Raw genomic sequence first — 69886 nt, 5'->3', positions numbered from 1 at the left:
CAAGAGTCTTCTCCAACACCACAGTTCAAAAGTATCAATTCTTCAGCACTCAGCTTTCTTTATAGTCCAACTCTTACATCCACACATGACCACTGGAAAACCATAGTCTTGACTAGACTGACCTTTGTGGGCAAAGTAATGTCTCTGCTTTTTAATATGCTGTTTAGGCTGGTCATGACTTTCCTTCCAAGGAGTAAGAGTCTTTTAATTTCATGGCTGCAATCACCATCTGCAGTGATTTTTAGTTTCAGTTTAATTGAACCAATTTTGCATACCCTAGGGAAGGTGTTATAGAATTCCAGCTGAGTTATTTCATATCTGAAAAGATGATGCTATTAAAGTGCTACACGCAATATGCCAGGAAATTTGGAAAACTCAGCAGTGGCCACAGGACTGGAAAAGGTCAGTTTTCATTCCAATCCCAAAGAAAGGCAATGCCAAAGAATGTTCAAAGTACCACACAATCCCATCGAAAAAGCAAGAGAGTTCCAGAAAAACATCTATTTCTGCTTCATTGACTAGGCCAAAGCCTTTGACTGTGTGGGTCACAATAAACTGTGGAAAATTCTTAAAGAGATGGGAATGCCAGGCCACCTTACTTGCCTCCTGAGAAACCCGTATACAGGTCAACAAGCAACATTTAGAACCGGACATGGAACAACAGACCTGTTCCAAACTGGGAAAGAAGGACAAGTCTGTATATTGTCACCCTGCTTATTTAACTTATATGCAGAGTACATCATGCAAAATTCTGGGCTGGATGAAGCACAAGCTGGAATCAAGATTTCCAGGAGAAATATCAATAACCTCAGATAAATGCAGATGACACCACCCTTATGGCAGAAAGGGAAAAGGAGCCTCCTGATGAAGGTGAAAGAAGAGAGTGAAAAAGTTGGCTTAAAACTCAATGTTCATAAAACTAAGATCATGGCATCTGGTCCCATCACTTCATGGCAAATAGATGGGAAAACAATGGAAACAGTGACAGATTTTATTATCGTGGGTCCGAAATCACTGCAGATGGTGATGCAGCCATGAAATTAAAAGACACTTGCTCCTTGGAAGAAAAGCTGTGACAAACCTAGACAGCATATTAAAAAGCAGAGATGTTACGTTGCCAACAAAGATCTGTCTAGTCAAAGCTGTGGTTTTTCCAGTAGTCATGTATGGATGCTACAGTTGGACCATATAGAAGGCTGAGTGCCAAAGAATTGATGTTTTCAAACCTTGGTGGTGTTGGAGAAGACTCTTGAGAGTCACTTGGACAGCACGGAGATCAAACCAGTCAATCCTGAAGGAAATCAACCCTAAATATTCATTGGAAAGACTAATGCTGTAGCAGAAGCTCCAATACTTTGACCACATGATGCAAGGACCCGACTCACTGGAAAAGACCCTGATGCTGGGAAAAAAATTGAGTGAAGAGGGTGATAGAGGATAGATGGTTGGATGGCAACATTGATTCAATGGGCCAGATAGCAAATTACAGGGAAGCCTGGCATACTGCAATCTGTGGGGTTGCAAAGAGTCAGAAACAACTGAGTGACTGAACAACAAGGGAAGGTGCTCCTTACCAGGACACTAAGATCTTTAATCTCCCAAATGAGCCAACCTGTGGCGCTGGACACAATCAGGAAATTGACTTAGATTGAGAAGCTGCTGCAGGAGCTACTATCTCCTGAATCTCGACGCCCCTGCTACAAGTTGCACCAGGAACGTGGATGCCTCAGACCCCAGCTCTTTTCCCCATTAAATCAGCTCTGAATTCAAGACTCCTGTGACCGTAACTTATTTGCAGAGTTTACATCTAATTCAGAAACCAAGCTTCCAAAGAAACCAGGACTGTTGCCTACAAGAAACCCCCTTTAAATATAAAGACACACATAGCTTAAACGTAAAGAGATGGAGAAAGATATACCATGCTAACACTCATAAAAAGAAGGTAGGAGCAACTATCTTAGTTTCAGGCAAAGCATACTTCAGAGCAAGGAAAATCACCAGGAATAAAGTGGAGCATTTTCATAACAATAAAGAGGTTGGTTTTCCAGGAAGATATAACGATCCTTATTGTGTATGTCCCTATCAACAGAACATCAAAACTGAGCAGGACCATCAATCAACTAAAAGACTAATAGAGTACTTCCGTTAACAACAGCAGAATAATGGAGTACTTCAGTCAATAATAGCAGAGTACACATTCTTCCCAAGCTCTTGTGAAACATTCACTAAGATAGACCGCATTCTGGGTGATAAAACACACCTTAAATTAAAAAAAAACAGAAATCATACAATGTGTGCTCTCAGACCACAGTAAAATTAAACTAGAAATGAACAACAGAAAGATAGCTGAAAAATCTTAAAATACTTACCAATTAAAGAGCACAGTTCTAAATAACACATGAATCGAAGAAGAAGTCTCAGGATTAATTAAAAGATATTTTGTGCTAAATGAAAATGAAAACACAACTCATCAAAATTTGTAGGTTACACTGAAGGCAGTGTTTGGGGAGAATTTGCAGCATTGAATGCATATATTATAAAAGGGGATCTAAAATCAATAGTCTAAGCTTCCACCTTTGGAAATAGAAAAAGAAAAGCAAATAAAACTCAAAGTAAGTGGGAGAAAAGAAAACAAAAGTGAGAGAAATCAATGTAACTAAAAGCAGGAAATCACCAGAAAAAAAACAACAAAACCAAAAGCTGTTTCTTTGAAGAGATTAATAAAATCAATAACCTCCAGTGAGGCATCTAAAAAGAGAGAGAATAAACAAACACTAATTTTAAATGAAAAAGGGGTCACCACTATTGATCCATGGATATCAAGAGGATATCCCATCTATCCCATGGATATAAAGAAATATTATGAGCAACTCTATGCTGACAAAGTTGATAGGTTAGGAGGAATGGGACAATTCCTCAAAAAAACACAATGTATGAAAACTCATAAAGAAGAAACAGATCCCTCAAATAGGCCAATATTTATTAAAGAAATTGAGTTGATAACTAATAATCTTCCAAAACAAAAACCACCTGGTCCAGATGATTTCAGTGGTGAATTCTATCAAATATTTAAGGAAGAAATTACACCACTTTTCTACAATCTCTTCCAGAAAATTCTTACAGAAACTCCCTAACTCATTCTACAAGGCCAACATTATTCTGATACCAAAACCAGACACAAACATTACAAGGAAGGAAAACTATAGACCAACATCTCTTATAAGTATAGGTGCAGACATTCTCAAAGAAATTAGCAAATCAAATCTAGTAATATATTAAAGAAAAAAACTGTACCTGACAGTCAAGTGGGATTTATCCCAGATATGCAAGGTTGGTTTGCTATTTGAAAATCAATTAATGTGCTGTATCACATCAACAGGTTAAAGAAGAAAAGCCACCTAATCATAACAATAGACACAGAAGGCTTTTAACAAAATCCAACACTCACTCTTTTCTTCCCCCAACACGCAGTCATGATAAAAACTCTCAGAAATCAGGACTAGAAAGGAACTTCGTCAGGTTGTTAAAGAACATCTAGAAAAAAATCTACAATTAAAATAATACTTAATTATGAAAAACTAGATGCTTCTTTACTAATATCCGGAACAAGACAAGAATGTCCCATCTTACCATTCTTATTCAACATGATACTAGAAGTTCTAGCTGATGCAAAAAGGAACAAAAGTATACTGATTGGGAAGAATGCAATAAAACTATCTTTTTTCACAGATGATATGATTGTCTATGTAGGAAATCAAAGAAAAACAAAGAGTCAACAGCAATAGCAAAAAAAAAAAAAAAACCTGTGGAACTGATTAATGATTCTAGCAAGATTACAGGATATAAGGTCAATACGCAAAAGCCATTGCTTTTCCAGGAAGTTACAGTCATTATCTTGTAACTTTTAATGGAGTATACTCTGTAGAAATATTGTATCACCATGCTATACATCTGAAATTAATATAATGTAGTATCACATATACTTCAATAAAAGAGTCAATTACTTCCCTATACATTAGCAATGAACAATTAGAAATTGAAATTTTAAATAATATTATTAAATTAGCACTCAAAATGAAATAGTTAGATATAACTCTTACAAAATATGTACAAGAGTTATATAAGGAAAATACAAAACTCTTATGGACGATATCAAACAATGAAATGAATGAAGAGATATTCCATGTTCATTGACAGAAAGTCTCAGTATTGCTAAGATGTCAGTTCTCCCCAACTTGATCTATAGATTCAAAGCAATCCCAATAAAAATCCCAGCTGGTTATTTTGAGGATATTGACAAGCTGATTCTATGTGAAGAGATTTTTTTTAAAAAATCCAGAATAGCCAATACAATATTGAAGTAAAAGAACAAAGTTGGAGGACTGATACTACCTCACTTCAAGACTTACTAGAAAGCTACAGTAATCAAGACAGTGTATTATTGTCAAAAGGACAGACATACAGATCAATGGAACAGAATCAAGAGCTCAGAAATAGATGCACACAGATAAAATCAACTGATCTTTGACAAAGGAGAAAGGCAACTTGATGGAGAAAGGACAGTCTTTTCAACAAATGGTGCTGGAACAACAACTTCCACAATTAAAAAAGAGAGAGAATCTAGACACAGACCTTACAATTAACTCAAAATGGACCATAGACCTAAATACAAAACACAAAACTACAAAACTTCTAGAAGGCAACATAGGAGAAACTCTAGATGATCCTGGGTTTGGTGATGTCTTTTTAAATACATAGCATTTCATTAAACTAAAAATTTCCATACCTCAAAAGACACAGTCAAGAGAATAGGAAGACACAGACTGGGAGATGCCATTTAAATAACTGAACAATATTTCCCCCACACACAGGGGCATTGGTTTGCAATTCTGAAACTATTTGATTTCCCCTAGAGTTGGACGAATGAGTAAATACACTGTGAATAATGAAGCTCCTGTTAGAGAAAGAAGTTCTAAATAGGAAAAGGGGGTGGAAGGAAGATTCAACATATAGGGGACATATGTATACTTATGGCTGATTCACATTATGGCAGAAACCAACACAACTTTGTAAAGCAATTATCCTCCAATTAAAAATAAATTTTAAATAAATAGGGAAAGGGAATCCTCTGGTGTTGGATTGGAATTAGAGGCATCCATGCAAACTCATTGTGTGACTGCATGTGAGTGTGTGTGTGTGTGTGTGTGAGAGAGAGAGAGAGAGAGAGAGAGAGAATGTTTTACTTCCCAACTTTGACTGCTGAAAAGGCCCAGAAGCAGTGACATCCCAGTAGCAATGAGCACCCCTGGCTCCCAGATCTTTGTTTCTAAATACCATTATCAAAGGGGAGAAAAACAAGAAAGAGAGAAGGAAGGAAGAGAGGAACCAGGACTTCTTGGAGAAATGGCTGATTCCAGGGCTTGGAAATGTTAAATAAAACATAAGCTTGAAACATCTTGTGGGGACAGGAAGGATGTGCTAAGAAAAAAAAATATATATATATATATTATGAGGGTGTGCCAAAAGGACATACCTGTCAACTTGAAGGTGCTCTCCACAACCAAGATGGAATATTTTGACCAAGAAAACAAATAATGATTGTACTGAATTATAACCCATAGATGAAAATAATGAGCACATATTGATGCTATTGTTCAGTCACTAACTCTTGACTCTTTGTGACCCCATGAATTACCACACGCCAGGCTCCTCTGTCCTCCACTATCTCCCTGAGTTTGCTCAAATTCATGTTCATTAAGTTGATGATGCTATCTAACCATCTCATCCTCTGCTGCCCTCTTCTCCTTTTGCCTTCCATCTTTCCCAGCATTAGTGTCTTTTCCAATGAGTCAGCTCTTCACATCAGGTGGCCAAAGTATTGGAGTTTCAGCTTCAGCATCAGTCCTTCCAATGAATATTCAGGGTTGATTTCCTTTAGGATTGACTGGTTTGATCTCCTTGCTGTCCAAGGGACTCTCAAGAATCTTCTCCAGAACTGCATAATGATATAAATAATTGAATACATTAATGTAAAGCAGTTCTTACCTAGAGTGGAATTCAAATTCTTAATGTTGAAGGAATGAGGGTACCAAATGACGCCAATTGTTAAACTGTTGTAAGGACAAAACATGGATTCAAGCTAAAATTAGTTAGTGGAAGTATGAGCAGAAATGATCTCCCAGTAACTCCCTCTGCCCAAGATACTTACTAATTACAAAAGGAAAAATAGTAACTGTTCAGTGGAGAAACCAGGCAGACACCACCTTAACCAAGTGACCAAGATGAACACCAGTACACTAACACGTGTAACTAGATCCCCAGTGGGAATTCGCTGTGTGACTCCAGTTCAGTTCAGTCTCTCAGTTGTGTTCAACTCTTCACAACCCCGTGGACTGCAGCACGCCAGGCCTCTCTGTCCATCACCAACTCCCAGAGCTTGCTCAAACTCATGTCCATCGAGTCAGTGATGCCATCCAACCATCTCATCCTCTGTCGTCCTCTTCTCCTCCTGCCTTCAATCTTTCCCAGCATCAGAGTCTTTTCCAATGAGTCAGTCCTTTGCATCAGGTGGCCAAAGTATTGGAGTTTCAGCTTCAGCATCAGTCCTTCCAATGAATATTCAGGACTGATTTCCCTCAGGATTGACAGGTTGGATCTCCTTGCAGTCCAAGGGACTCTCAAGAGTCTTCTCCAACACCACAGTTCAAAAGCATCAATTCTTCAGCACTCAGCTTTATAGTCCAACTCTTGCATCCATACATTACCACTGGAAAAACCATAGCTTTGACTAGACAGAACTTTGTTGGCAAAGTAATATCTCTGCTTTTTAGTATGCTGTCTAGATTGATCAAAGCTTTTCTTCCAAGGAGCAAGTGTTTTTTAATTCCATGGCTGCGATCACCATCTGCAGTGATATTGGAGCCCAAGAAAGTAAGTCTGTCACAGTTTCCATTGTTTCCCCATCTATTTGCCATGAAGTGATGGGACCAGATGCCATGATCTTAGTTTTCTGAATGTTGAGTTTTAAGTCAGCTTTTTCACTCTCCTCTTTCACTTTCATCAAGAGGTTCTTTAGTTCCTCTTTGCTTCTGCCATAAGGGTGGTGTCATCTGTGTATCTGAGGTTATTGATATTTCTACTGACAACCTTGATTCCAGCTTGTGTTTCATTCAGACCAGCATTTCGCATGATGTACTCTGCATATAAGTTAAATAAGCAGGGTGACAATATACAGCCTTGAAGTACTCCTTTCCTGATTTGAAAGCAGTCTGTGTTCCATGTCCAGTTCTAACTGTTGCTTCTTGACCTGGCTACAGATTTCTCAGAAGGCAGATCAGGTGGTCTATTATTCCCATCTCTTTCAGAATTTTCCACAGTTTGTTGTGATCCACACAGTCAAAGGCTTTGGCTTAGTCAATGAAGCAGAAGTAGATGTTTTTCAGGAACTCTCTTGCTATTTTGATGATCCAACAGATGTTGGCAATCTGATCTCTGGTTCCTCTGCCTTTTCTAAATTCAGCCTGAACATCTGGAATTTCATGGTTTACATGCTGTTGAAGTCTGTCTTGGAGAATTTTGAGCATGACCTTGCTAGCATGTGAAGTGAAGTGAAGTGAAGTCGCTCAGTTGTGTCTGACTCTTTGCGACCCCATGGACTGTAGCCTATCAGGCTCCTCTGTTCATGGGATTTTCTAGGTTAGCATGTGAGATGAGAGCAATTGTGTGGTGGTTTGAACATTCTTTGGCATTGCCTTTCTTTGGGATTCATGACTCATGGAACTCAAACGGGGGCTCTGTGATAACCTAGAGGAGTGGGGCTGGGCGGGAGGTGGGAGGGAGATTCAAGAGGGAGGGGACACATGCACACCTATGGTTAATTCATGTTGATGTATGACAGAAATCAAACCAATATTGTAAAGCTATCATTAATAAATTAAAAATAAAGAAATATTTTTTAAAATGTCAATGAGAGCTCTCAATATCACATACCATAGATTTGATCTCCTGAGAAGGGTACAATATCATTTCTGTGATATTCTTGCCAAAAAATGCATAACTTCATTCTGATCATGAGACAATATCAGACAAACCCAAACTGAGGAGAATTCTAAAATGCCTAAGTGGTGCTCTTCAGAAATCTCAAGGTCACAAAAAGCAAAGAAAGACAAAGGCGCTGTCACGGATCAAAAAAGACATAGGTGCCCTAAAAATTACAAGTGATAGGAGATCCTTGATGGAAATCTGGACTAGAAAAAAATAGATATTAATAGGAAAACAGGTGACATTCAAATCAATTCTGTAGATTAGCGAATAATGCCCATTTTCTGATTTCCATAATTGTACCATGGCTATATGGGGAATGTTAACATTCGGGGGATGAGGGGGATATAGGAATTCTACGTTGCAACTGTTGACCTAAAACAAATAACTGGACTGTCAGATATTTTTCCAGCAGTAGGGTTTATTTGGGATCCCCCAGAGAATAACTCAGGGTCTGCAAACTTGATGCGCCACATGCAAGTCCCTCCACAGTAAGGAAAGGAGAACTCTTCTATAGAGAAAAAGGGAAGTTGGGAAGGGTTATAGGAAACAAAGAGTCCATGGCTTTTCCTTGGCTGGGTCCTTACCAGGAAGGAAGAGGAGCGTTTCCTTCTTCCTATCTGGCTACACTTTCCTTACAGCGTGTGAAAGCTCCCCCTTCTAGTTGCCCAACTCTGTTTCATTGAGGTTTCTATTTATTCATTTCTTACACAACTTTCCTGTAAATGTATTTCCAAATTATTATTTAAAAAAAAAAAAGAGTAATGAGTAACTTTTCCTCATAAAGGAAAGATTAGGAAACAGAGAGTACAGGAAAAGTCCAGCCATAAATAATCCTGATATTGGAAGCAACCACTGATGAAAGGCTGACTCTTCTAATTATTAATAACACAAGAAAACTTTCCTGAGTACTGACTGTCCCATTTGAGCACATCCATCCCATGTAAAGTAGCAGCCATCTTCACACTCCTGCTTCCTCTCATCCGTCCCTTTCCCCTTGCTCATCACCAACTGAATTTCTACAGCTGACTCTTGAACAACAAAGATTTGAATTCTGCAGGTCCAGTTACACATGGATTATTTTTCCATAAAAATATGTAAATTTAGTAAATGCGCTATGGTCATACCTAATCTGAGGTTGATTGAACCTGTATATATGGGGAATATAAGATACTAAAATTTATGCACAGCAACTATAAAGTTATGCCCAGCTTTCTGACTGTGCAGAGGTCAGCACGCCTAATCCCTGCGCTGTTCAAGGATCAGCTGCGAATCACTGTCTATTGTGTCTCCTGCTTTATTGTCGGTCTCTCTCCTCTAAAATATAAGCACCAAGAGAGTAGAGAATTTTCGCTTCTTCACTGATGTATTCCAGGTGCTTAAATTAATCCTTGGGGGCTGTCCCTGGTGGTCCAGTGGCTAAGACTCCACCCTCTGAATGTAGGGGCCCGGGTTCAGTCCCTGGTCAGGGAACTAGATCCCACATGCCTCAAGTAAGAGTTCATGTGCTACAAATAAAAAGATTGCCCGTGCCACCACGAAGATCTCGCATATCTCAACTAAGACCTGGCACTGCCGAATAAATGAAAAAAAAACAAACATTTTTAAAATGTATCTTTAAAAGATATCCTTTTAAATAAACATAAATAAATATATTAGTCCTTGGATGAAGGCGGCTGTAGAGTGAGAGTGTTAGGTGCTCAGTCATGTCCAGCCCTCTGCCACGGCATAGACTTTAGCCCCCCGAGCTCCTTGCCCTTGGAAATCTCCAGGCAAGAATACCAGAATGGGTAGCCATTCCCTTCTCCAGGTGATCTTCTCAACTCAAGGATCAAACCCAGATCTCCTACACTGCAGGCAGATTCTTTACCGTCTGCAGCCACTTGGATGAAGGTGGCTAGACAAGAAGCCACATCATGGACTTTGAGTTCTTCATGGGGATCTTGAAAAGGTGAGGAAAGGAGAGGCAGTGTGTGACATCTCCAGGGTCTTTGGGGCCTGGGGGCCTGGGCACGATACCAGGAGCCAGCAGGATATATGGAGGGGGACCAGATTGTCTGCCGTGAACGACAATATTCTGAACTGAGGTGCCCAACAAAAGGCCACAGTCTAGCCCATCACCTCTGAACCTTCATTTAGGCCGAAAACAAATGGCCAGGAGTGTAAAAATCCATTGACTAAAAAAACAAAAAGGCAGAACCTAAACCTTGAGAATTGTTTTACTTGGGGCATTACTGAGGGCTTCAGCCCGGATGCAGCCTCTCAGATAGCTCTGAGGATGGTACTGAGAGGTGAGGGAGGAGCCAGGATATATAGGGGCTTTTGAAAACACACACACACACACACACACACCCCAAGCAGGTAGTAGAACATCAAAAAATTACTGTTAATTGAAGAAAAACCAGACATCTCAAGCTAATGAATTTAGTGCTTTTGTCTGTGTGGGCAGACGCAAGAGTCTGGCCGTGGTCTTCTCTGGTCCATTGGTTACAGTCCACCCGCCAATGTACAGGATGCAGGTTCAATCCCTGGTCCGGGGAGATCCCACGTGCCTGGGAGCAACTAAGCCTGAGCACAGCCGCAGCTACTGATCAGCCCCTTGAGAGGCCGTGAGCCACAGCTCCAGAGCCCACTTGCCTACAGCCTGCGCGCTGCAAGCAGAGAAGGCACCGTGCTGAGACGCCCGCGCACCGCAGCAGGGAGCAGCCTCCACTCACCACGATTAGGAAAGCCCGCACCCAGCACAGCCAGTAAGTTAACTAATTAACTTAAGAAGAGTCTGGGTTTAAGGAAACCACTCCTGTGGTATGCACCCTACCTAACCTAGAGTCAGTATCCTCTTTTTGTCCCTATCCTGAGTCCCCTCGGGATGTTCTGTCAGGGGTGGCTGATGGCTTGACGGCTACCCCATCCTTTGTTTACTGAGATGGCAGGGGGCATTCTTTGTCCACAGACCCCAGGTTGCCAAGATCCACAGAGATCCCCAGATGTTATATTAATTTGCGAGGAATTTGTACCAGGTACCATGACCTGAGTAGCTTAAACAACAGAAATTTCTGGTCTCTCAGTTCTGGAGCCCAGAAGTCTAAGACCAAGGCACCAGTGAGGTTGGTTCCTTCTGAGGTCTGTGGGGGAGGGTCTGTTCCCTCATCTCCCCAGGCTCTGGTGGTGACCTGGCCATCTTTAGGGTTCCTTGGTGTATAGAAGCATCCCCACCTAGATCTCTGCCTTCACCTTCACGTGGAATTCTCCCAGTGAAGACGTCTGTGTGTCTCTCTGTCCAAACTTCCCCTCCTTCTAAAGACACCAGTCATCCTGCATTAGGCCCACCCTAATAGCCTTATCCTAACTCATCACCGCCACAAAGACCCTCTTTCCAAATAGAGTCACATCCTGAGGTCTTATTGAATGTCTGAAGTCAACATAGGAATTTGGCGGGGACACGAGTCAACCCTTAATACAGGTCTAGCTCTTCAAGGAAATTGTATCTTCAAGATGAAAGTGGCCTGGGATGGCTGTTGGTCGGTATAGATGGGTTATTGTACTGTAAACCCTGACAGTTGTTTGGGGTGTCTGTTTGGGTTTTTGTAAAGTAAGTTTCCGATAACCTTCAATTCATGCCTGATAACCTCGGATTGCCAGGCATCCACGTCCAAGACGGTTATCTAGAATAAACACCTTGCCAGGCACACCTTTGTTTTAGAGATTTAGTTAATTCAACTATTCGGGCCACCTGTTTTGTTTTTTTTTTTCTTCTCTTCCTGCACTTTCCATTACGGCTCAGGTATTTTAAACCCACCAATAAAAAGTGAACACAAAAAAGCCTAGGCTCCCACCCTTGGCCCCAATAAAAGCGGAACCCCAGACCCAAGGTCTCAGTCTCTCTCTCTACCCTCAACGGTGCAGTGGGGCTCCAGGCGTGCTGTGTTCTTCCGGGTCCTGTAAGTAATAACCTTTATTCTTTCAAAGATCTCTGATGACTATTGTTAAAGGGCACCTTGCAATCATAAAAAACCACGCCGGCTGATCCAGCCACAACACTGGTTAGAGATAGGCTGAGAGCACCATGCAACAGGTTTGCTACTCACTGCTCTCAAAGACAAGTGGTGTAAGAAACCAAAGCGTATTTCTCACTCATGCAAAGATTGTTGCATGTCTGCAGGATTCTTCCGAATAACTGACCTCCATGCTGGAACTCAGGGATCCAAGCTGCCTCCATCTTCTGTTTGCACCACGAGAGGCACAGAAAGACTGGGGCATTGTAGGTGGTCTTTACCTCGCTTCAGCCCGGCAGTGGCTCTCAGCACTGATGCACATATTTTGCTGGCAAGATTCAGTCTCCTGAGCCTAACCTGGAGGGGGGCCTGGAGAATGTGGGGAGCAAGTGAAATGATGATGGGCAACATCGCCTCTGCACACTGGCTTTTGGGGGATGGGTGCTGGGAATTATTAACTGAAGGCCACGGGAGTGGCTAAATTCTTAGCAGTCGTGAAGGGCATGAAGAAGGCATTTATTTTGGAAATAGAGTCACAGACTCCCTGAGGTTGAAGAAGAAAGATCCAAGGAGCATCAGTCAGCTCCATCTCCAAACAGGGGAGGACTGGGAATGAAGTGTCAGCGGTACACGCCTGGAGTCGGGGTAGAGGGAAGCTAGGACACCCTCTAGCTTTTTCTAGAAGGAACGAAGGAAGAACAGAAGAAGATAGAGGAAGGAGAAGGGCCAGTGGAGATGCTGGTCCATGTCAGTGGGAAGACCATCTGCCTCACAGCAGTTCCATCCCTGCAGAGGTCCCAGGGGCCACTGGGGGCAGGGAAAATCCCCAGCACCTCCTGAGAGCCTCACCTGGGTTCTGGTACTTTGCAGAGGCTTAATATGTACTTCCTGTGGATGACTGATTGATTGAATAAATAACACTAAATGCCCTATTTCTTATCCCCAAATGCACATTTAGCAGAAGAAAGCAACCGGTCAACAACAGGTGGCCCCTGCCCTCTCCTGAAAGTGGGTTCAGGGGAGGTAACTAGTGGTCACACCCAGACCTGATTATCAGAATTTATTCACTCAGGAGAAAGAGATTATAAAATCATCTAAAATTTGGCATCAGCTAATGGCACATAAGGTGTTTCCATCCTCAGCTCTGTCCTGCTAGTTGATTGATGAGACGCAAAAAAAGGGGGGATTGCCTAGAGGAGAGGCATGCCAAACTCTGAGTCCAACAACTGGCCATAAGGCCACCCCGTCCCCTAACCCACCAACCCCCAAGCTCCCAGAGTGATCAGCTATCTAACTGGAGTTTGGAATAAACAAGGCGATCTCTTGGAGATGTTGGATCATTGGGATCCTCTGAGAAGGAAAGAGCCAGAAACGAATATCCAGTCCCTGATCACTGGCTGCCTTCAAGTGGCTATAGTGTTCATGTGTGTACATGTGTGTGCATGCACATGCAGGCACCCATGAGCACAAGTCTGCAAGTGCCTGATTTGGCAAGAAAAAAAGGTATGGTGTGCACAAGTGTGTTGTGTGTGTACGTGAATATATTGTGATAAAGGAGGTTCACCATGGTAGGTGAGCACAAGAGTGTATGTTTTATGCATTCACTTGTGTGTGAGTTGGAGAAGGATGTGTGAGTAGGTGTGTGTGCGTGTACAAGTGTAAGGGTTCAAAGAGAGGGTGCTGCTTTAGTTCTCAAGAAAAACACTGCAGATTGGACTCCATGGGCAGAATTCCCAAGCCTTGACTCCAGTGTGGAGGGTGAGTCAGAAACATCTAATGCGGGACACAGCCTAAGACCTCAGGGATCGCCCAGTTTTGTGCGATGATCTGGTCACAACCTTCCAGGGACTCTCAGGTGGGTGAGGAGCGTGGAGGTCTCATTGGTGTATACTGTGGGGAGGGGTGGTCTTGACCAGTGGAAAGTTGGACAAAGCTGGGACGTGTCCTGTATGCCTGGTGAAGGCGGTCACGCTGGACCGCGCCTGGGGCTGAGGAGCATGTCTGCGAGTTCTTTTAAAGGCTCTCTTCTTCAGAATTGCTGAATGCTAGCAGGAAAGCAGAGCCCAGGGCAGAAGACAGTATCACCTGGGAGAGGTGTCTAGGCCGTTCTCTCTGTATTTCTCCCCCAACAGAACCCTCAACATGAAGACCCTCCTGCTGCTGGCAGTGATCATGGCCTTTGGTAAGAGTTCATCCTACCTCTCACCCTGGTGACTCAGAAGGAAAAGCTTCTGCTTACAATGCCGGAAACCCGGGATCGATCCCTGGGTTGGGAAGATCCCCAGGAGGAAGGCAAGGCAACCCACTCCAGTATTCTTGCCTGGAAAATCCCTTGGACAGAGGAGCCTGGTGGGTTTCAGTCCACGGGGTCGCAAAGAGTCGGACATGACTGAGTGACTTCACTTTCACTGTCACTCACCAGAAGGGCGACAGCCCAGGTTAGGAGGCTCCTTCATTCCCGAGGCTCCTTCATTCCCAAGGCTCCCTTCCCCCGTGTCTGTCCCCATCTCGTGGGAGGAAGACAAGGACCTTTGTGGGGAGGGGGAGCGGCAGAGAGAGGCGGAGGCGGACATGCGGTCCCAGGCCCCATCTCCAGGCAATTTGCTTCCAGCCCTTCTGCAGGTTCATGGAGCGTTGTGGGATTTCGCGACAATGATCAAACACACAACGGGAAAGACAGCCCCGCTCAGTTACGGAGCCTACGGCTGCCACTGCGGACTGAGTGGCCGAGGGGCCCCCAAGGACGCAACAGACTGGTGAGCCCAGCCCCGGCCCTCCCGTCTCTGCCCACGTGTGGCCCAGCTGGGGGGGGGGGGGGGGGGGGGGGCGGGGCAAAGGCTCACGCTGGTGTCCCCACGTCCAAGAACAGCAGCGAGGCGCAGCTGGAAAGGCAGGCATCCTGGTGGGAACTGTGCTCTGAGCTAGTCCTTCGGCCCTGGCTCTCTGCTCGGGGTCAGGGTGGGGGAACCACGGGGCACCGGGCTCCCCGGAGCGTGGGGCGGCCTCCCCATAGCTCAGCCTTGTCACAGGTGCTGTTGGGCGCATGACTGCTGTTACAAAAAGCTCAAGTATCATGGATGCGGCACCAAGTTACTGAACTACAACGTGTCCATCCGCCGCGGCCAAATCACGTGCGGTAAGAACGAATCCTACCCACTGCGCCGGCCTCCTCTGCGCTTTCTCCTGTGGCCGCTGCGCTGGGCACCAGAGCCAGATACAGGGGGCGGGTCTCTGCCTCAAGGGGCTCAGGTGAGCGGGAAGTGAGGAAAAGGAAAAACAACACGGTAGACTCCAGTACGCAGTAAGGAAAAGGCGGGGCTCTGAACACAGCCTGGGGGCCGAGGGAGGCTCCTCAGAGTGGTGACCTCCAAGCTGCATCCTCAAGGCGGAGAGGAGTCAAGGGGAAGGAGGGTTGGGGCGTCCCAACAAGAGGACACGGCAGGGCCCAGGGGGCCAGAGAGAGCTGTAGCGGTTCCGTGCTGCGGAAGGGAAGCGTGAGGAGGAGACGGAGCAGTGAGGGAGAACGCCGGAGAGGAGGAAAGGTGTCGTGTTCTGGTCACGTTTTGTCCTAAAGAATTAGCGCGCTCCTGGGGAAAGGAGTGACACGACCAGCCTTGCATTTCAGAGGACTTGCTCTGGCTGAGGGTGGATGGAGACCGATGGAAGGGGCTGTGTGGTCACGATGCAGACAAGAGACAGGAAGCTCTTGCCCTATAGCAATGCTGGTCAGCTGGGGCAGCTTCTCCGCTGTGTTGCCGAGGGTCCAGTCCTTTCCCAGCCTTCTGTTCTGCCCCGTTGTCAATGTGATTCCAAGGCACACTTAGAGCTCCAAGTTGTGGCTTCACCCTACGAAGGAGGTTTTCCTTTACAAGCCTCTTTGTAGAGAGAGGAAATTCATCCTTCCCGGAAGCCCCCAGCAGACCTTCCCGTGTGGCTCATTGGTCAGGGCAAGGTCACGTGCTTCCCCTACGCTAATCCCTGCAAAGGAAACAGGGATGACCATGACCTATCAAGAACCATTCCCCGACTCCGGGGGCCAGGGACTTTGCACCTGAACACATCTAAGAAAGAGACAGGGGCTAAGAGAAAGGCTTTTCACAGAATGCCAGTGTTCAGCCGCTGGTGTTCTCATGACACTGGGTGTGGGCTTCCTGAGGGCAGAATTCTGTCTCCTCATCAGCCAGTAATATCTGAACGTCAGTGCTTGTCCCAGACTAGAAACCCGGGGAGAACAGGGGCTGTGTCTTGTCCCTCGGAATTCCCGGAAGGAACCATAGAATATTAACAAATCCTCACCCTGTTTTTATTTTCTTGTGGTTTCAGAGGATCGAGGTGTGTGTAGACGCATACTCTGTGAATGTGATAAAAAAGCCGCCAGCTGTTTTGCAAAAAACCAGAACACCTACAATAAAAACCTCCAATATTACAGCAACTTATTCTGCACGGGGCGTGCCCCCCAGTGCTGAGAGGCCCCCGACCCTGGACACCTTACCACCCAGGGCTGAGTCTCCACTCTAGCACCCTATTCCCTGCCCTAGCCATGTTCCCTTGCAAATGAAGGAAACCCCCTCTTCCATCCTAGAGACCAGCCAGGAGCCCTTCTCTCCCCCAACATATGCCTTCTATCTAGAAAGACAAGCACAGATCTGGGTGTGTATGCCAAGCTCCCTGCCCCTGCTTCCTTGGACAGCCAGAGGTTTTGTTCCTCCCATTTCCACTCTTCTTCAAGTCCAAAGTCATGTTTAGCTGTGGCAGCTACACTCCAGGCGGGCCCTTCTGAATAAAACAATTTTTTGGCAAACTGTATGTGAGTGTGTTTCTGTGTGTGTGTGTGTGTGTGTGTGTGTGTGTGTGTGTGGAACTCACAGGTACTTCTACTGTGAGAACAAACTAGTACAAGGGAACAGCATGTAAGGGGTTAAAAATATGGGCTTCTCTGGTAGCTCAGTCGGTAAAGAATCTGCCTGCCGTGCAGAAGACCTGAGTTTGATGCCTGGTTGGGGAAGATCCCCTGGAGAAGGAAATGGCAAACCACTCCCGTATCCTTGCCTGGAAAATCCCATGGACAGAGGAGCCTGGCAGGCTCCATGGGGTCCACGGGGTCCCAAAACATTGGGCAGGACTGAGGGACTGACACTTCCCTCAGTGGCAGACTGGCTGAGTCAAATCCCCACCACCACTTCCCTAAGCCTCAGAGCCCTCATCTCAATGGAGATCGGTTTGTCCCAAGTGCCCTGGCTTACTGGGGAAGTTAAATGGATAATGCACATAAACCACCGGCTCTGACCTGTCTGCCTTGGTCCTTATGGTTACAAGAAAAACCCAGCCTTTCACCTCTCCTACCCTGGGCAAGAGAAACTCCTGCTGGCCTGTTGAGGAAAAACAGAAATGTGGTTCCTGATGTTTGGGGGGATCTATAATCCAGGTCTTCTGTGAGACACAGTCTTCTATGTTGTCGGCCCAGAGGAGGGTCAGTGTAATGCTGGCCACCGATGGGACTCTCAGGGCATTTATCCCCTCACCCAGGGCTGGCTTCCTGGGCTTGTGACCCAGGCAGAGTCCCAGTGGGCACTGCACCTAGCTTACTGCTCTGTCCCAGCCATCACAAAATTGTTAATGGCGTGGAGTCCTGCATTTTGTTCTGCACGGGGGCCCACAAAGTAGCTGGTCCATCCCTTACCTGGATGCTACATCCCCTCTTGTCATCCAAGGCTCCTCTGAGATGGTCCCACCTGGACCAGAATTCTTCAATAGTCTCCACCAGAGCTGCTGGCTGTGTACAGTGGGGAAGGGCTCTAGGAAACAGAGTCTGTGGTTTTCATGGGCTGAGTCCTTACCAGGAAGGAAGAGGACTCTTGCCTTCTTCCCACTGGGCCCTGCTAACATTCTAGGACGCGACACCTCTCACTTCTGGCCCCTTAATTGTATTTCACTGAGGTTTCTGTTTATTCGTTTCTTACGTAACTTTCTTATAAATGTATTTCCACATTAGAAGTTTTTTTTTTTTTTAAAGAGTATTAAATAATATTTCCTGACAAAAGAAGATTAGGAAAGAGTACAGAAAAAGTTCAGCCACAATTCTGATTTTGGAAACAATCACTTACATGAAGCTAGCTCTTCTAATTATTAATAAATGAAAACATTTCTGAGTGTTGACTATCCTGTTTGAGCACGTCCATCCCATGGAAAGTAACAGGACCTCCCCCAGGATGCTCCCACTGCCCCTCATCCATCTCTGTTGCCTCTTCCCTCTTGCTTCATCACCGTCTAACACCCCACAGGTGACTCTTGAACAAGGATTTGAATTGCTCAAACCCATTTATACATGGATTTTTTTCAATAAACAGACATATACACTACAGTACTACAAAAAGATGGCTTAAAACTCAACATTCAAAAAACTAAGACCATGGCGTCAGTCCCATCACTTCATGGCAAATAGATGGGGAAACAGTGACAGACTTTATTTTCTGGGCTCCAAAATCACTGCAGATCGTGACTGCAGCCATGAAATGAAAAGATGCTTGTTCCTTGGAAGAAAAGCTATAACAAACCTAGACAGCATATTAAAAAACAGAGACAATACTTCCCTGACAAAGGTCCGTCTAGTCAAAGCTATGGTTTTTCCAGTAGTCATGTATGGATGTGAAAGTTGGGACATAAAGAAGGCTGAGTGCCAAAGAATTGATGCTCTTGAATTGAGGTGTTAGAGAAGACTCTTGAGAGTCCCTTGGACTGCAAGGAGATCCAACCAGTCCATCCTAAAGGAGATCAGTCCTGAATATTCATTGGAAGGACTGATGCTGAAGCGGAAGCTCCAATATTTTGGCCACCTGATGCGAAGAGCTGATTCATTAGAAAAGATCCTAATGTTGGGAAAGACTGAAGGCAGGATGAGAAGGGAATAACAGAGAACAAGATGGCTAGATGGCATCACCAACTCAATGGACATGAGTTTGAGCAAACTCCAGGAGATGGTGAAGGACAGGGAAGCCTGGTGTGCTGCCGTCCTGGGGTCTCAACGAGTCAGACACGACTGAGGGACTGAACAACAACAGTACCACATAGTCTGAGGCTGGCTGGAGCCATGTACATGGGGCATCACAGACACTGAGGCCCACTGTGAAGTCACAGGCAGGTATCTGACTGTGCAGAGGGTCAGTGCTCCTAACCCCCATGCTGTTCAAAGATCACCTGTGTATCATTCACCTGTTGTATCTCTTGTTTTATAACCTGTCTCTCTCCACTAAAATGTAGGCCCCATGGGAGTACTTTTGTTTTTTTATTAATTTACTCCAAGTGCTTAAATTAGTTCTTGGATGAAGGTGGCTGTCAAGAAGCCAGACCACCGATTTTGAATTGTTGGGAAAAATCCTGGGAAGATGGGAAAAGGCAAGGCAGTGTGTGACATCACCAGAGTCCTTGAGTGCTGGAGCCTGGACATGATACCAGGGACCACCAGGATATACGGGGTGGGGCACGTTGCCTGCCATAGAAACAACAGTATTCCAAAGCTGAGGTGCTCAACAGAAGGCCGAAGTCTAGCGCATCACCGCTGTACCTGCTTCTCGGCCTAAGGCAAACGGATGTGAGAGCAGAAATCTGTTGATGGAAAAAAATACAGAACCTAAACATTGAGAATTATGCTTTATTGGGGGCTTTACGGAGGACTTCAGCCTGGATACATACTGTTGGGTAGGTCTGAGGACTGTCCTCAGGGGTAAGGGAGGAGCTGGGATATGTAAGGAGTTTTTGCAAAAATAGGCAAACAAACAAAAAAGCCCAGGTAGTTAAACACCAAAAGATACCTGCAAGCTAAAGGAAAACCAGATATCTCAACTTAATGAATTTGGCGCTTTTCTATGTATTAAAAGATGCAAGAGTCTGGAGTTGATGCAGTCATTCCTGTGATATGCACCTTACCCACTTGGGGCTGGTACCCTGTTTTCCTCCGTTCTGAGTCCCCTCGGGGGGCACTGTCAAGGGTGGCTGTTGGCTTGATGGCCACAACATCTTTGTTTACTGAGATGGCAGGGGGCATTCTTTGTCCACAAATCCCTTATTTCCAAGACCCACAGGGATCTTCGGAGGCTGTGTTATTTGCTAGGACTTTGTACCAGGTACCATGACCTGAGTAGCTTAAACAATAGAAATTTCTGGTCTCTCAGTTCTGGAGCCCAGAAGTCTAAGATCAGGGTGCCAGTGAGGTTGGTTCCTTCTGAGGTCTGTGGGGGAGGGTCTGTTCCCTCATCTTCCCAGGCTCTGGTGGTGATCTGGCCATCTTTAGGGTTCCTTGGTGTATAGAAGCATCCCCACCTCGATCTCTGCCTTCACCTTCATGTGGAATTCTCCCAGTGAAGACGTATATGTGTCTCTCTGTCCAAACTTCCCCTCTTTCTAAATACACCAGTCATCCTACAGTAGGTCCACCCTAATAACCTTATCCTAACTCATCATCTCCACAAAGAACCTCTTTTTGAAATAGTCACATCCTGAGGTCTTACTGGAGGTCAGGATTCAACGTAGGAATTTGACGGCGACACGAGTCAGCCCTTTATGCAGGTCTAGCTCTTCAAGGAAACTATATTCAAGATGAAAGCGGCCTGGGGTGGCTATTAATAGACAGGTTACTGTAGTGTAAAGCCTGACAAGTGTGTTGGTTTTTTGTAAGATATTTTCCTGATAACCTTCGATTGGTGCCTGATAACCTCTGGTTGCCAGGCATCCATGTCAAAAATAGCTATCTAGAATCAGCATCTTGCCAACCACACCTTTATTTTATAGATTTTGGTTAATTTGACTATTTGGGCCACCTGTTTTTTTTTTTTTTTTTTTTTTCTCTTCCTGCACTTTACATTACTGTTAATGTATTTTAAATCCACCAATTAAAAGTGAGCCAACAAAAGCCTAGGCCCCCACCCTCAACCCAAATAAAGGCAGAACCCCAGACCCAAGATCGCAGGCTCTCTCTACCCTCGAACTCGCTGTGAGCCTCCAGCTGCGCTATGTAACTTCCAGGTCCTATAAATAATAAACCTTTATTCAAGGATTTCTTATAATTATCATGAAAGGGTATCATGCAATCATAACAACCATGAGGTCTAATCCAGCCACAGCACTGGTTATTGATAGTCTGAGAGCACCGTGCTTGCTGCTCACTGATCTCAATGATCAGTAGTTTAAGAAACCAAAGTGTACTTCTCACTCCTGCAAAGACCACTAAATGTCTGAGGATTCTCCCGGACAAGGGTTCTCCGTGCGATGACTCAGGGACCCAAGCTGCCTCCATCTTCCGATTCCACCATTCGGGGCACGGAAACTGGGGCACGGGACGTGGTCTTTACCTCACTTCAGCCTGGCGGTGACCCTCAGCACTGACGCACACGTTTTGCTGGCAAGATTCAATCTCCTGAGCCTAACCTGGAGGGGGGCCTGGAGAATGTGGGGAGCAGGCAGAATGGGGATGGGCACTGTAGCCTCTGGTCTCTGGATTTTGGAGGGTGGGTGTTGGGGACTATTAACTGAAGGCCACACAAGCTAAACTCTTAGCAGTGGTGAAGGGCTTGAAAAAGGCATCTATTTCGGAAACAGCGTCACTGTCTGTCTGAGGCTGAAGAAGAAAGAGCAACAGATCCCAGGAGCGTCAGTCAGCTCCATCTCCAAACAGGTGAGGACTGGGGATGAGCGGGTGGCAGTACATGCCTGGGGTGAAAGTGCCGGGACCCCTGGACAGTCTCTTGCTTTTTCTAGAAGGGGAGGAGGAGGAAGAGAGGAAAGAGGAGCCAGAAGAGTAGGTGGAGATGCTGTTCCAAGTCAGGCGAGTAGGTGTCATCTGCCCCACTGCAGTCCTTTCCCGTCCGGGGTCCCTGGGGTTCCTGGAGGCGGGACAAGTTCATCAACTCCTGAGAGGTTCATGGGGGTCCTGGCATTTTTGTGGAGGCTTAGTATGTACTTCTTGAATGACTGGTTTATGGAATGAATGAATAACCCCAACTGCCCTGATTCTTATTCCCAAGTGGTGTCTTTAGCAGCAGAAAGGAAAAATCCTTGGTCAGCAGCTGATGGCCCTTGCCCTCTCCTGGAAATGGGTTCAGGAGAGTCACACCCAGACCTGGTTATGGGAATTTATTCACTCAGAGAGAGATCCACAGGAAAGATGACAAAATAACCTACAATTCGGCATCAGCTAATGAAACATAGGATGGAAAAACCTCAGTTCTGTACTGCTGATGAGAAGGGAAAAAAAGAGGATTGCCTAGGGGGATCCAAACTACAAGTCCCCCAACTAAGGGGGGTATCTCCACCCCATTCCCACCCCACCAATCCCCAAGCTCCCAGAGGGATCAGCTATTTAACTGGAGTTCAGAATAAACAAGTGGTCACTTGGAGACACCAACTCAGGGTCCTCTGAAAAGTAAAAAGCCAGAAATGAATATCCAGTCTCTGATCACTGGCTGCCTTCAATGGTGCCTATAGTGTGTGTGTGTCTGTGTGTGTGTGTACATGTGTGTATGTGTGTACGTGTGTGTGTATACATGTGTGTGTGTGTACCTGCATACATCCATGAGCACAAACTTGCACTTGCCTAATTTGGTATGACAAGAGGGTATGTGTGCACAAGGGTATGTGTGCACACGTGAATATATTGTGTAAAAGGATGTCCACATTAGTAGATGAGTGTAGAGTGTGTGTGTGTACATATGTGTGTGTGAGTAGTTGTGTATTCGTGCATTTAGAAGTGAAAGTGAAAGTGAGTTGCTTGGTTGTGTCCAACTCTTGGTGACCCCACGGATACAGTCCATGGAATTCTCCAGGCAAGAATACTGGCATGGGTAGCCTTTCCCTTCTCCAGGGGCTCTTCCCAACCCAGGGATCGAACCCAGGTCTCCCACACCACAAGCAGATTCTTTACCAGCTGAGTACACATGTAAGGGTTGAAAGAGAGGGTGCTGCTTTAGTTCTGGAGAAAAACACTGCCGATCACTGCAGAAAAACCCTGATCTCCATGGGCGGAATTTGCAAGCCTTGACTCCAGTGTGTGTGGGGGAGTAAGATACACCTACTGGGGGACACACGCACAGCCTACGACCTCCGGGATCTCCCAGTTTGGTGGGATGACCTGGTCACAACCTTCCGGGAACTCTCAGGTGGGTGAGGAGCATGGAGGTCTCAGCAGTGTTCGATGGGGGGCGGGGCTCCTGACCAGTGAAACTCAACAAAGCTGGGAAGCGCCCCCTCCACGTGTCCTGTGTGCCTGAGGAAGGCGGTCACGCTGGACCCGCCTGGAGCTGAGGAGCGTGTCTGAGAGATCTCTTAAAGACGTCTTCATCAGGATCGTTGAATGTGAGCAGGACAGCAGGGGCCGGGGCAGATGCTGGCAGCACCTGGGAGGGTCTGTATGTAACTCTCCCAACATGAAGACCCTCCTGCTGCTGGCGTTGATCATGGCTGTTGGTAAGAGTTGACAGGGACCTCTCACCAGCAGGGGAACAGCCCGTGGAGGGAGGCACCTCCAACACCAGCTTCCGTTCCCACTGCATCTGGCCCTCTCTCAGTGGGAGGAAGAGAGGTTTTCTTGTGGGGAGGGGGAGAGACAGGGAGGACACAGAGTCCCAGGCCCCATCACCAGGCAGCGCCCTTCCAGCCCTGCTGCAGGTCCGTGGAAACTTGGCAGATTTCAGAAAAAGATCAAGTACATGACAGGAGGAGAACCTGTGACCACTGATGGCTTCTAGGGCTGCTCCTGTGGGTGGTGGCAGAGGATCCCCCAAGGACACAACGGATCGGTGAGGCCACCCCCTGCCCTCCCGTCTCTGCCCACTTGTGGCCCCGGCTGGGGTAGGAGTCGAAGTCTCGTGTTGGTGTAGTCCATGATCAAAGAACCCCAGGAAGTCCCCGCTCAGAAAGCAGCCAGCCTGATAGAAACTCTGCTCTAGACTATTCGAATGTGCCTGGGTCTCTGCCCAGGGTCAGTGGGATGTAACCTGGGGCCCTGGGCTCTCTGGAGATTGGGGAGGGCGGGGGGGGCGGCCCCAATAGCACAAGCTCTTTGCAGGTGCTGCGCAGCGCATAATTGTTGCTGCAAAAAGCTGAAGAATCGTAGGTGTGGTACCGTGTGCCTGAAATAGAACTTTACTCTCTGCTGGGGCCTAATCATTTGTGGTAAGAAAGAGTTCTACGCCTCCGCCCAACCTCCAGTGTCCATTTCCCTGAGTGTCCTCTGTGCTGGGCACCAGAGCTAGATATTCATTCAAAGGGACAGTGTCCCTGCCTCAAGGAGCTCACGGAGGGCTGGGGAGTAACAAAAATGAAAATACAACGTGGTAGATTCTGATAGGAAGTGAGGCAAAGGACTCTGAGCACCAAGAATGGTGACCTCCAAGCTGAGTCTTCCAGGCTGTGAGGGGTCGGGGGAGGGAGGGTTGGGGACATCCTTACAAGAGGACACGGCGGGGTCCAAGGGGCCAGAGGGAACTATAATCATTCTGCGCTGATGAAAGGACATGTGATGATGAGACGGAGTGGTGAGTGATGATGCTGGAGAGAAAGAAAGGGGCTAGGTCAAGTCTCCAAGGCTATATTGTATTTAGATTTTGTCTGAAAGAATTAGGGAGTTCTCAAGAAAAGAAGTGACATATTCAGGTTTCCCTTGCAGAGGACTGACTCTGGTTGAGTGTGGATGGAGACAGATGATAGGGGGGCCATCGTCAAGACGCAGACAAGAGACAGAAAGCTATTGACCTGTAGCAATGGTGGGTCAGGATGCAAGGGGTGGAGAGTGCCACAAACAGGCCCTGAAACAGGGTCACCTGAGCTTGGTAGTTGACTGGGAGCTGTTGGATGGCTATAGCGCTGTGTGGATGGTACCAGGCCCTCTCAGGGCCTGGTAGGAGACAGCAGGAACATGTTGTGTTTGCAAGCTTCCCACACCCAGGGAGATGAGCGGTAGGCGGCTGGATAAAGGAACACACAGATGAAGGGAAGGTCTGGACACAGATTCAGGTGGCCACAGAGAGCCAAGAGTTGGATGGACCCACCGATTTGATGTTTAAAGGCCCAGAAAGGAGAAAAGCAAAGAGGTCAAGGAGTTGGGCCAGGGGGAGATGATTAACAGCAGCCGGGGTTAACAGAGGGATCCTCCAGGATAAGGGCTGACCGGGCTCCTTGGATTTAGAGGCAAGAAGACCACTGAGGACTCAGTGGGAGTTGTTCCCATGAATCTGTGAAGGCAAGGCCAGATTAGAGCGGGTTGGAAGGTGGGTTGGAGGAAGAGAGGTCGCAAAGTGTAGACAACCTTCTGGAGCAAGTTTGGCCGTGAAGGGGAGGAGAGGTGGGTAGTGACTGGAAGGGATTGCCTAATGCCCCAGACAGCTGACTCAAGAGTGGGATTTTGAGAAACCAGGGACTTTTCCTTAACAGCCTGAGGTCTCCGAGATGAGAAATTATGTCTTCCCATCATGACCTTTCCTTAAGGTGATGTGTCTAGTAGGCTCTGGGTCAGTTCAGTTCAGTCACTCAGTCAAGTCCGACTCCATGGACCACAGCATACCAGGCCTCCCTGTCCATCACCAACTCCCCCAGTTTACTCAAACATGTCCATTGAGTCAGTGATGTCATCCAACCATCTCATCCTCTATCATCCCCTTCTCCTCCCACCTTCAATCTTTCCAAGTATCAGGGTCTTTTCAAAGGAGTCAGTTCTTCACATCAGGTGGCCAAAGTATCAGAGTTTCAGATTCAGCATCCAATGAATATTGGATTCGGCATCCTTCCAATGAATATTCAGGACTGATTTCCTTTAGGATGGACTGGTTGGATCTCCTTGCAGTCCAAGGGACTCTCAAGAGTCTTCTCCAACACCACAGATCAAAAACATTAATACTTTGGCACTCAGCTTTCTGTATAGTCCAACTCTCACATCCATAAATGACCACTGGAAAAATAAGCTTTGACTAGATGGACCTTTGTTGGCAAAGTAATGTCTCTGCTTTTTAACATGCTGTCTAAGTTGGTGATAACTTTTCTTCTAAGGATCAAGCGTCCTTTCATTTCATGGCTGCAGTCACCAAGTGCAGTGATTTTAGAGCCCCAAAAAATAAAGTCTGTCACTGTTTCCACTGTTTCCCCATCTATTTGCCACGAAGTAATGGGACCAGATGCCATTACCTTTGTTTTCCGAATGTTGAGTTTTAACCCAACTTTTTCACTCTCTTTCACTTTCACGAAGAGGTTCTTTAGTTATTCTTCACTGTCTGCCATCGGGTGGTGTTATCTGCATATCTGAGGTTATTGATATTTCTCCCAGCAATCTTGATTCCAGTTTGTGCTTCTTCCAGCCCTCTGTTTCTCATGATGTACCCTGCATATAAGTTAAATAAGCAGGGTGACAATATACAGCCTTGACGTACTCCTTTTCCTATTTGGAACCAGTCTGTTGTTCCATGTGCAGTTCTAACTGTTGCTTCTTGACCTGCATACAGATTTCTCAGGAGGCAGGTCAGGTGGTCTGGTATTCCCACCTCTTGAAGAATTTTCCAGTTTGTTGTGATCCACACAGTCAAAGGCTTTGGCATAGTCAATAAAGCAGAAATAAATGTTTTTCTGGAATACTCTTGCTGTTGCGATGATCCAGCAGATGTTGGCAATTTGATCTCTGGTTTCCCTACCTTTTCTAAAGCCAGCTTGAACATCTGGAGTTTCATGGTTCACATACTGTTGAAGCCTGGCTTGGAGAATTTCGAGGATTACTTTACTAGCATGTGAGATGAATGCAATTGTGCGGTAGTTTGAGCATTCTTTAGCATTGCCTTTCTCAGGGATTGGAATGAAAACTGACCTTTTCCAGTCCTGTGGCCACTGCTGAGTTTTCCAAATTTGCTGGCATATTGAGGGCAGCACTTTCACAGCATCATCTTTTAGGATTTGAAATAGCTCAACTGGAATTCCATCACCTCCGCTAGCTTTGTTCATAGTGATGCTTCCTAAGGCCCACTTAACTTTGCATTCAGGATGTCTGGCTCTAGGTGAGTGATCATACGATCATGATTATCTGGGTCATGAAGATCTTTTTTGTATAGTTCTTCTGTGTATTCTTGCCACCTCTTCTTAATATCTTCTGCTTCAGAAGGCTGTGGGTGTCAAGCAACAAGATGCCCACCTAACAGAGGCTCAGACAGTGAGGAAGTCTGACTCTCCTGTAACAGAATCTGGGAGAAGGCAGTGCCAGGGCAGGGCAGCTTCTCAGCTGTGTTGCCAAGGATCCAGTCCTTTCCCAGCCTTCTGCTCTGCCACGTTGGCAGTGTGATTTCAAGACACATTTAGAGCTCCAAGAGTTATGGCTTGACCTTGTGGAAGAGGCTTTCCCTTCTCACATGGCCCTTTTTGGAGAGGAAATTCATCCTTCCCGGAAGCCCCAACAGACTTTCCCATGTGGCTCACTGGTCAGGGCAAGGTCATGTGCTTCCCCTACACTAATCACTACAAAGGAAACAGGGATGACCGTGATTGGCTTACACCCATCAAGAACCATTCCCCAACTGCGGGAAACAGGGGCTTTGCACCTGAACACATCTGCTAGGGCAGAGAAAAAGACAAGGCTAATAGCAAAGCTTTTCACAGAGTCCCAGTTCATGGCTCGTGTCCCCATCAGACTGGGTATGGACTTCTGAGGGTAGGAATTCTGTCTCCCCATCAATCAGAATTATCTGGACATTGGTGCTTGTCCCAGACTAGAAATTCTGGGAGAACACAGGCTGTGTCTATTCCCTCAGATTTCCCATGAGAAACCCGAGAGTATTAACCAACTATCCAGTGTTTGTTTTTCCTGGATGGTGCTAGTGGTAAAGAACCCACTTGCCCATGCAGGAGAAATAAGAGACTTGGGTTCCATCCCTGGGTGGGGAGATCCCCTGGAGAAGGGAATGGCTACCCACTCCAGTACTCTTGCCTGGAGAATTCCATGGACAGAGGAGCCTGGTGGGCTATAGTCCATACAGTCGCAAAGAGACAAAACTGAACTTGGCACACACATGCATCCCATGTATATTTTCTTGTGATTTCAGAGAATCAAGACTACTGCAAATGTCAAGTGTGTGAGTGTGATCAAATAGCTATCATTTGTTTTACAAGGAACAAGAAGACCCATAATAAAAAGCTCCAACACTACAGCAACCGTCAAGGCGGAGGGAATACGCCCAAGTGCTTGAGAAGCCCCTGAGCCTGGACACCTTGCCTCTTAAAGCTGAGTTTCCACTTGGCACCCCACTCCCTAGCCTAGCCACATTCCCTGGCAAATGAAGGAAACCCCCTCTTCCATCCCACACACAGACCAGGAGCTCTTCTCTCCCCAAACAGAAGCCTCTGTCCAGAAGCAGAAGCTCAAGTCTGGGCATGGATGCCCAGCCCCTTCCCCTGCTTCCTTGGGAGGCAGGCAGTTTTCCCACCCTTTCAGTCCTCTTCAAGTCCAACCTCAGGTTTTGCTGTGGCAGCTACACTCCTGGCTGACTCTCCAGAATAAAGCGATTCATTTGGCAAATTGTGCGCGTGTGTGAGTGTGTCTGTGTGAGTGTCTGTGTGAGTGTGCCTGTGTGAGTGTGTCTGTGTGTGTGTGTCTGTGTATGTGTGTGTGTGCTTGTGAGTGTGTCTGTGTAAGTGTGTTCCCTGGCTCTTCTAGTGCAAGAACAAATTAGTACAAGAAAATCCAGTGCAAAGGGTTGAAAATACCAGCTTTAGAGTCAGAATGGCTGAGTCAGATCCCCACCACCACTTCCATGAGCCTAGTGCCCTTATCTAAGGAGACCACACTTTGGTACCAAGCGCACAGACCTGTTAAAGATGGAAAAGGGATCCTGGGTGTGAAGCACTGGGCCTGGCCTGTCTGTATCTGTGCTTCTCACTGTGAATAAAACCCAGCCTTCCACCCTCCTTCCCTGGGCAAGAGCAGCTCCTGCTGGCCAGCTGGGGGCAAACAGCAGGCTGCTCTTAATCTGGGGGAGGCATAGTCCCATCTTCTGTAAGGCATGTTCTCCCACATTGCCAGCCTGCTGAAGGTGGGTCAACGTATTGGGAATTCAGACCACCATGGGGACTTTCAGGGCATTTCTCCCCTCACCCCGGGCTGGCTTCCTGGGCTTGTGACCCAGGCAGAGTCCCAGTGGGCACTGCGCCTACTTTACTGCCCTGTCCCAGCCATCTCAATGTTGTTAATGACGTGGAATCCTGCATTTCATCCTGCACTGGGACCCACAAATTACGTAGAGCAGTGGGCACTGCGCCTACTTTACTGCCCTGTCCCAGCCATCTCAATGTTGTTAATGACGTGGAATCCTGCATTTCATCCTGCACTGGGACCCACAAATTACGTAGCTGGTCCTACCCTCACCTGGATGCTATTTCTCCTTTTTTTTCTTATAGGTTCCTCTGAGATATTCCCGCCTGGACCAGAATTCTTTAATAATTGGCATCAGAGCCGCTGGCTGTGTACAGTGGGGAAGGGCTCTAGCAAACAGAGTCCATGTCTTTTCATTGGCTGAGTCTTTTCTGAGAAAGGAGTCTTTCCTTCTTTCCACTGGGCTCTTCCGTCCTTACGGGTGTGAATGCTCCCCCTTCTGGTTCCCTGACTGCATTTCAATGAGGCTTCTGTTCATTTGTGTCTGACATAACTTTCTTGTAAATGTATTCCCAAATAAGAAGGTTTGTTGATTTTGTTTTTGTTTTTTAAAGAAGAGTAATGAATATTTTTTCCTCACAAAGGGAAGATTAGGAAACAGTACAGAAAGAGTTCAGCCATAATCCTGATATTGGAAACAACCACCGACTCTTGACTCTTCGAATTATTAAGAATTGAAGAGCCCTTTTCTGCACGGTGACTGTCACACGTGAGCACATCCGCCCTCCGTAAAGCAGCAGCCACTGTCCCCGGGACAGTCTCGCCGCAGCTCCCCATCCCTGCTGCCCCTCTCCCTCTTGCTTCACATAACATTCCACGGTTGACTCTACTTTTTTTAACCTTTTATTTCCTATGGGGTACAGCCGATTAACAAACAATATTGTGACAGTTTCAGGTGAGCAGCGAAAGGTCTCAGCCACACATACACACGTACCCATTCTCCCCCAATGCCCTTCCCACCCAGCCTCATAACTTTAAGCTGAGTTCCATGTGTATACAGTAGGTCCTCATTGGTTATCCACTTTAAATATAGCAGTGTGTATATGTCCATCCCAAACTCCCCAACTATCTCTTCCCCCACCCTTCCTCCCAGCAACCATAAGCGCATTCTCGAAGTCACAGGTGATTCTTGAACAAAAGGATTTGAATTGTGCAGGTCTATTTACACTAGACTTTTTTCAATGAACAGGCTCTACAGTAACGCATAATCCATGGCTTGTTGAATTCATTTACATGGGGAATTGTGATACCAAGAGCCCACTGTAAAGCTATGCACAGGTTTCTGACTGCAGAAATTCAGCGACCCTAACCCTGTGTCTTTCAAGGATCAACTGTCTATCACTCACCTATTACGGCTTTTGTTTCACTGCCTGCCTCTCTACACTAAAAAGTAAGCCCCGTGAGAGTATTTTTGTTTTTCCACTAATGTACTCCAAGGGCTTAAATTAGCTCTTGGATGAAGGTGGCTGAATAAGATGCCAAACTGTGGACTTTGAATTCTCAGGAGAAAACCCTGAAAAGACGGGGAAAAGAAGAGGCATGTGTGACGTCACCAGAGTCCTTGAGGGCGGGACCTGGTCATGATACTGAGGGCCACCAGGATGTAAGGGGTGGGGCAGTTTGCCTGCCACAGAAGCACAGTATTCTGAAGCTGAGGTGCTTATCTAAAGGCCAAGGTCTAGCCCATCACCTCTGAACTTCATTTAGGTCTAAAATGAATGTCCGTTAAAGCAAAAACCTATTGATGAAAAAAAAAATGTAGAAGCTAAACGTTGAGGATTATGTTTTATCTGGAGCTTTACTGAGGGCTTCAGCCCAGATACAGTCTCTCATTAGCTCTGAGGACTGTCCTCAGGGGTGAGGGAGGAGCCAGGATATATAGGAGGTTTTACAGAAATAAATAAATAAACAACAGCAAAGAAAACTTGGTAGTCAATCTTCAGAAGATTCTGCCAACTAAAGAAATACCAGACATCTCAAGTTAACAAATTTAGTGCTTTTCTATACATGGGGAGAGGCACGAGTCTGGGTTTGAAGATATCGCTTCTGTGATATGCACCTTACTACCTAGGGCCAGTATCCTGTTCCCATCCTGAATCCCCTCGTCGTGAACTGTCAGTAGTGGCTGATGCCTTGATGGGCACACATCCTATTTTACTGAGATGGCAGGGGGCATTCTTTGTTCAACATACCAGATTTCACAGACCTGCAGAGATCCCCAGAGGTTTTATTATTTGCTAGGGTAGCGTACCAGGTACCACAAACTGGCACCAGTGGTAAAGAACCCGCCTGCCAGTGCAGGAGACATAAGAGATGTGGGTTCAACTCCTGGCTCAGGAAGGTCCCCTGGAGGAGGGCATGGCAGCCCACTCCAGTGTTCTTGCCTGGAGACTCCCAAGGACAGAGGAGCCTGGTGAGGTCCCATGGGGTCCCACAGAGTTGGACACGACTGAAGTGACTTAGCACACACACACTGCCAACTGAGCAGCTTTAACAATAGGAATATCTGGTCTCTCAGTTCTGGAGCCAAAAGAAGTCTAAGACCAAGGTGCCCGTGAGGTTGGTTCCTTCTGAGGTCTGTGGGGGAGGGTCTGTTCCTTCCTCTCCCCAGGCTCTGGTGGTGACCTGGCCATCTTCAGGATTGCTTGGGGTATAGAAGCATCCCCACCTCGACTTCTGCCTTCGCCTTCATGTGGAATCCTCCCACTAAAGATGTGTGTCTGTCTGTGTCCAAACTTCCCCTCCTTCTAAGTCATCTGTGTTAGGCCCACCCTAATGGAGTTAGTCACTCATTCGTGTCTGACTCTTTGTGATCCCATGAACTGTAGCCCACCAGGCTCCTCTTTCCATGGGATTCTCCAGACAAGGATACTGGAGTGGGTTGCCATGCCCCAAGCTTATCCTAACTCATCACCTCCACAAAGACCCTCTCTCCAAATAGAGTCACATCCTGAGGTCTTACTGGAGGTCAGGACTCCAATGCAGGAATTTGGTGGGAACACAAGTCAACCCTTAATACAGGTCTAGCTCTTCAAGGAAACTATTTTCAAGATGAATGCTGCCTGGGATGGCCATGAGTCTGTATAGCTAGGTTACTGTAGTGTAAAGCCTTGAACCCGAGCAGGACCCTTTGGTCTTCGTCCCACTGCATCCTCTGCCTGCCTTTTGTCTGTGGGAAACTCTTAGCCAGAGAATAAGTTTAATCTGAAAAGTGAGCACATGAGGAAACAAAAGAAAACAGTCAAAGGAGACCAAATAAGAATAATGTAGTCAGTAAGCATAGCCAAGGACTTTCAGTTCCTCCTCAAGGCTGTAGATGATATTCTGAGCCATCTCCTATGCGCTCATGTACGGATACTGAACTCCCCGCCAGGTGGAAGAAGTCACCTACATGATGACCAGGCTCTAGCTGTGATATCAGCTGCCACAATTCTAAGAATTGTCCTCATGGAAATGGAAACCAACCAAGCCTGGAGCTAAAGATTTCTTGTACCTAAAAGAATCGAGATGATACTGGTTAGACCGCTGACGGCCAATTTCAAGATGACCATCAGAGCTGACTGTACTGTTTCTATGTAGCCCCTTCCCTCTGCCTAGGCTTCACTGGTGGCTCAGTCGGTAAAGAAGCATGCCTGCAATGCGGCAGACCCAGCTTCAATCTCTGGGTCAGGAAGATCCTCTGGAGAAAGGAGAGGCAACCCACTTCAATATTCTTGCCTGGGGAATCCCTTTGGACAGAGGAGCCGGGCAAGTTCAGTCGCGGGGGTCACAAGAGTCAAACACGACTTGGTGACTAAACCACCGCCACTGGGTTCCTCTGTGTATGAAAGCTCCTGCCACCGGACTGTCTAGCGGGGAGAGCAGGCATTTGGACAGACATCCACCCTCTGCACCACCCACCACCGGATTGTCAGCGTCCAAGATAAAGCAAGCTTTCCTTTCTACCAACTGGCCACTTTGTTGGCTTCTGAGCGGTGAGCAGCCGGGACCTAGGCTCCGTAACATCCTAACAGTTGTTTGGGGGGGTTTGTTTGGGTTTTTGTAAAGTAAATTCCTGATAACCTTCAATTAGTGCCTGACAAGCTCTGATAAGTGCCTGATGTCCTCTGATTGCCAGGCATCCACTTCAGTGACGGCTATCTAGAATAAACACCTTGCCAGCCGCATGCCTATAGCGACCTTGCCAGGGCCATATGCCTCCCCTCACTGAGGCTCCTTTGTATTGGAGATTTTGGTTAATTTGATTCTTTTGGGCCACCTGTTGTTCCTGTTTCCATGCTTTACACTGATGCTCACATGGCTTAGATTCACCAATAAAGGGTGACCACACAAAACCCTAGGCCCCGCCTTCAACCCCAATAAAAGCAGAACCCCAGAGCAGTGGTCTCCAGCTTTCTGACCTGCTGTGGGGTCCCAGGTGCGACGTGTCACTTCCAGGTCCTGTAAGTAATAGACCTTTATTCTTTCAAAATTTTCTGCTGATTACTGCTGAAGGGCATCTTGCAGGAGTAACAACCCTACTGTCTGGTCCAGCCACCACACTGGTTACTGAGGGGTTAAGATCGCCATGCAACAGTTTTGCTAGTCACTGATCTCGGTAATCAGTGGTTTAACACAACCAACTTGTATTTCTCACCCAGGCAAAGACCACTGAGGGTCTGCAGAGCTTTCTCCAACAGGCGTCCTCCAAGCTATCCAACAAGCTGTCCTCCAAGGACTGAGGGATCCAAGCTGCCTCCATCTTCTGGTTCCACCAGAAGGGGTGGGGAAAGACTGAGGCTTCACATATGGTTTTCACCTCATTGCAGCCTGGCAGTGGGCATCAGATGCCCACATGTGTTCTGGCCAGATTCAGTCTCCTGGGTCTAACCTGGAGGGAGACCCAGAGAATGTGGGGGGAGCAGGCAGAATGGGGATGGGCCCCATAGCTTTGGCACACTGGCTTTGGGGGAATGTGTGTAGGGGAGTGTGAACTGAAGGTCATGGGAGCTAAATTCTTAGCAGTATTAGAGGGCAGGTAAAGGGCATCAGTTTTCGAAATGAAAGCTAGTCTCTCTGAGGCTGAGGAAGAGAGAGCAGCCAGCCCCGTCTCCAAACAGGCGAGCACTGGGAACGAGGAGGCAGCAGTCTCGGGGGAGGGAAATGCCAGGACAGTCTGGCTTTCCCCAGATGGGGGCGGGGAGGAGAGGAGAAGAAAGAGGAGCAAGCAGAGAAGGTGGAAACGCTGTCCTAAGTCAGGGGCAGCGGCCACTTGCCCCACAGCAGTCCTTACCCCCCTGGATGAGTTCTCACAACCTCCTGAGAGGCTTCCATGATTCTTGGGACTTCGCTGAGGCTTAGAATGTACTTCCTGTGAATGGCAGGTTTATGGGATGAATGAATACCAGTAAATGCCGTTTCTTATTCCCAAATAGCCTATTTAAAAAAAAAAAAAAAACCTTGTTCAACAGCAGATGGCCATTGCCCTCTTCTGGAAGTGGGTTCAGGAAGGTCACACCCAGACTCTATTATGGGAATTTATTCACTCAGAAGTGAGACCCGTTGGAAAGATGCCAAAATATTCTAAAATTTTGGCATCGGCTAATGGCACATAAGTTTTTTTCTATCCTCAGCTCTGTCCTGCCAGCTGATAAGAAGAAAAAGGGTTGCCTAGGCACCGAGCCATGCCAAACTCTTAGTCCAGTAACTGGCGATATCCCCACCCCATCCCTTATCCCACCAAACCCCAAGCTCCCAGAGGGCTCAGCTGTTTAACTAGAGTTCAGAATAGACAAGGCAGTCACTTTGAGAAGTCAACTTGAGATCCTCTGAGAAGTAGATAGCCAGAAACGAATACTCAGTCCCTGATGATTGCCCGCCTTGACGAGAGGCTGTGTCCTGTGTGTGTGTGTACGTGAGTGTGCATGTACATGCAGGCACCTAGGAGCCCAAGCCTGCACGTGCCTGATTTGGTATGACAAGAAGGGATCTGTGCACAGATGCGTTGTGTGGGAATGTGAACATATTGTGTAAAATGGTGTCTGCACTAGAAGATGAGCATAGAGTGTGTGTGCATACACAAGCGTATGTGCACGAGTAGGTGTGTGTTCTGTGTACAAGTGTTTAAGTGTGAATGAGATGGTGCTGCCTTAGTTCTGGAGAAAAACACTGTGGATCCAACCCCATGAGCAGAATTCCCAAGCCTTGACTCCAGTGTGGGGGTGAGTAAGCTGCATCTACTGGGGGACACACAGCCTACGACCTCTGGGGTCTCCCAGTTTAGTGGGATGATCTGGTCACAGCCTCCCAGGAACTCTCAGGAGGGTGAGGAGCATGGAGGTCTCAGCAGTGTATCGTGGGGGGAAGAGGTGGTTTTGACCAGTGAATTGTGTAACAAAGCTGGGACACGCCCCCTCCACATGTCCTGTGTGCCCGATGGAGGCAGCCACACTGGACCTCCCTGGGGTGGAAGAGCATGTCTGTGATCTCCTTTAAAGACTCTCTTCATCAAGATTGTTGAATGTGAACAGGACAGCAGGGGCCGGGGCAGAAGCTGGACCACCTGTTAGAGGATCTAGGTTGGGCTGTCTGTATTTCTCCCCCACAGAACCCGCAGCATGAAGACCCTCCTGCTGCTGGCAGTGATCATGGCCATCGGTAAGTGTTGAACCTGACCTCTGGCCACAAGGGGCACAGCCCAGGGAGGGAGGCATCCTCATCCCCCAGCTTCCCTTCCCAGCGCATCTGGCCCTCTCTCAGAAGTGGGGGCAAGGGGGTGGCAGGGAGAGGCAGAGGGAGGTGGTAGGGTCCCAGGCCCCATCACCAGCTGCTGTCCTTCCAGGCCTGCTGCAGGTCCATGGAAGTTTGCTGGATTTCCGGAAAATGATCAAGTTCACGACAGGAAAGTCAGCTCTGACCACTTATAGCCTCTATGGTTGCCACTGTGGTGTGGGTGGCAGAGGAACCCCCAAGGATGCAACTGATTGGTGAGGACACCCCCAGCCCTCCCTGCCCTCTGCCCACCTGTCGCCCCAGGGCTGCCGGGAGCTGGAAAGCTCCTGTTACCCCATTTGCACAGAACCCCAGGAAGTCCTGGATGAAAAAGCAACCAGACTGTTGGACATTCTGCTCTAGACTGTACCAATGTCCAGGGGTCTCTGCCCAGAGCACAGGCCTGAGAGCACAGGGCACTGGGCTCCCTGGAGCCTGGGGAGGCAGCCCCAAGAGCATGGTCTTATCGCAGGTGCTGCAGAGCCCATGACTGTTGCTACAGAAACCTGAAGAGTCGCGGCTGTCGCAACAAGTTCCTGAAATACAACGTTACTTACCAAGAGGGCGAAATCATTTGCGGTAAGAAAGAGTCTGACAACTCCTCTCAGCCTCCTTGGTTCATTGTCTCCCTCTGGGCACTCCGCTGAGCAACAAAGGTGGATACAAAGGGACAGTGTCCTTGCCTCAAGAATCTCACAGTGGACTGGGAAGTAAAGAAAATCGACGTACAACACGGTAGACTCCGACAGGAAGTAAGAAAGCTGGCGGGGCTCTGAATACAGCCTGCGGCTCAAGGAAGCTCCCTGAAAGTGGTGAATTCTAAACTGAGTCTTCAAGGCTGAGAGGAGTCAGGGGAAAGGAGAGTTGGGAGCATCCCACAAAGAGGACACAGCAGAGTCCAACGGGCCAGAAGGAACTGTACCCATTCTGGGCTGCAGAAGGGAAACGTGAGGATGAGACAGAGTGATGAGGGATGATGCTGGAGAGACAGGAAGGGGCTAGGTCAAGTTCCCAAGGCCATGTTGTATTTAGATTTTTGTCCTGAAGCGGTAAACAGTCCTTAAGAAAAGGAGTTAAAACCCAGAATTGCATTTCAGAGGCTCTGGCCAAGTGTGGATGGAGATAGAGAGAAGGAGAAGGGGGAGCCAGGAAAAGGACATTGCCATCTTGCAGAAAGGAGACAGGAGAGTTTGATCTATAGCAACTGTGGTCAGGATGGAAGAGGTAGAAAGTCCTGTCAAAATATCCTTGAGATGGAATCAGTGGAGCTTGGTGGTTGACTGGGTAAGGTTACTGGGAGTTGCTGCTTGGCTGTACTACTGCTTTGGTGGTATAACTGAGGAGGGCCTGGTAGGAGAGAGCAGGAGGGGTTCCACTGGGAGTATGTTGAGCTTGGAAGCTTCCAGAACATCCAGGGAGATGGGCAGCAGGCTGCTTGTGAAAAAACTCGCAGCTCAAGGGACTGTCTGGACACAGACTCAGGAGGCAGCTGCAGAGAGAGTTGAGGTACCCACCCATTTGATGTTTAAAGGTCGAGAAAGGAGACTGAGGAGGGACAGTCAGAGAAGGAAGAGAAGAGCCAAGAAGGCTGAGGAGCTGGCCAGGAGGAGAGGATTAGCAGCAGCCGGTTTAATAGACGGGTCCTCCAGGATAAGGGCTGACCGGGCTCCTTGGGTTTAGAGGCAGAAAGACCACTGAGGACCTCAGTGGGACCTGTTCCCATGGATCTGTGAAGGCAAAACCAGATTAGAGTGGGTTGGGAGGTGGGGGGCAGGTGAAGAGAGATTGCGAGTGTAGACAATGTTCTGGAGCAAGTTTGGCCGTGGAGGGGAGGAGAGGGATGGGTGGTGGCTGGAAGGGATTGCCTAGTGCCCCAGACCTACTGACCCATGAGTGAGATTTTGAGAAACCATGGACTATTCCTCAACAGCCTGAGGTCTCCAAGATCAGAAAGCATGTCTTCCCATCATGACCTTCCACAAGGCTCTGTGGCTTTAGCAGGCTCTGGGTGACAAGCAGCAAGATGCCCAGCTAACAGAGGCTCAGAGAGGGAGAAGTCTGACTCTCCTGTGACAGTCTGGGAGAGGGCAGTGCCAGGGCGGGGGCAGCTCCTCAGCTGTGTGCCAAGGATCCAGTCTTTTCCCAACCGTCCACTCTGCCACATTGGTGATGTGATTCCAAGGCACAGTCTAGGGCTCCAAGAGTTATGGCTTCACCCTACGGAAGAGGTTTTCCCTTTGCACATCTTTCTCTTTGAAAGAGGAAATTCATCCTTCCTGGAAGCCCCCAGCAGACTTTCCCTTGTGGCTCATTGGTCAGGGCAAGAGCACATGCTCCCCAGACACTAATCACTACAAAGGAAACAGGGGTGACCATGACTGGCTTACACCTATCAAGACCCCTTCCCAGACCCCAGGGGCCAGGGGCTATGGACCTGAACATGTCTGCTGGGGAGAAGAAAGAGACAGTGTCTCACAGCAAGGCTTTTCACAGAATCCCAGTGCATGACTGCTGGTGTCCCCATGAGATGAGGTGTGGGCTTCCTGAGGGCAGGAGCTCTGTCTCCCCATCAGTCAGAAATACCTGGACATCAGGGCTTGTCCCAGACTAGAAACCCGGGGAGAACAGGGGCTGTCTTTTCCCCCAAGAACTTCCATAAAAATTCATGGAATATTAACGAACATCCATTCTATGTTTATTTATTGTGATTTCAGAGGATACGGATGATTGCAAGAGTCAGCTGTGTCAATGTGATAAAATAGCTGCCAGTTGCTTCGCAGCAAACCTGAAGACCTATGATAAAAAGCTCCGCTTCTACAACAGGTTTCGGTGCCAAGGGACGACCCCCCAGTGCTGAAGGCCCCTCATCCTGGAAGCCTTTCCACCAAATGCTGTTTCCTTCCCTAGCACCCGACTCCCTACCCTAGCCACGTTCCTTGGCAAATGAAGGAAAACCCCTCTCCCACCCTAGAGCCCAGCCAGGAGTCCTTCTCTCCCCAGACAGAAACCTTCCATCCAGAATGAGAAGCTCAAAGTCTGGGTGTGTATACTGGCCCCTTTCCTCTGCTTTTTTGGACAGCAAGATTTTTCCTCATTTTCCACTCTTCTTCAAGTCCAAAGTCATATTTAACTGCAGCAGCTACACCCCTGGTTGGCTCTTCTGAATAAAGCAATTCACTTGGCAAACTATATGCATATGTGTGTGTGTGTGTGTGTATGTACTCATGCACACCTGGGTGTAGGCATTCACACACTATCCCCAGGCCCTTCTAGTGTGAGAACAAACCAGTACTTGTACAATAGTACAAGTGTAAGGACTTGAAAATACAAACTTCAGTGTCAGACTGGCTGAGTCAAATCCCCCCCACCACCACTTCCCTCATCTAAGTAGAGATCACTCTGGTATTAAGTGCACAGGCTTGTTGGAGAAGTAAAAGGGATAACGGATAAAGCACTGGGTCTGACATGTCTGTCCTTATTATTACAAGCAAAACCCAGCCTCCCACCTCTCCTACACTGGGTAAGGGCAACTCCTGCTGGCCTATTGGGGAAAAACGGAAGTGTTCTTCCTGATGTTTCGGGGATCTATAGTCCAAGCCTCCTGTGAGATGCATTCTTCTCCTGTGTTGCCAGCCCAGAGGTGGGCCAGTGTAACACTGGCGTTTATCCCCTCACCCCGGGCTGGCTTCCTGGGCTTGTGACCCAGGCAGAGTCCCAGTCACTGCGTCTAGCTTACCGCTCTGCTCCAGCCATCTCAAATTGTTAGTGACGTGGAATCCTGCATTTTATTCTGCACTGGGACCCACAGATTCGGTAGCAGGTCCTGCCCTCACCAGCTGCTTCTCCTTTTCTAATCTAGGGTACCTCTTGGATAGTCTTACCTGGACCAGAAGTCTTTAATAATCATCACCAGAGCTGCTGGCTGTGTACGGTGGGGAAGGGCTCTAGGAAACAAAGAGTCCATGGCTTTTCATTAGCTGAGTCCTTACCAGGAAGGATGAGGAGTCTTCCCTTCTTCCCACTGGACCCTTCTATCCTTACAGGATGTGATAACAATCCCCTTCTGGTCTCCTGACACTATTTGATTGAGGTTTCTATTTATTCATTTATTACATAACTTTTTTTTCGTAGGCTTCCCTGGTGCCTCAGACTGTAAAGAATCTTTCTGCAATGCAGAAGAACCGAGTTCAACCCCTGGGTTGGGAAGACCCCCTGGAGAAGGAAATGACTACCCACTCCAGTATTCTTGCCTGGAGAATCCCATGGACAGAGGAGCCTCATGGGCTACAGTTCGTGGGTTCGCAAAGAGTCAGACGTGACTGAGCACCTAATACTTTCTCTTTGGGTCTTCCCTGGTGCCTCAGATAGTAAAGAATCCGCCTTCAGTGTGAGAGACCTGGGTTCAATCCCTGGATTGGGAAGATCCCCCTGGAGAAGGGAAAGGCTACCCACTCCAGTATTCTTACCTAGAGAATTCCATGGACAGAGGAGGCTGACGGGCTAGAGTTCATGGGGTTGCAAAGAGTTGGACGTGATTGAGCAACTAAGACTTCCTTTTGTAAATGTGTTTTCAAATTAGTTTCTTTAAAAAGCAGAGTAAGTGCTTGCTTCGGCAGCACATATACTAAAATTGGAACGATACAGAGAAGATTAGCATGGCCCTTGCGCAAGGATGACACGCAAATTCGTGAAGCGTTCCATATTTTTATTCATGTTAATGTATGACAAAACCCACTGCAATGTTGTGAAGTAATTAGCCTCCAACTAATAAAAATGAATGAAAAAATAAATAAAAAATAAAATAAAATAAAAAAAAATAAAAAGCAGAGTAAAGAAAAAATTAGGAAACAGAGAATATAGAAGAAGTTCAACCATGATCCTGATATTGGAAGCAACCACTGGTAGTAGGCTGACACTTGTAATTATCAACAGCTGCAGAAAACTTTTCTGAGCGCTGACTGTCCCGTGTGAGCAAGTCCATCCCGTGTAAAACGGCAGCCATCTTCCCCGTGACACTCCCGCCACCCCCACCCATCACTGCTGCCTCATTCCCTCTTGCTTCATCACCACCTAATATTCCACAGCTGACTCTTTTTTTAAACTTTTTATTTCTATCAGTGTATAGCTGGTTAACAAATAATGTTGTGAGAGTTTCAGGTGAGCAGCCCTACATATACATGTATCCGTTCTCCCCCAAAACAGCCTGCCGCATAACAGTGAGCTGAGTTTCATGTGCTATAGAGGAGGTCCCTGTTGATTACCCACTTTAAATATAGGGGTGTGTACCTGTCCATCATCCACCCCCTGGCAACCATAAGCTCATTCTCAAAATCACAGTTGACTCTTAAACAAGGATTTGGATTCCATTTATACTAGGATTTTTTTTCAATAAATAGGCACTACAGTAATACATAATTCAAGGTTAGTTGAACTGACATATACGGGGAATCGTTGACACCTAGAGCAAACTAAAGTCAGGCGCAAATTTATGACTGTAGAGGGTCGGTGCCTCTAACCACGGTGTCTCTCAAGGATCAGCTGCGTATCATTCACTTATTGTGTCTTTTGTTTTATTGCCTGTCTCTCTCCACTAAAATGTAAGCCCCATGAGAGTATTTTTGTTTTTCACTAATGTACTCCAAGTGCTAAAATTAGTCCTTGGATGAAGGAGGCTGAACATGAAACCAAGCAATGAAGCTTGAATTCTTAGGATAATCCTGAGAGATGGAAAACGAGAGGCAGTCTGTGACGTCACCAGAGTCCTTGAGTGCTGGGACCTGGACATGGTACCGGGGGCCACCAGGATTCATGGGGGTGGGGCAGTTTGCCTACCATAGAAACAACAGTATTCCGAAATTGAGTTGCTTAATAAAAGGCAAAGGTCTAGCCCATCACCTCTGAACTTCATTTAGGCCTAAAACAAATGGCCATGAGAGCAAAAATGTTGATGGAAAAAATGCAGGACCTAAACGTTCAGAATTATGCTTTATTTGGGGCTTTACTGAGGACTTCAGCCTGGATACAGTCTCTCAGGTAGGTCTGAAGACTGTCTTCAGGGGTAAGGGAGGAGCCAGGATATATACGAATTTTTGCAAAAATGGCAAACAAACAACAACCCCCCAAAAAAGCCCAGGTAGTTAACATCAAAAGATATCTGCCAACTAAAGGAAAACCAGATATCTCAAGTTAATGAATTTGGTACTTTTCTATGTATTAAAAGAGGCAAGAATCTGGGCTTAATGCAATCATTCCTGTGATATACACCTTACCTACCTAGGGCCTATGTCCTGTTTTCCTCTGACCCAAATCCCCCCAAGGTGCACTGCCAGGGGTGGCTGCTGGCTTAATGGCCACACCATCTTCTCCTTACTGAGATGGCAGGAGGCATTCTTTATCTGCAAACCCCAAATTGCAAGGACCCACAGAGATCCCTGAAGGGTTTTTTATTTCCTAGGAATTTGTACCAGGTACCACAACCTGAGTAGCTTAAGCATAGAAATTTCTGGGCTCTCATTTTGGAGACCTGAACTCTAAGATCAAGGTGTCAGTGAGGTTGATTCCTTCTAAGGTCTGTGGGGAAAGGTCTGTTCCTTCCTCTCCCCAGGCTCTGGTGGTGACCTGGCCATCTTTAGGGTTCCTTGGTGTATAGAAGCATCCCCACCACAATCTCTGCCTTCACTTTCACGTGGAATTCTCCCAGTGAAGATGTGTGTCTTTGTCGAAACTTCTGCTGCTTCTAAAGACACCAGTCATCCTGCATTAGGCCCACACTAATAACCTTATCCTAACTCATCACCTCCACAAAGACTGTGTTCCCAAAGACATCCTGAGATCTTAATGAACATCAGGATTCAATGTAGGGATTTGGTGGGGACAAATTTGGTGATCAACACTTCACACTGGTCTAGCTCTTCAAGGTCTAGTATCTTCAAGACGAATGTTGCCTGAAATGGTTGAGTCAGTACAGATAGGTTCAGTTCAGTCGCTCAGTCATGCCCGACTCTTTGCCACCCCATGGACTGCAGGAGGCCAGGCCTCCCTATCTGTCACCAACTCCTGGAGTTTACTCAAACTCATGCCCATTGAGTCAGTGATGCCATCCAACCATCTTATCCTCTCTTGTCCCCTTCTCTTCCTGCCTTCCATCTTTCCCAGCATCAGGGTCTTTTCCAGTGAGTCAGTTCTTCGCATCAGGTGGCCAAAGTATTGGAGCTTCAGCTTCAACATCAGTACTTCCAATGAATATTCAGCACTGAAGGTGGCAAGAATACACAGAAGAACTGTACAAAAAAGATCTTCATGACCCAGATAATCACAATGGCATGATGACTCACCTAGAGCCAGACCTCCTGGAATGCGAAGTCAAGTGGGCCTTAGGAAGGATCAGTACGAACAAAGCCAGTGGAGGTGATGGAATTCCAGCTGAGCTATTTCATATCCTAAAAGATGATGCTGTGAAAGTGCTGCACTCAATATGCCAGCAAATTTGGAAAACTCAGCAGTGGCCACAGGACTGGAAAAGGTCAGTTTTCATTCCAATCCCAAAGAAAGGCAATGCCAAAGAATGTTCAAACTACCGCACGATTGCACTCATCTCACATGCTAGCAAAGTAATGTTCAAAATTCTCTAAGCCAGGCTTCAACAGTATGTGAACCGTAAACATCCAGATGTTCAAGCTGCATTTAGAAAAGGCAGAGGAACCAGAGATCAAACTGCAAAACATCCGCTGGATCATTGAAAAAGCAAGGGAGTTCCAGAAAAACATCTATTTCTGCTGCATATGACTATGCCAAAGCCTTTGACTGTGTGGATCACAACAAACTCTGGAAAATTCTTCAAGAGATGGGAATACCAGACCATCTGACCTGCCTCCTGAGAAATCTGTATGCAAGTCAAGAAGCAACAGTTAGAATTGCACGTGGAACAACAGACTGGTTCCAAACTGGGAAAGGAGTACGTCAAGGCTGTATATTGTCACCCTGCTTATTTAACTTATATGCAGAGTACATCATGAGAAACACTGGGCTGGATGAAGCACAAACTGGAATCAAGTTTGCCGGGAGAAATATCAATAACCTCAGATATGCAGATGACACCACCCTTATGGCAGAAGGTGAAGAAGAACTAAAGAGCCTCTTGATGAAAGTGAAAGAGGAGAGTGAAAACGTTGGCTTAAAGCTTAAAGCTTTCATGATCTTCAGAAAACGAAGATCACGGCATCTGGTCCCATAACTTAGTGGCAAATAGATGGGGAAACAATGGAAACAGTGACAGATTTTATTTTGGTGGGTCTCCAAAATCACTGCACTTGGTGACCACAGCCATGAAATTAAAAGAGGTTTGCTCCTTGGAAGAAAAGTTATGACCAACCTAGACAGCATATTAAAAAGCAGAGACATTTCTTTACCAAAAAATGTCCATCTAGTCAAGGCTATGATTTTTCCAATAGTCATGTATGGATATGAGAGTTGGACTGTGAAGAAAGCTGAGTGCCGAAGAATTGATGCTTTTGAACTGTGGTGTTGGAGAAGACTCCTGAGAGTCCCTTGGACTGCAAAGAGATCCAACCAGTCCATCCTAAAGGAGATCAGTCCTGGGTGTTCATTGGAAGGACTAATGCTGAAGCTGAAACTCCAATACTTTGGCCATCTGATGCGAAGAACTGACTCATTTGAAAAGACCCTGATGCTGGGAAAGCCTGAAGTCGGGAGAAGAAGGGGACTACAGAGGATGAGATGGTTGGATGGCATCACCAACTCAGTGGACATGAGTTTGAGTAAGCTACAGGAGTTGGTGATAGACAGGGAAGCCTGGCATGTTGCAGTCCAAGGGGTCGCAAAGAGTCAGACATAACTGAGCTAGTGAACTGAACTTAACAGCTTTAGGCACCAGGTGCCCCAAGTATTGGAGCTTCAATACTCTGCATCAGTCCTTTCAATGAACCTTCAGGGTTGATTTCCTTTAGGATTGACTGGTTTGATCTCCCTGCAATCTAAGGGACTCTCAAGAATCTTCTCCAGCACCACACTTCAAAAGCATCAATTCTTCGGCATGCAAGCTTTCTCTATGGTACAACTCTCACATCCACACATGATTACTGGAAAAACTATCTCTTTGACTACAAAAGATAAACTGTACATAAAGCAATCGAGGTGACGCTGGTCAGACCACCAATGACCAATTTCAAGATGACTCTGAGAGCTGACTGTACAGTTTCTGCATGTAGCCCTCTCCCTCTCTCTGTAAAAGCATATACCTGATTATCTGTTGGACAGGCGTCTGCCCTCTGTACCCTACCCCCACCCCGTTGTCAGCATCCAACAGAAAGCAAACTTTCCACCAACCTCTCCTCTTTATGGCCTTTTAAGCAGCAGGCAGCCGGACCTGAGTTCCGTAACATCCTGACAGTTGTTGCAGGATTTGTTTGGTTTTTTGTAAATTAAGTGCCTGATGACCTTTAATTGGGGCCTGACAACCTTTGATTCATGCCTGATATCCACTTCAAAGACAGCTATCTAGAATAAATACCTCGCCAGCCACATGACTACATAAAGGGCCATATTGCTTCCCCTCTAAGGCTCCTTTGTATTGGAGATTTTGGTTAATTTGACTCTTTTGGGTACTTGTTTTTCCTCTTCCAGCACTTTACAGTGATGCTCACATGGTTTAAATTCACCAACAAAGAGTGAGAACACAAAACGCTAGGCCCCCACTCTCAACCCCAACAAAAGTAGAACCCCAGACCCGAGATCTCCAGCTTTCTCTCTACCCCTGACCTCCCCGTGGGGTCCCAGGTGCGCTGTGTAACTTCCAGATCCTGTAAGTAGTAAACCTTTATTCTCTCAAAGTTTTCTGATGATCGTGGCTGAAGGACATCTTCCAGTAGTAGAAACCATACGGTCTTGTCCAGCCACAACACTGCTTATTAAGGGGTTAAGAGTGCTATGCAACACTTTTCCTAGTCACTGATATCAAAGATCAGTCGTTTAACACAACAAACTTGTATTTCTCACCCAGACAAAGACCACTGAGGGTCTGCGGGCCTTTCTCTGACAAGTGTCCTCCATGCTGTGACTCAGGGATCCAAGCCGCCTCCAGCTTCTGGTTCCAACATGAGGGGGCAGAGAAAGCCTGGGGCACTGCACACATATTTACCTCGTTGCAGCCTGGCATGGCCGTCAGCACTGATGCCCACATTTTCCTGACCAGATTCAGTCTCCAGGGCCTAACCTGGAGTGGGGGCTGGAGAACGTGGGGAACGAGCAGAAAGGTGGTGGGCATCACAGGCTCTGCTCTCTGCCTTTTGAGGGATGGGTGTTGGGAAATGTTAACTGAAGGCCATCACAGCTAAATTCTTAGAGTGGTGAAGGGCTTGAAACAGGCATCTGTTTTGGAAATAGAGTCACTGTCTGTCTGAGGCTGAAGAAGAAAGAGCAGTAGATCCAAGGAGTGTCTATCAGCTCCATCTCCAAATGGGTGAGGACTGGGGATGAGGGGGCGGCAATACTTGAAAGGGAAATTCCAAAACACTCTCTGACTTTTTCCAGATTGCGGGGGGTTGGGGGGAGGAAAGGAGAAGAAAGAGGAGCAAGAAGGTGGAAGTGCTGGTCCAAGTCACAGGATAGGGACCACCTGCCCCACTGCAGTCCCTTCCCTGCTGGGGTCTCCGGGGTCCCTGGTCACAGGACAAGTTCTCATCACCTTCTGAGAGGTTCACGGGGGTCCTGGCACTTTGTGGAGGCTCAGTATGTACCTCTTGAATGACTGGTTTATGAAATGAGTGAATAACACTTACTGCCCTTCTTCTTATTCCCAACTGGTGTATTTAGCAGCAGAAAGAAAAAGTCCTTGGTCAGCAGTTGATGGCCCTTGCCCTTCCCTGGAAGTGGGTTCAGGAGGGTCACACCCAGACCTGGTTATGGGAATTTATTCACTCAGAGAGAGACCACAGGAAAGATGACAAAATAATCTTCAGTTTTGGCATCAGCTAATGGCACATAAAGATGGAAAAACCTCAGTTCTGTACTGCTGATGAGAAGGGAAAAAGGAGGATTGCCTAGGGGCAGTGGCATGCCAAACTCTGAGTCCAACAACTGGTGGTATCCCCACCCATCCCCTAGCCCACCCATCCTAAGCTCCCAGAAGGATCAGCTATTTAACTGGAGTTAGGTCCCCACCCATCCCCTAGCCCACCCATCCCAAAGCTCCCAGAAGGATGAGCTCTTTAACTGGAGTTAGGAATAAACAAGGCAGTCACTTGGAGCCATCAACTCAGGATCCTCTGATAAGTAAATAGCCAGAAATGAATACCCAGTCCCTGATCATCGGCCGCCTTCCAGAGTGGCTATGGTGTCCATGTGAGTACAAGACTGCACATACTTGATTTGGTTAGACAAGAGGGTATGGTGTGCACAAGTGTGTTGTGCGGGTACATGAATAAATTATGTAAAAGAATGTCTACACTTGTAGATGAGCTCGACTGTGTGTGTGTGCATGAGGAGGTGTTTGTGTATGTACCTGTGTAAGGGTTCAAAGAGAGGGTGATGCTTTAGTTCTGGAGAAAAACACTACGGATCTGACTCCATGAATGGAATCCCCAAGCCTTGACTCCAGTCTGGAGGGTGAGTAACACATATCTAATGGGAGACACACAGCTTAGACCTCAGAGATCTCCAAGTTTCTTCTGATGACCCGGTCACAACCTTCCAGGAACACTGATTCAAATGACAAGCATGCAGGTCTCATTAGTGTTTCATGGGGGAAGGAGCGGTCATGAACAGTGAAATGTTTACCAAAGCTGGGAAGCACCCTCGCCACGTGTACTGTGTGTCTGATGAAGGCAGTCACGCAGGACCTGCCTGGATTGAGAAGCATGTCTGCAGGTTCTTTTAAATACTCTCTTCATCCGAACTGTTGAATGTGAGCAGGACAGTCTGGGCCCGGGCAGAAGCTAGTATCACCTGAGAGAGGGGTCTAGGCCAGTCTATCTGTACTTCTCCCCCACAGAACCCTCAACATGAAGACCCTCCTGCTACTGGCCATGATCATGGCCTTTGGTAAGAGTGGACCCTACTTCTCCCCAGAAGGGGAACAGCCCAGGGAGGGAGGCACTTTCAGTCCCAAGGCTCTCTTCCCACTGCATCCAGCCCCCTCTCTGTGGGGAGGGGACAGGGACTGGCAGAGAGGCACGGGAGCACACACTGTCCCAGGCCCCATCACCGGCACCCTCCTTGCAGCCCTCCTGTAGGTCCGTGGAGATGTGGTGCATTGGGGGGAAATGATCACACACACAACAGGGAAGGGAGACCTGTTCAGTTACAGGCTCTGCTACTGCGGAGTGGGTGGCAGAGAATCCCCCAAGGACGCAATGGATCGGTGAGCCCACCCCCCAGATGGTGAGACCATCCCTCTGCCCACCTGTGGCCCCAGCTGGGGTGGGAGCTGAAGGCTCATGCCATTGTCAAAGAACTCCAGGGAGTCCCGGCTGGAAAAGCAGGCAACTGGTGGCCACTGCGCTCTAAACTATTCCCGTGTCCCTGGGGCTCTCCCAAGGCGGGCAGAGACCACGGGGCACCCGGCTCCCTGGAGCGTGGGGAGGCAGCCCCGAGAGCTCAGTCTCGTCCCGGGTGCTGTGGGTGCATGACCGGTGGTACAGAAAGCTGCGGAATCGTGGGCATGGCACCAAGTTCCTGAAGTAGACAGTTATGGCCGAATCATCTGCGGTGAGAACAAGCTCCACAGCTGCGCCGGCCTCCTCTGCGCTTTCTCCTGTGGCCGCTGCGCTGGGCACCAGAGCCAGATACAGGGGGCGGGTCTCTGCCTCAAGGGGCTCACAGGTGAGCGGGAAGTGAGGAAAAGGGAAAACAACACGGTAGACTCCAGTACGCAGTAAGGAAAAGGCGGGGCTCTGAACACAGCCTGGGGGCCGAGGGAGGCTCCTCAGAGTGGTGACCTCCAAGCTGCATCCTCAAGGCGGAGAGGAGTCAAGGGGAAGGGGGGTTGGGGCGTCCCAACAAGAGGACACGGCAGGGCCCAGGGGGCCAGAGAGAGCTGTAGCGGTTCCGAGCTGCGGAAGGGAAGCGTGAGGAGGAGACGGAGCGGTGAGGGAGAACGCCGGAGAGGAGGAAAGGTGTCGTGTTCTGGTCACGTTTTGTCCTAAAGAATTAGCGCGCTCCTGGGGAAAGGAGTGACACGACCAGCCTTGCATTTCAGAGGACTTGCTCTGGCTGAGGGTGGATGGAGACAGAAGCGGAGGGTGGCATTGTTGTGAAACAGGAAAGAGACAGAGAGAGCTTGACATATAGCAATGGTGGTCAGGATGCAAGAGGTGGAAAGTACCATCAAGATATATTTGAGATAGAATCAACAGAGCGTGGTGGTTGAGCGGGATTGTTGGTTGGCTATACAACTGTGTCAGTCATAAAACTGAAGAGGGCCTGGTAGGAGAGAGCAGGAGGAGTTCCATAGGAAGCATGTTGAGTTTGGAAGCTCCCAGAACACCCAGGGAGATGGGCAGCAGGCAGCTGGATGAAGGAACTGGCAGCTCAAGGGACGGTCTGGAAACAGATTCAGGAGGCGGCCGCAGAAAGAAGAGAGCTGGATGTATCCCCCCACCCCCAATCTGATGCTTCATTTGATGCTTCAAGGCCCAGAAAGAAGAGAGAGAAGACAGTCAGAGAGAGAGGAGACAAGCCAAGAAGCTCAAGGAGTCGGCCAGGAGGAGAGGATTGACAGCTGCTGGTTTAACAGAGGGATCATCCAGGATAAGGGCTGAGCAGTCTCCTTGGATTTAGAGGCAAGAAGACGGCTGAGGACTCAGTGGGGGCTGTTTCCACAAAACTGTGAGGGCAAAGCCAGATTAGAGCAGGTTGGAAGGTGGGTGGGAAGTGAAGCAGAGCTAAGAAGTGTGGACCACCATCCAGAGCAAGTTTGCCTGTGAAGGAGAGAAGGGGGGTGGAATGGTGGCTGCAAGGGATTTCCCAGTGCCCCAGACAGTTGACCCGTGAGTGCAGTTTTCAGACACCGTGGACTATTCCCCAACAGACTGAGTTCCCTAAAATCAGAAATTTTATCTCCCGGTCATGACCTTTCCATAAAGTTATGTGTCCTTAGAAGGATCTAGCTAGCAAGTATCAAAATTCCCAACTAACAGAGGCTCAAACAATGAGGAAGTCTGACTTTCCTGTAACAGAAGATGGAAGGCAGTGTCAGGACTGGGGCAGCTTTCCCAGCTGGGTTGACAAGAGTCCAGCCTTTCCTAGTGTTCTCCGCCACGTTGTCAGTGTGACGCTAAGGCACGCTCAGAGCTCCAAGAGTTGTGGACTCACCCTACGGGAGAGGCCTCCCCTTTGCACGTCTCTCTTTCTGAGACAGGAAATTAACTGTCCCTGGAAGCCCCAGCAGACTTTTCCTCTTGGCTCCCTGGTCAGATCAAGGTCACGTGCTTCCCCTACACTAATCACTACAAAGGAAACAGGGATGACCATGACTGGTTTACACCTATCAGGAACCATTCCCGACACCAGGGGCCAGGGGCTTTGAATCTGAAAACACGGCTATGGAGACGAAAAGACAAGGGCTAACAGGGAGGCTTTTCACAGAATCCCAGTGCTCAGCTGCTGCTGCCCCCATCAGACGGGGTGTGGGCTTCTTGCAGGCAGCAATTCTGTCTCCTCATCAATCAGAAATATCTGGACATTGGTGCTTTTCCCAGACTAGAAACCCTGGCAGAACACAGGCTGTGTCTATTCCCCCGGGTTTCCCACAAAAAACCCTAGGATATTAAAGAACCCCCATCTGGTGTTTGGTCTTCCTGGGTGGCACGAGCGATAAATAATCTTCCTGTCAATAGAGGAGACGTAAGAGACTCAGCTTCCATCTCTGGGGTCGGGAAGATCCCCTGGAGGACAGTATCTTTCCTAGAGAATCTCTTGGACAGAGGAGCCTGGTGGGCTACAGTCCATGGGGTCACAAAGAGTTGGACCCAACTGAAGTGATTTGGCACGCACACACTCATCTCATGCTTATTTTCTTGTGATTTTAGAGGATCGGACCTACTTTAAATGTCAATGGTGCAAATGTGATCAAATAGCAATCATTTGTTCTGCCAGAAACAAGAAGGCCTGTAATAAAAAGCTCCAATACTACAGCAACCGTCGGTGCAGAGGGAATACGTCCAAAGTGCTTGAGAAACCCCTGAGCCTGGACACCTTGCCTCCTAAAGCTGAGTTTTCGCTTGGCACCCCACTCCCTAGCCTAGCCACGTTCCCTGGCAAATGAAGGAAACCCCCTCTCCCATCCCAGACACAAACCAGGAGCTCTTCTCTCCCCAAATAGAAGCCTCTGTCCAGAAGGAGAATCTCAAGTCTGGGCATGGATGCCCAGCCCCTTCCCCTGCTTCCTTGGGAGGCAGGCAATTTTCCCACCCTTTCAGTCCTCTTCAAGTCCAACCTCAGGTTTTGCTGTGGCAGCTACACTCCTGGTTGACTCTTCAGAATAAAGCGGTTCATTTGGCAAATTGTGCGCGTGTGTGAGTGTGTCTGTGTGACTGTGTCTGTGTGTGTTGTGTTCCCTGGCTCTTCTAGTGCAAGAACAAATTAGTACAAGAAAATCCAAGGTTAAAAATAGCAGCTTTAGAGTCAGAACGGCTGAGTCAGATCCCACCACCATGTCCATGAACCTAGTGCCCTTATCTAAGGAGACCACACTTTGGTACCAAGCGCACAGGCTGTTAAAGATGGAAAAGGGATCCTGGGTGTGAAGCACTGGGCCTGGTGTGTCTGCATCTGTGCTTCTCACTGCGAGTAAAACCCAGCCTTCCACCCTCCTTCCCTGAGCAAGAGCAGCTCCTGCTGGCCAGCTGGGGGCAAACAGCAGGACTGCTCTGGATCTGGGGGAGGCATAGTCCCGTCTTCTGTAAGGCATGTCCTCCCACGTTGCCAGCCTGCTGAAGGTGGGTCAACGTATTGGGAATTCAGACCGCCACGGGGACTTTCAGGGCATTTCTCCCCTCACCCCGGGCTGGCTTCCTGGGCTTGTGACCCAGGCAGAGTCCCAGGGGGCACTGCGCCTACTTTACTGCCCTGTCCCAGCCATCTCAATGTTGTTAATGACGTGGAATCCTGCATTTCATCCTGCACTGGGACCCACAAATTACGTAGCTGGTCCTACCCTCAATGGGATGTTAATTCCCCTCTTGTTATTCTGGGTTCCCCTGAGATATTCCCACCTGGACCAGAATTCTTTAATAACTGGCATCCGAGCCGCTGGCTGTGTACAGTGGGGAAGGGCTCTAGCAAACAGAGTCCATGTCTTTTCACTGGCTGAGTCTTTTCCCAGAAGGGAGTCTTTCCTTCTTTCCACTGGGCTCTTCTGTCCTTACAGGATGTGAGAGCTCCCGCTCTGGTCGCCTGGCTGCATTTCAATGAGGCTTCTGGCTGTTCTCTTCTTCCATAGTGAAAGTCGCTCAGTCGTGTCGGACTCTTTGCGACCCCATCGATTATACAGTTCATGGATTCTGCAGGCCAGAATACTGGAGTGGGATCCCTTCCCAACCCCGGGATCTAACCTAGGTTTCCCACATTGCAGACGGATTCTTTACCAGCTGAGCCACCAGGGAAGCCCAAAGTTTCTTTACTTTCTTGTAAATATATTTTCAAATTAGAAGATTTTTTCAAAAAAAGGAAGAGTCATGAATAATTTTTCCTCACAAAGGGAAGATTAGGAAACGGAGTACAGAAAAAGTTCATCCGTAATACGGCTGCTGGAAGTGACCGCTGATAATACGCTGACTCTTCTAATTATTAAAACTTAGGAAAACTTTTCTGAGCGCTGACTATCCTGTTGGAGTGCGTCCATCCTATGTGAAGTAGCAGCCTCCTTTCCCCATGATGCTCCTGCTGCCCCAGCAGAGATGTCCCTTCCTCTCAGCTTCACCAAACATTCCACAGTTGACTCTTATTTTTTTTAACTATTTCCTATAAGGGTTTAGCAAACTAACCAACAATACTGTGACAGTTTCAGATGAACAGGAGGGGTCTCAGCCATGCATATACATGTATCCATTCTCCCCTAAACTCCCCTCCCATCCAGCCGGCCACATAACATTTAGGTGAGTTCCATGGGCTATACAGTAAGCCCTCATTGGTTATCCATTTAAAATATAGCAGAGTGTACATGTTCATCCCAAATTCCCTAACTATTCCTTCTCCCCAACCTTCCCCAGCAACCGTAAGCTTGTTCCCGAATGCACAGTTGACTCTCGAACAACAAGGATTTGAATTGTACAGGTCCATTTACACATAGAATATTTTTCAATCATAGGCACTACATTGATACATAACCCAGGGTTGGTTGAATCCATATATATGGGGAATCGTGGATACTGAGAGCCCACTCAGATTTCTAACTGTGCAGAGGGTCAGTGCCCCTAACCCCCGAGCCCTTCAAGGACCAATTGTATGTCATTCGCCTATTGTATCTTTTGTTTTCTTGTCGGTCTCTCTCCACTAAAATGCAAGCCCTGTGAGAGTATTTCTTTTTACAGTAATGCACTCCAGGTGCTAAATTAGTCCTTGGATAAAGGTGGTAGAACAAGAAGCTAAACCATGGACTTTGAATTCTTAGGGAAAATCCTGAAAAGATGGAAAAGGAGAGGCAGTGTGACATCATCAGAGTCCTTGAGTGTGGGGACCTGGACGTGATACCAGGGGCCACCAGGATGTATGGGGTGATGTATAGAAACAACAGTATTGTGAAGCTGAGGTGCTTATCAATAGGCCGAGTTCTAGCCCATCACCTCTGAACTTCATTTAGGCCTAAAACAAATGGGCATGAGAAGCAAAAATCTGTTGATGGAAAAAAAATGCAGAACCTAAATGTTGAGAATTATGTTTTATTTGGGGGCATTACTGAGGACTTCAGCCTGGACACAGCCTCTTGGGTAGGTCTGAGGACTGTCCTCAGGGGTAAGGGAAGAGCCAAGATATGTAGGTGTTTTTGCAAAACAAGCAAGCAAACAAAAATGCCCAGGGAGTCAAACATCAAAAGATTACTGCCAACTAAAGGAAAACCAGATATCGCAAATTAATGAATTTGTCACTTTTCTATGTATGGGAAGATGCAAGAGTCTGGGCCTAATGCAATCACTGCTGTGGTCAGCCCCTTACTTAGTAGAGCCAGTATCCTCTTTTTTCCTCCATCCTGAATCCCCTCAGGGTGAACTGTCAGGGGTGGCTGATGGTTTCATGGCCACAGCCACATCCTAGATTGCAAAGACCCACAGAGATGACCTGAGGTGTTTTTTTATTTGGTAGGAATTTGTACCAGGTACCACAACCTGAGTAGCTTAATAGAAAGCTACAATAGAAATTTCTGGTATCTCAGTTCTGGAGGCCAGGAGTCTCAGAACAAGGTGCCAATGAGGTTTGCTCCTTCTGAGGTCTGTGGGGGAGGGTCTGTTCCCTCCTCTCCCCAGGCTCTGGTGGTGTCCTGGCCATCTTTAGGATTGCTTGGTTTATAAAACCTCCCCACCTCGATCTCTGCCTTCACCTTCACCTGGAATTCTCCCAGTGAAGGCGTGTGTGGGTCCGAATCTCTCCTCTTTCTAGAGACACCAGTCATCCCGCATTGTCGCTGTTGTTCAGTCAGCCAGTCGTGCCCGACTCTTTGTGACCCCATGGGCTGCAGCCCGCCAGGCCTCCCTGTTCCTCACCATCTCCCGAAGCTTGTCCAAGTTCACGTCCATTGCATCGGTGATGCCACCCAGCCATCTCATCCTCTTATGTCCTCTTCTCCTTCTGCCCTCAATCTTTCCCAGCATTAGGGACTTTTCCAGTGAGCCAGTTGTTAGCATCAGATAACCAGGGTACTGGAGTTTCAGCATCAGTCTTTCCAACGTGTGTTCAGGGTTGATTTCCCTTAAGATTGACCAGTTTGATCTCCTTGCTGTCCAAGGGACTCTCAGGAGTCTTCTCCAACACCACAGTTCAAAGGCATCAATTCTTCAGTGCTCCACCTTCCTTACAGTCCAGCTCTCACAACCAAGGACTGTACAGACCTTTGTTGGCAGAGAAATGTCTCTGCTTCTCAACACACTGTCTAGGTTTGTCATAGCTTTCCTGCCAAGAAGCAAACATCTTCTGACTTCACGGCTGCAGTCACCATCTGCAGTGATTTTGGAGCCCAAGAAGAGGAAATCTGACACGCTTCTGCCTTTTCCCCCTCTATTTGCCGTGAAGTAATGGGACCAGATGCCATGATCTTAGTTTTTTAATATTTAGTTTTAAGCCTGCTATTTCACTCTCCTTCTTCACCTAAATCAAGATGTTCTTTAGTTGCTCATCGCTTTCTGCCATTAGGGTGATATCATCTGCATATCTGAGACTGTTGATATTTCTCCCACCTGTCTTGATTCCAGCTGGTAACTCGTCCAGCCTGGCACGTCTCATGATGTGCTCAGCTTATAGGTTAAACAAACAGCGTGACAGCAGACAGCACTGCTGTATTCCTTTCTCAACCTTGAATCAATCAGTTGTTCCTACAGGGTTCTGACTGTTGCTTCTTGACCTGCATACAGATTATCAGGAGACGGGTAAGATAGTCTGGTATTGCCATCCTCTATAGGAGCTTTCCACAGTTTATTATGATCCACACAGTCAAAGGCTTTGGTGTAGTCAAGAAACAGAGGGAGAAGTCTCTCTAGAATTCCCTAGTTTTCTCTATGATCCAGTGAATGTTGGCAATTTGATCTCTGGTTCCCCTTTCTTTTCTAAAGCCAGCTTGGACATCTGGAAGTTCTTGGTTTGCATAAGGCTGAAGCCTAGCATGCAAGATTTTAAGCATGACCTTATTAGCATGGGAGATGAGTGCAATTGTCCGATGGTTAGCACATTCTTGAGTACTACCCTTCTTGGGGACTGGGATGAGGATTGACCTTTTCCAGTTCTGTGGCCACTGCTGGGTCTTCCATATTTGCTGACATATGAATGCAACACTTGATGGCATCATCCTTTAGGGCTTTGAATAATTCTACTGGAATTTCGTAGCATCCTCTAACTTTATTAACAGCAGTGCCTCCTAAGGCCCACTTGACTTTGCTCTCCAGAATGTCTGGCTCTGGGTGGCTGAACACACCATTGCAGCAGTCTGGTTCATTTCAATCTTTCTTATACAGCTCTTCCAAGTATTCTTTCCATCTCTTCTTGATCTCAGTGTCTACTAGGTCTCTACCGTTTATGTCCTTTATTGTGCCTATCTTTGGGAAAAATATTTCTTTGATATCTCCAATTTTCCCCAAGAGATCTCTAGTCTTTCCCCTTCTGTTGTTTTCTAGTTTTATACACTGTTCATTCAAGGCCTTCTTTTCTCTCCGTACTGTTCTTCGGAAATCTGTGTTTAGTTGCATATATGTTTCCCTTCTTCCCTTGCTTTTCAATTCTCTTCTTTCTTTAGCTAGGACTTCCCTGTAGCTCAGTTGGTTAAGAATCTGCCTGCAATGCAGAAGACCTGGGTTCAATCCCTGGGTCAGGACAGTCCTCTGGAGAAGGGAATGGCAATCCACTCCAGTATTCTTGCCTGGAGAATCCCATGGACAGAGGAGTCTCAGATAACCAGTTTGCCTTCTTGCTTTCCTTCTTCTTTGGGATGGCTTTGTTTGCTGCCTCTTGTACAATATTACAGACCTCCATCCATAGTCCTTCAGGCACTCTCTCTACCAGACCTAATCCCTTGCATCTATTCATTACCTCTGCTGCATATTCATAGGGGGTCTGATTTAAGTCATACTTGGCTGGCCTACCAGTTTTCCCCACTTTCTTTAAGTCTGAATTTTGCTATGAGAAGTTGATGATCTGAGCCATAGTCAGCTCCAGGTCTTGTTTTTGCTGACTGTTTACAACCTCTTCATCTTCAGCTACAAAGAATGTAGTCAATTTGATTTCGGTATTGGCCATTTGGTGATGTCCATGTGTAAAGTCATCTCTTGTGTTGTTGAAAAAGGGTATTTTCTCTGACAAGGCATTCTCTTGGCAGAATTCAGTTAGCCTTTGTTCTGCTTCATTTTGTTCTCCAAGGCCAAACTTGCCTATTACTCCTGGCATCTCTTGATTTCCTACTTTTGCATACCAATCCCCAGTGATGAATAAAATATCTTTTTTCTGGTATTAGTTCTGGGAGGTCTTCCAGGTCTTCATAGAATGGATCAACTTCAGCTTCTTCGGCATTAGTAGCAAGGGCATAGATTTGGATTACTGTGATGTTGAACAGCTTGCCTTGAAAAAGAACCAAGATTATTCTGTCATTTTTGAAGTTGCACCCAAGTACTGCATTTTGGACTCTTTTTTGGATTATAAAGGCTACTCCATTTCTTCTATGGGACTCTTGCCCACAGTATTATATATAATGGTCATCTGAATTAAGTTCATCCATTCCCGTCCATTTTAGTTCACTGATTCCTAAGATGACAATGTTTATTCTTACCATCTCCTGCTTGACCATGTCCAATTTACCTTGATTCATGGACCTAACACTCCAGGTTCCTATGAGATACTGTTCTTTGCAGCATCGGGTTTTACTTTCATCACCAGCCTCATCCACAACTGAGCATCATTTCTGTTTTGGCCTGGCTGCTGCATTCTTTCTGGGGCCATTAGTAATTGTCCTCCACTCTTTCCCAGTAGCATATTGGACACTTTCCAACCTGGGGAACTCATCTTTTGGTGTCAAATCTTTCTGTCAGTCCACGAGGTTCTCACAGCAAGTATACTGGGGTGGTTTGCCATTCCTTCCTCCAGGGGATGACGTTTTGTCAGAACTCCCACTATGACCCGTCCACCTTGGATGACCCTGCATGACATGGCTCATAGTTTCATTGAATTACGTGAGCCGCTTTCCACAACAAGGCAGTGATCTGTGAAGGGCATACCACATTAGGCCCACCATAAAACCTTATCCTTTTCTCCCTTGCTTTTTGCTTCTCTTTTTTTTTTTTTTTAATTTATTTATTTTAATTGGAGGCTAATTACTTTACAATATTCTGGTGGGTTTTGCCATGCATTGGCATGAATCTGCCACGGATGTACATGTGTTCCCCATCCTGAACCCCCTCCCACCTCCCTCCCCATCCCATCCCTCAGGGTCGTCCCAGTGCACCAGCCCTGAGTGCCCTGTTTCATGCCTTAAACTTGGACTGGTGATCTATTTCACATATGATAATATACATGTTTCAATGCTATTCTCTCAAACCATCCCACCCTCGCCTTCTCCCACAGAGTCCAAAAATCTGTTCTTTATCTCTGTGTCTCTTTTGCTATCTCGCATATAGGGTCATCATTACCATCTTTCTAAATTCCATATATATGTGTTAATATACTGTACTGGTGTTTTTCTTTCTGACTTACTTCACTCTGTATAATAGGCTCCAGTTTCATCCACCTCATTAGAACTGATTCAAATGCATTCTTTTTAATAGCTGAGTAATATCCATTGTGTATATGTACCACAACTTTCTTATCCATTCATCTGCTGATGGACATCTAGGTTGCTTCCATGTCCTGGCCATTGTAAAGCTTCTCTTCTTTTCTCAGCTATTTGTAAGACCGCCTCAGGCCACCATTTAGTCTTTTACATTTGTTTTTCCTGGGGATGGTTTTGACCACCGCCCGGATGATTTTGACTGTGTGGATTACAACAAATTGTGGAAAATTCTTAAAGAGATGGGAATACCAGACCACCTGACCTGCCTCCTGAGAAACCTGTATGCAGGTCAAGAAGCAACAATTAGAATCAGACATTCTAACCAACGGACTGGTTCCAAATTGAGAAAGGAGTCCACCAAAGCTGTATACTGTCACCCTACTTATTTAATTTGTATCCAGAGCACATCATGTGAAATGTCAGGCTGGATGAAGCACAAGCTGGAATCAAGATTGCCGGGAGAAATATCAATAACCTCAGATATGCAGATGACACCACCCTTATGGCAGAAAGTGAAGAAGAACTAAAGAGCCTCTTGATGAAAGTGAAAGAGGAGAGTAAACCCAGTAAACAAATTCCTTCAACACAGGAATTTGGCGAGGACACAAGTCAATGCTTAATACAGGTCTAGCTCTTCAGGGAAACTGTATCTTCAAGATGAACACTGCCTGAGGTGACTGTGAGTCCGTTTAGATAGGTTATGTAGAGGAAAGCCTTGAACCCAAGCAGGACCCTATGGTCCTTGCCCCCTCTATGTCCTCTACCTGCCTTTTGTCTGTGAAAACATCTTAGCCAAAGAGTAAGTTTAATCAGAGAAGTGAGAACGTGCAGGAACAAAGGAAAGCAGTCAGAGGAGACCAAATAATAATAATGTAATCAGTAAGCAAGCCAAGGATCTTTAGTTCCTCCTCAAGAGCTGTAGTAAACATTCTGAGTCGTCTCCTGAGAGCTCTCATAGATACTCAAACTCCCACCAGGTGGAAGAAGTTAACTACGCAATGACCAGACTGTACCTATCACATAAGCTTCCACAATTCTGAGATTTGGCTTCACAGAAAGGGAAACAAACCAACCATGGAACGGAAGATGAACACCTGTTGTTCAGTCACTAAGTCATGTCCAGCTCTAATACTGTGGACTGCAGCACGCCAGGATTCCCTGTCCTTCACTGTCTCTGGAGTTTGCTCAAATTCATGTCCACTGAGTCAGTGATGCCATCCAACCATCTCATCCTCCATCGTCCCCTTCTCCTCCTGCCTTCAGTCTTCCCCAGCATCAGAGTCTTTTCCAATGAGACAGCTCTTCACACCAGTTGGCCAAAGTATTGGAGCTTCAGCTTCAGCATCAGTGTTTTCAGTAAATATTCAGGGTTGATTTCCTTTAGAATTGACTGATTTGATCTCCTTGTAGTCCAAGGGACTCAGTTCAGTTCAGTTCAGTTCAGTTGCTCAGTCATGTCCGACTCTTTGCGACCCCATGAGCTGCAGCACGCCAGGCCTCCCTGTCCATCACAAACTCTCAGAGTCCACCCAAACTCATGTCCATTGAGTCGATGATGCTATCCAACCATCTCATCCTCTGTCGTCCCCTTCTCCTCCTGCCCTCAATCTTACCCAACATTAGAGTCTTTTCCAATGAGTCAGCTCTTCACATCAGGTGGCCAAAGTATTGGAGTTTCAGCTTCGACATCAGTCCTTCCAATGAACACCCAGGACTGATCTCCTTTAGGATGGACTGGTTGAATCTCCTTGCAGTCCAAGGAACTCTCAGGAGTCTTCTCCAACACCTCAGTTCAAAAGCATCAATTCTTCTGTGCTCAGCTTTCTTTATAGTCCAACTCTCACATTCATACATGACTACTGGAAAAACCCATAGCCTTGACTAGATGGACCTTTGTTGGCAAAGTAATATCTCTGCTTTTTAATATGCTGTCTAGGTTGGTCATAACTTTTCTTCCAAGGAGTAAGCATCTTTTAATTTCATGGCTGCAGTCACCATCTGCAGTGATTCTGGAGCCCCAAAAAATAAAATCTCTCACTGTTTCCACTGTTTCCCCATTTATTTGCCATGAAGTGATGGAACTGGATGCCATGATCTTAGTTTTCTGAATGTTGAGCTTTAAGACAAGTTTCACTCTCCTCTTTCACTTTCATCAAGAGGCTCTTTAGTTCCTCTTCACTTTCTTCCATAAGGGTGGTGTCATCTGCATGTCTGAGGTTATTGATATTTCTCCCAGCAATCTTCATTCTGGCTTGTGTTTCCTCCAGCCCAGCATTTCTCATGATGTACTCAGCATATAAGTTAAATAAGCAGGGTGACCTCAGCACCACAGTTTGAAAGTATCAATTCTTCATCTCTCAGCCTTCTTTATGGTCCAGCTCTCACCTCTGTATATGACTACTGGAAAACCATAGCTTTGACTATAGAAAATAAAGAAGAAAGCCACTCAGTCATGTCCAACTTTTTGCAACCCCATGGACTACACAGTCCATGGAATTCTCTAGGCCAGAATACTGGAGTGGGTAGCCTTTTCCTTCTCCAGGGGATCTTCCCAAACCAGGGATCAAACCCAGGTCTCCCGCATTGCAGGCAGACTCTTTACCAGCTGAACCACAAAGGAAGCCCAAAGTTAAAGTCACCCAGTTGTATCCGATTCTGCAACCCCATGGACTATAAAGTCCATAGAATTCTCCAGGCCAGAAAACTGGAGGGTAGCCTTTCCCTTCTCCGGGGCATCTTCCCAACCCAGGGATCAAGCCCAGGTCTCCCGTATTGCAGGCAGATTGTTTACCAGCTGAGCCACAATGGAAGCCCTTGTGGGCTCTTAAAACAGTGAAGATAAAATGTTCTTAAAACAATCAAGATGATGCTGGTTAAACCACTGATGACCAATTTCAAGATGATTCTGAGAGTTGACATACATATTTATGCATGTAACGCTTTTCCTCTCTATAAAAGCCTATATCTGATTATTCTCAGGAGTCTGGCTTTGGACAGGCAGCTGTCCTCCACAACCCTGTCCCACCCATTTGCCGGCATCCAACATAAAACAAACTTTCCTTTCCACCAACCTGTCCTTTTTATCGCCTTTCAAGTGCCGAGCAGCCGGACCTCGGTCCCATAACATCCTGATGGTTGTTTGGGGGTTTGTTTAGTTTTTGGTAAAGTAAATTCCTGATAACCTTAGATTAGAGGTTGACACCCTCTGATTGCCAGCCACCCAACTTCAAAGACCACTATCTAGAATAAACACTTTGCCAGCCACATGACTACATAAAGGGCCATATGCCTCCCCTCACTCAGGCGCCTTTGTATTGGAGATTTCGGTTAGTCTGACTATTTGGGGCCACCTGTTGTTCCTCTTCCCATGTTTCACATGGACTCACATGGTTGAGATCCACCAATAAAGGGTGAGCACACGAAACTGTAAGCTCCCCCTCGACCCCAGTAAAAGGAGAGCCACAGACCAGTGATCTCCAGCTCTCTCTCCCTCTGACCTCCCTGGGGGTCCCAGGTGCGCTGTGTAACTTCCAGGTCCTGTAAGTAAAGACCTTTATTCTTTCAGAGTTTTCTGATGATTATTGCTGAAGGGCATCTTGCAGTAGTAACAACCATACGGTCTTGTCCGGCCACAACCCTGGCTATTGAGGGGTTGAGATGACCATGCGACAGCTTTCCTAGTCACTGATTTCAATGATCATTGGTTTAACACAAGAAACTTGTATTTCTCACCCAGACAAAGACCGCTGAGGGTCTGCGGGACGCTCTCCAATGGGTGTCCTCCATGCTGCGACTCAGGGATCCAAGCTGCCTCCAGCTCCCGCCGTCCTGCGAGGCACAGAAGACTGGGGCATGGCACACATATTTACCTCATTGCATCCTGGCAGTGGTCCTCAGCACTGATGCCCATATTCTCTTAGCCAGATTCAGTCTCCTGGGCTTAACCTGGAGGGACGCCTGGGGATTGTGGAGGGGAGCAGGTAGAATGGTGATGGGCAACATAGCCGCTGCCACACTGGCTTTTGGGGGGATGTGTGTTGGAAAGTGTTGACTGAAGGCCTTGGGAGCTGAATTTGAGCACTATTAAAGGGCTGGAAAAGAGTTTTAGAAATGAAAACTAGGGTCACTGTCTCCCTGAGACTGAAAAAGGAAAAGCAATAGATCCCAGGAGACTCAATCAGCTCCATCAGGTGAGGACAGGAGACAAGCTGGCAGCTGTACGTGGAGGGGAAATTCCAGGACAGTCTCTGGCTTTTTCCAGATGCGGCGGGGTGGGGGATTGGGGAGGAGAGGAGACGATAGAGGAGCAAGAAGAAAGGGTGGAGGCGCTGGTCCCAGTCGGAGGAAGGGACCACCTGCTCCCCTGAAGTCCTTTCCTGCTGGGGTCCCCCGGGTCCCAGTTCATAGGACAAGTTCTCATCACCTCCTGAGAGGCTTACATGACTCCTGCCACTCTGAAGAGCCTTCGTACATACTTCCTGTGAAAGATTGGTTTATGGAACGGATGAATACCAGTACATACCTTGTTACTTATCCCCAGGTGGCGTACTTAGCAGCAGAAAGGAAAAATCCCTGGTCAGCAGCAGATAACCCTTGCCCTCTCCTGGAAGTGGGTTCAGGAGGGTCACACCCGGACCCAGTATGGGAATTTATTCACTTAGGACGGAGACCCACAGGAAAGATGACAAAGTAATCTACAATTTTGGCATCAGCTAATGGCACATAAGGATGGAAAAACCTCAGCTCTATAAGGCCAGCTGAGAGGAAAAAGAGAGGGTCGCCTAGGGGGAGGGACATGCCAAACTCTGAGACCAATAACGGGCCATACACCCACCCTATTTCCCACCCCACCAACCCCCAAGCTTCCAGAGGGATCAGCTATTTAACTGGAGTTCAGAATAAACAAAGCGGTCACTTGGAGATTTTAACTTGGGATCCTCTGAGAAGTAAATAGACAGAAATGAATACCCAGTCCCTGATCACTGGCTGACTTCAAGATTGGCTATAGTGTGTGTGTGTGTGTGTGTGTGTGTGTGTGTGTACAGGTATGTGTATGCACATGCAGGCACCCATGAGCACAGGCCTGCACGTGCCTGATTTGGTGTGACAAGAGGATATATGTGCACAGGTGTGTTGTGTGGGAACGTGAATATATTGTGTAAAATGATGTCTGCACTAGTAGATGAGCACAGAGTGTGTGTGTGTGTGTGTGTGTGTGTGTCTATGAAGTGTGTGTGACACTGTGTTTGTACATATGCAACTGTAAGGGTGAACAAGATGGTGCTGCTTTAGTTCTGGAGAAAAACACTGTGGATCCAACCCCATGAGCAGAATTCCCAAGCCTTAACTCCAGTGTGGGGGTGAGTAAGCTGCAACTACTGGGGGACACACAGCCTATGACCTCTGGGATCTCCCAGTTTGGTGGGATGACCTGGTCACAGCCTCCCAGGAACTCTCAGGAGGGTGAGGAGCATGGAGGTCTCAGCAGTGTATCGTGGGGGAAGAGGTGGTTTCGACCAGTGAATCGTGTGACAAAGCTGGGACACGCCCCTTCCACGTGTCCTGTGTGCCTGATGAAGGCAGCCACACTGGATCCCCCCTGGGATGGAAGAGCATGTCTGTGATCTCCTTTAAAGACTCTCTTCATCAAGATTGTTGAATGTGAACAGGACAGCAGGGGCTGGGGCAGAAGCTGGACCACCTGTTAGAGGATCTAGGTTGGGCTGTCTGTATTTCTCCCCCACAGAACCCGCAGCATGAAGACCCTCCTGCTGCTGGCAGTGATCATGGCCATCGGTAAGTGTTGAACCTGACCTCTGGCCACAAGGGGCACAGCCCAGGGAGGGAGGCACCCTCATCCCCCAGCTTCCCTTCCCAGTGCATCTGGCCCTCTCTCAGAAGTGGGGGCAAGGGGGTGGCAGGGAGACGCAGAGGGAGGTGGTAGGGTCCCAGGCCCCATCACCAGCTGCTGTCCTTCCAGGCCTGCTGCCGGTCCATGGAACTATGGCAGATTTCCGGAAAATGATCAAGTTCACGACAGGAAAGGAACCTCTGACCGCTTATGGCTTCTACGGCTGCCACTGTGGTGCGGGTAGCAGAGGAACCCCCAAGGATGCGACAGATCGGTGAGGCCAGCCCCAGCCCTCCCTGTCCTCTGCCCACTTGTGGCCCCAATGCAGGTGGGAGCTGAAGCCTCCTGCTTTAGTCCCATCAGCATGGAACCCAGGAAGTCCCGGCCTAAAAAGCAGCCAGCTTTTTGGAAACTCTGCTGTAAACTATTCCAATGTCCTGGGGCCCAGAGGCTGAGAGCACAGGGCCCTGGGTGCCGGGGTCCAGCCCCAGCAGGATCCAGGGGAACCCTCAGGATGAACGGCGTCCGGCGAATGAGAGAGAGAGTGAGACAAAGCTCGGGGCTGAGTCTGGGGTTTATTTTTGCACAGCCCCTTTATACCCTTAACAACACCTTTGGGGGAAGTGCATGTTGCTTACACACAGGGCATCTCAAAACATCACAGCAACTTGACCTTCAACAGAAACTGGATGTCACCCACATACTTTCCGTTCACAAGAGTCTTTCTTATAATTTGGCCTTCAGGCCTGCTAACATTTTATGGCTTGCACCTGGTGTGACTTAAGCAACTTCAGTAGCCGACCCTGTTTTTCTTATAATTAATCTATTTTCTTTTTAATAAGCGTCTTCTCTATGGGAACTAGATAGGATTACATTTTTACAGAACAGAAATGCGAAGGACTGCAGAAACAGCAGATATGGCACAAAACAGGCTCTTAGTCTAAAAGTTAACTACCTGCAAGAAGTCGCCAGCTAATCTCTATCTAAAGTATTTTCTATTAGGCACATTTGTGGCTATCATATTTGTGGAGCTTTTCTCACCCCACGAAGGGGCCTATGCTTAATAGTTTCTTTTGTTAGTGTACTGTGCTTAGGATGTTTAGAACAATCAAGAGCATTTTTTGCAATGAGATCACACATTTATCAAACAAGCCAGAATGCCAGAGAAATGTTTGAATGGAAGCATTTCCTTCATCTCTGGCCCCTTCATAGGGTACCAGCGTCCAGAAGATTTATTAATCAGGGTTTTAAGTTTGTCCTCATTCAGTGAAAGAGGAGCAGGAGAGCTCTCGGCAGGCAACACAAGAATCTGCAGCAGGGTAAACAAGAACAACAGCAGAAAAGGGGGAGGATACAGGGTGGGGTAGAGGCCGAGGCCAACCTGGAGGGTCCCTTATCCTAGACGGCCTTGCCTGTCAGGTTTTTTCCTCGTGACCTCGTCATGGATGGGGTCCCGGACGGCCTTACCTGCCCAGTATTTTCTTCATGACCTCGTCACGGGCGGGACCTCCCATGACAGCTCCCGGCACCTGGGCTCCCTGGGGCCTGGGGAGGCAGCCGCGATAGCTCAGTCTTGTCATAGGTGTTGCAGGGCCCATGACTGCTGCTACGAAAACCTACGAAAACACGGATGCCGCACCATCTCCCAGAGCTACAACTTTATTTTCCAATGGGGCCGAATCGTTTGTGGTAAGAAAAGAGACCCACAACACCACCCAGCCTCCCCTGTTCATTTTACTGAGTGTCCTCTGGGCCAGGCACTGCGCTGGGCATCCGAGCTAGAAAAAAGGGACCCTGTCCCTACCTCAAGGAGTTCATAGTGGACTGAGAAGGAAAGAAAATCAAAATCTAACATGATAGTCTCAGAGGGGAAGTAAGAAAAAGGTCAGGGCTCTGAACACAGCCTGAGGGTCATGGAAGCCTGGAAGGTCCCTAAAAGTGGTGATCTCCAAGCTGAGTCCTCAAGGCTGAGAGGGGTCGGGGGAAGGAGCATTGGGAGCATCCCCACAAGAGGATACATCAGGGACAAGGGTCCAGAGGGAACTGCAACAATTCTGTGCTGCAGAAGGAAAAGGTGAGGATGAGACAGGGTGGTGAGTGATGATGCTGGAGAGACAGGAAGGGGCTCGGTCAAGTCTCCAGGCCGTATTGTATTTAGATTATGTCCTAAAGAATTAGGGAGCTCTTAACAAAAGGAGAAGGAAATGGCAACCCACTCCAGTACCCTTGCCTGGAGAATCCGATGGACAGCGGAGCCTGGTAGGCTACAGTCCATGGGGTCGCAAAGAGTCGGACGCAACTGAGTGACTTCACTTACTTACTTACTTACTTACTTAACAGGAGGAGTGGTACAATCATACTTGCTTTTCACACTTGCTCTGTCTAAGGGTAGATGCTTACAGATGAAACTGGGGAGCATTGTCATGATGCAGACGAGAGACAGGAAACCCTTGAGCTTTGGCAGTGGTGGGTCAGGATACAAGGGGTGGAGAGTGCCATCGAGATGCATTTGAGGTCAGATTGGTAGAGCTTGGTGGTGGACCAAGCTCTTATGGTGCCTGGGAGCTGCTGGGCTGGCTGTACCATTGTGTGGATGGTTCTACTGAGGAGGGCCTGGTAGGAGAGGGCAGGAGACGTTCCATTTGGAGCGTGTTGAGTTTGGAAGCTTCCAGAACACCCAGGGAGATGGACAGCAGGCAGCTGGATGAAGGAACCAGCAGCTCAAGGGAGAGTCTGGACACAGATTCAGGAGGCGGCCGCAGAGAGAGGAGAGTTGAAGGTACCCACCCATTTGGTGTTTAAAGGCCCAGGAAGGAGACAGAGGAGGGACAGTCAGAGAAGGAAGGGAAGAGACAAGAAGGTCGAGAAGTTGGCCAGGAGGAGAGGATTGACAGCAGCCGGTTTAATAGACGGGTCCTCCAGGATAAGGGCTGACCAGGCTCCTTGGGTTTAGAGGCAGAAAGACCACTGAGGACCTCAGTGGGACCTGTTCCCATGGATCTGTGAAGGCAAAACCAGATTAGAGTGGGTTGGGAGGTGGGGGGTGGGGGATGAAGAGAGATTGCGAGTGTAGACAATGTTCTGGAGCAAGTTTGGCCGTGGAGGGGAGGAGAGGGATGGGTGGTGGCTGGAAGGGATTGCCTAGTGCCCCAGACCTACTGACCCATGAGTGAGATTTTGAGAAACCATGGACTATTCCTCAACAGCCTGAGGTCTCCAAGATCAGAAAGCATGTCTTCCCATCATGACCTTCCACAAGGCTCTGTGGCTTTAGCAGGCTCTGGGTGACAAGCAGCAAGATGCCCAGCTAACAGAGGCTCAGAGAGGGAGAAGTCTGACTCTCCTGTGACAGAGTCTGGGAGAGGGCAGTGCCAGGGCGGGGGCAGCTCCTCAGCTGTGTGCCAAGGATCCAGTCTTTTCCCAACCGTCCACTCTGCCACATTGGCGATGTGATTCCAAGGCACAGTCTAGGGCTCCAAGAGTTATGGCTTCACCCTACAGAAGAGATTTTCCTTTTGTGCCTCTGTCTTTCTGAGAGAGGAAATTCATCCTTCCTGGAAGCCCCCAGCAGACTTCCCCTTGTGGCTCATTGGTCAGGGCAAGAGCACATGCTCCCCAGACACTCATCACTACAAAGGAAACAGGGGTGACCATGACTGGCTTACACCTATCAAGACCCCTTCCCAGACCTCAGGAGCCAGGGACTATGGACCTGAACATGTCTGCTGGGGAGAAGAGACAGTGTCTCACAGCAAGGCTTTTCACAGAATCCCAGTGCATGACTGCTGGTGTCCCCATGAGACGGGGTGTGGGCTTCCTGAGGGCAGGAATTCTGTCTCTCCATCAGTCAGCAATGCCTGGACATCGGTGCTTGTCTCAGACTAGAAACTGGGAAAACAGGGACTGTGTCTTTTCCCCCAGAATTCACACAAGAATCCATAGAATTTTAAACAAATCCCCATCCTACGTTTATTCCATTGTGATTCCAGGTGATCAGGACTACTGTAGGCGTCAACTGTGTCAATGTGATAAAACAGCTGCCGATTGTTTAGATAGAAACCGGAGGACCTACAATAAAAATCTCCAATACTACAACAACCTTCTGTGCTTTGGGAGTGCCCCCAAGTGCTGAAAGGCCCTCACCCTGGAAGCCCTGCCAACCAATGCCGAGTTTCCTTCTCAGCACCCCACTTCCTACCCTAGCCACATTCTCCAGCAAATGATGGAAAACCTCTTGCCCACCCTAGAGACCAGCCAGGAGCCCTTCTCCTCCCCAGACTGAAGCTTTCTATCCAGAATGAGAAGCTCAAAGTGCTGGCATGTATGCTGGCTCCTTCCCCCTGCTTCCTTGGGCAGCCAGAGACTTTTTCCCAACTCCTACTCTTGAATCAAGTCCAGCGTCCTGTTTAATTGTAACAGCTACATTCCTGGTTGGCTCTTCTGAATAAAGCAATTCATTCAGCAAACTGTGTGTGTGTGTGTGTGTGTGTGTGTGCAGGGGGTGGGGGGGTCGGGGTGCTCACAGGCACTTCTAGTGTAAGGACAAACTAGTACAAGGAAGTAGACTATACGGGGTTAGAAATATAGACTTTAGTACCAGACAGGTTGAGTCGAATCCCCACCACCACCACTTCCCTAAGCCTTAACAGTTCAGTTCAGTTCAGTTCAGTCGCTCAGCCGTGCCCGACTCTCTGCGACCCCATGAATCGCAGCACGCCAGGCCTCCCTGTCCATCACCAACTCCTGGAGTTTACTCAAACTCATGCCCATCGAGTCGGTGATGCCATCCAGCCATCTCATCCTCTGTCGCCCCCTTCTCCTTCTGCCCCCCAATCCCTCCCAGCATCAGGGTCTTTTCCAATGAGTCAACACTTCACATCAGGTGACCAAAGTATTGGAGTTCCAGCTTCAGCATCAGTCCTTCCAATGAACACCCAGGACTGATCTCCTTCAGGATGGACTGGTTGGATCTCCTTGCAGTCCAAGGGACTCTCAAGAGTCTTCTCCAACACCACAGTTCAAAAGCATCAATTTTTCGGTGCTCAGCTTTCTTCACAGTCCAACTCTCATATCCATACATGACCACTGGAAAAACCATAGCCTTGACCAGACAGACTTTTGTTGGCAAAGTAATGTCTCTGCTTTTTAATATGCTATCTAGGTTGGTCATAACTTTTCTTCCAAGGAGTAAGCGTCTTTTAATTTCACGGCTGCAGTCACCATCTGCAGTGATTTTGGAGCCCAAAAAAATAAAGTCTGACACTGTTTCCACTCTCTCATCTAAATGGAGATCACTTTGGTCCCAAGTTCATGGGCTTGAGGGAAAAGCAAAAGGGATAATGGATGTAAAGTACCAGGTCGAGCTTGTCTCCATCTGTCCTTATTATTACAAGTAAAACCCAGCCTTCCACCTCTCCCACCTTGGATAAGAGCAGCTGCTGCTGGCCTGTTGGGAAAGAACAGAAGCGGTGTTCCTGGTGTTTGGGGGGTCTATAGTCCAAGTAAAGTGAAAGTGAAGTCATTCACTTGTGTTCGACTCTTTGCAATCCCATGGACTGTAGCCCACCAGGTTCCTCCATCCATGGGAATTTCCAGACAAGAGTACTGGA

General features: G+C 47.5%; 3 protein-coding genes and 1 non-coding gene across 5 annotated transcripts; all 4 read left to right on the top strand.

Annotated features, from left to right (window-relative positions):
* Nucleotides 1-11857: 11857 nt before the first annotated feature.
* LOC122426832 (phospholipase A2, membrane associated-like) lies at nucleotides 11858-16836 on the top strand. Its single transcript, XM_043446027.1, has 5 exons — nucleotides 11858-11981; nucleotides 14168-14217; nucleotides 14647-14791; nucleotides 15065-15171; nucleotides 16359-16836. The coding sequence occupies exons 2-5, from the start codon at nucleotides 14178-14180 to the stop codon at nucleotides 16499-16501; spliced, it is 435 nt and encodes a 144-aa protein (XP_043301962.1). The 5' UTR covers nucleotides 11858-11981; nucleotides 14168-14177; the 3' UTR covers nucleotides 16502-16836.
* A 16710-nt stretch (nucleotides 16837-33546) lies between these two features.
* Nucleotides 33547-39141, top strand: LOC122426623 (phospholipase A2, membrane associated-like). Its single transcript, XM_043445688.1, has 5 exons — nucleotides 33547-33644; nucleotides 35789-35838; nucleotides 36023-36167; nucleotides 36425-36531; nucleotides 38667-39141. The coding sequence occupies exons 2-5, from the start codon at nucleotides 35799-35801 to the stop codon at nucleotides 38807-38809; spliced, it is 435 nt and encodes a 144-aa protein (XP_043301623.1). The 5' UTR covers nucleotides 33547-33644; nucleotides 35789-35798; the 3' UTR covers nucleotides 38810-39141.
* A 1411-nt stretch (nucleotides 39142-40552) lies between these two features.
* LOC122426966 lies at nucleotides 40553-40659 on the top strand. The gene has a single exon (XR_006265311.1). It is a non-coding gene; the product is annotated as a U6 spliceosomal RNA (small nuclear RNA).
* Nucleotides 40660-61856: 21197 nt separating this feature from the next.
* LOC122426622 (phospholipase A2, membrane associated-like) lies at nucleotides 61857-68743 on the top strand. Of its 2 annotated transcripts, none has more exons than XM_043445686.1 (5): nucleotides 61857-61965; nucleotides 64173-64222; nucleotides 64407-64551; nucleotides 65860-65966; nucleotides 68267-68743. In XM_043445686.1, exons 2-5 carry the CDS (start codon nucleotides 64183-64185, stop codon nucleotides 68407-68409), a joined length of 435 nt encoding a protein of 144 aa, XP_043301621.1. In that variant the 5' UTR covers nucleotides 61857-61965; nucleotides 64173-64182; the 3' UTR covers nucleotides 68410-68743. The 2 variants fall into 2 exon arrangements, with proteins under 2 accessions (XP_043301621.1, XP_043301622.1); XM_043445687.1 differs by lacking the exon at nucleotides 61857-61965 and adding an exon at nucleotides 63768-63786.
* The last annotated feature ends 1143 nt before the right edge of the window (nucleotides 68744-69886 follow it).

Source organism: Cervus canadensis, chromosome 24 (genome assembly GCF_019320065.1).
Source record: "Cervus canadensis isolate Bull #8, Minnesota chromosome 24, ASM1932006v1, whole genome shotgun sequence".
Lineage (NCBI taxonomy): Eukaryota > Metazoa > Chordata > Mammalia > Artiodactyla > Cervidae > Cervus > Cervus canadensis.
This window is presented reverse-complemented; position numbering and strand designations above follow the sequence as displayed.

What these genes read in the sequence shown, in the direction of transcription:
- LOC122426832 (XM_043446027.1), top strand. Translation starts at nt 14,178, where the DNA reads ATGAAGACCCTCCTGCTGCTGGCAGTGATCATGGCCTTTG. An exon ending in GGCAGTGATCATGGCCTTTG is followed by an intron (nt 14,218 to 14,646) that starts GTAAGAGTTCAT and finishes ATTTGCTTCCAG; the next exon opens with CCCTTCTGCAGGTTCATGGA. An exon ending in CCCAAGGACGCAACAGACTG is followed by an intron (nt 14,792 to 15,064) that starts GTGAGCCCAGCC and finishes GCCTTGTCACAG; the next exon opens with GTGCTGTTGGGCGCATGACT.
- LOC122426623 (XM_043445688.1), top strand. Translation starts at nt 35,799, where the DNA reads ATGAAGACCCTCCTGCTGCTGGCAGTGATCATGGCCATCG. An exon ending in GGCAGTGATCATGGCCATCG is followed by an intron (nt 35,839 to 36,022) that starts GTAAGTGTTGAA and finishes CTGTCCTTCCAG; the next exon opens with GCCTGCTGCAGGTCCATGGA. An exon ending in CCCAAGGATGCAACTGATTG is followed by an intron (nt 36,168 to 36,424) that starts GTGAGGACACCC and finishes GTCTTATCGCAG; the next exon opens with GTGCTGCAGAGCCCATGACT.
- LOC122426622 (XM_043445686.1), top strand. Translation starts at nt 64,183, where the DNA reads ATGAAGACCCTCCTGCTGCTGGCAGTGATCATGGCCATCG. An exon ending in CCCAAGGATGCGACAGATCG is followed by an intron (nt 64,552 to 65,859) that starts GTGAGGCCAGCC and finishes GTCTTGTCATAG; the next exon opens with GTGTTGCAGGGCCCATGACT. An exon ending in ATGGGGCCGAATCGTTTGTG is followed by an intron (nt 65,967 to 68,266) that starts GTAAGAAAAGAG and finishes TTGTGATTCCAG; the next exon opens with GTGATCAGGACTACTGTAGG.